Here is a 60,948-nt window from a genome sequence, read left to right as displayed (position 1 = left end):
TTAATACAGAGAAATCTGTGGAGCAGAGAACAGAAAGGGAAAATGAAAGGTCTTGGCTTAAGAACAGCATGTGCTTTAATTTCCAACAATGCATTATGTTGTAGTTTTTTTTTCTGAAATAAGGTAAAATTTTCAAACCCGTGTTAAAAAAATGTACTAAAATGAATAAAACCCGCAAAAATGACATCAGTATATAAAATGGCCAATAGATGGCAGCCTATAAAAAGGTTTCGGTGTGTCACCACCGCAAACCGCAACAAAATAAAGGCGATGAACAGACATAAACAAGGCCTGTGTCCTTAAAAGTCAAGTGTATTCACATTTTCATTGTATTAAGAGCGAGGCTCCTTCCAGACATGTCAACAAATTAAGCAATTTCCACTGTAAAGTCACCGCAATTACAAGCAATTATTGCTGAGCCATTGTTAATGCAGCTCAGTTTTCTTTTTTAATGCCCACTGGTTTGCTCATAACAGCAAATGTCACTTTAGGGACATTAAAAGTAACAATAACCTACCAAATAATGATACTATTGATACAATTTCTGCTCCTTTTTAACAGATGGTCACTATACAATAGCTGGACTGCCTTTTTAGTCATTCTCTTGTTTTCATTCTATAAAAGCAGAAATAAATTCAGAATTTTATGACCAATTTTTCTTTGTTGCTAGTACATACAGAAGCCTATTTTATGATGGGCGACTTTTCATCTAAAAAATGTATACAGAAAATACAGTTGTTACAAAAAAAAGTAGCCTATCATGTGGATATATCTTAATACTCGCATCGAAAAGACAAACAAGGGCATAGGTCATATGATATAAAGTATCAACTGTATCTGAATTATGAATAACCTTCATCTGGACGGTCCCTATGGCTTTAATGCGGAATTGAAGGGAGAGGCTGCGCGTTCACAATCCCTCCCCTTCCACTGTGGAGGCGGGAGCGCGCAGTGGATTCTGCCCAAACTCAAGCGCGAGGAGAAAACAGCCTCTGGACCGCTCAGCTTCACACGGACACTAAAATGCACCAAAACAGCAGAGATTTCCAGCGGGATATAAAATGCTGCTTCATGTTTTGGGATGAATTGACATCTGAGCATTAAATATTGTTATTAGTTTTCATCAAGTGTCGTGTTGACTGAAATCCACGCGAGTGTTAGGAATATAACTTACAGGTAAGGCATTATTAATAAGTTAAACCTTTTAAGCGTACAAATTTTCAGAAAGTAAGTGGAATCTGTAAAAGTGTATCCCTTCTTGAAACTTTCAGTGAGCTAATCGGTTAGGAAACAGTCGCTACAAATCTCGAGAAGTTTAAGACATTCACAAAACAAACAGGTATTTATTAAGAAGTGAAGAGGGTTTTCAGGACGCGGGACAGCGACATGATCCAAGCGTTGCGTTCTCGAGCCGTTCGGCAACACAGCAGGACGCTCGGGGATGTCCGATGCCTTTTGTGTTTCCTCTCATTGACAACAACTTGAAAAAAATAATACAAAAGCATTTGCATTTGGTAGCTTTTCAAAAAAATAAAATGTGCATGAACGTCAAATGTTTTTTATAATCACCCTCATAATGTGCAAAGCTGTCAGTTTGCATTATCACTTTACATAACTCGTTTTTTTTCTAATATGGCTCTTGCATTTGTTCTTTGTGCATGAAAAATATAGAAATCATTTGTACTAATCTGCACCTTCATGTGTGCTTGGCAGGTGCTGACAATGGCAACCAAATACCTGATGCTTATTGCCTTGGGAACTGCAGTGATTGGCAGTGCGCACAGTTGCCCTGAGCAGTGCAAATGCTCTGATAAATCAAACCACCAGTTTACAGATTGTGCCTACAAAGAACTTCTGGAAGTACCCGTGGGCTTGCCACCCAATGCGACTACCCTGAATCTTTCAGCGAACAAGATTAAAGTGCTGAAAACCAAAAACTTTATAAATGGGACCCAGGTGGCCTCTCTTTGGTTGGCTCACAATGAAATCGTCACCATTGAGAGGGGCACCTTTGCTCCGTTGATTCAGCTGAAAAATTTGGATATTAGCAACAACAAAATTGTGCATTTTCCATGGGAAGAGTTGACCAATCTTACTGCCCTGCAGTTGTTGAAAATGAACAATAATGAGATGGTCAGTATCCCCAAGGATACTTTTGCCAACCTGAAGGAACTGCGCTCGGTCCGTATTAACAATAACAAGTTTACCACCATCGTGCAAGGAACGTTTGATGCTTTGGTTGCCATGTCTCACCTTCAAATTTTCCACAACCCCTTCATCTGCTCCTGCAACCTTGAATGGTTCAGGGACTGGATCAACAAATCCTCAATCTCCATCCCTGAGCAAAACAACATTGTCTGCGATGCTCCTTCCCACCTCAAAGGTACTCAGGTCACTAGCATGCCCAAACTGGACTGCAAGACCCCATCAGTGTCCATCACATATCAGCCAAACATCGAAAAAACTGAACTCTATGAGGGATATACGGTCATGCTTTACTGCGAAACAAAAGGAACCCCTAAACCTGAGGTCACATGGGAGATATATGCTGGAAACCAACTAATTACATTCCCTTTGCCAGCCATTGTTGAGAAAATTGAGATTCCGATTAACGGACCACCTACAAACACCAGGTTCCTTGTGTTTCAAAACGGCACCTTGATCATCCCTCGCTTGAGCAAGAAAGAAGATGGAAACTACACATGCTCTGCTGTCAACGACATGGGGAAAGCCGAGCGCTCGGTGAGACTTGTTGTGGCAGGCACCAAAAAGCACACCAATTCCATGCTGGACCCAAAAGCATCCAGCCATTTACCAGAAGACAAACTTGGTTCAAAAGGCTCCAAAAACAGCGTTATTAGCATGTGGCCCAAATCTGAGGAGAAGACAAAGAGCCTTCCAACCGGAACATCTCTCATTACGGTGGATAAAGAGGAAGAAGGGGCCGATACTTTGCCATTTGTTGGCAAATGCGGAATAAATGATGGCACACAGTACATCTCTAACCATGCTTTCAACCTCAGCTTGGACGAACTCAAACAATACAAGTTTGATTTCGGAGTTATTGCTTTGGAAGTTTCAGAAACCGAAGCCAAAGTTCAGCTGAACCCTTTCCAGATGGCAAACGCCAAGTCAAACATTCACCTCAGCCAACAACAAGACCTCCAAACTGTGAATAAAGAGCCTTTTAGTCTTTTCCAGACGTCCACCAAAAAGTCACCCCTGGATATTTTGTACGTTTGCGTCGGTACTGGCAATGGACATTCAGTGGTGAAGTGGTCCAAGATAGAGGAGGGCCTCAACACCTATCGTTTCCAGGGCCTCAAGCCAGGCACTAATTACACCCTGTGCCTCACCTATGGGGGCCAGGACTGTCAAGTCCAAGTGGTCTTCACAACTAGAAAGAAAATCCCATCTTTGCTAATTATAGTGGTTGTTAGCATTTTTTTGCTAGCGTTGGCAACCGTTCCCCTGCTGGGCGCCACCTGCTGCCATTTGCTCTACAAGTATCAAGGCAAGACCTACAAGTTGATCATGAAGACGCAAAACCCAGATCAGATGGAAAAGCAAATAGCGACGGATTTCCACCCCAGGGCGTCTTTTGTGGGATCCGAGAAGAACTTCAACCCGAGTGAGCTGGAAGAGGGAGAAGGCGAGGCTGATGGCGAGGAGGGAGACGGAGAAGGTGAGGACATGGAGGGCAGCGTGGTGACTGAATCCATTCCCGAGTCACAATCCAAAACGCAGGAGGAGTTTGAGGTTGGATCCGAGTACAGCGATCGGTTGCCGCTCGGGGCTGAGGCGGTAAACATATCTGCGGAGATCAACGGTAATTACAAACAACCCCGTTGAGATGTTTATTGTTCGTTTGCTCTGAATCACAATAAAAAGCAGGTGAACACGGACTGCCAACTCACTTAATACAGACACGTGCTGAAAAAAAACCCCGCGCGCTCATTTTTACCTCAGTAAGTTATTAAGTGCATACTATGAGTGTTCATTATTACAAATAGGCATTTTGAGATTTATGGAGTGGAGTGGACTTAAAGGGACAAATATATCTTCAGAAAACCTCATAAAATAATTCACCCTCTGTAAGTCTGGTCACTTTAGCATAATTGTAAATGTACATTGTGTCCAGTGGCATCCATTGTAAGTCATCGAAGCTCGAGCGTTATTGTATAGTGGACATCGAGCGCTTCTGAGGGGAAACATAATTAAAAAATCACCGTTTTCACAGCATGTGTGTGTCTGGAAAACCAGCCAGATCACCCTGAAAAAAAAAAGTTTGTTGAGTGTAATGTGGGATCCCAAAATGTGTGATTTTTAATGTCTTTGCGAACGGGTGCTTTAGAAATATCTCTCGCCTTTATGAACTGACTGAACGTGTCCTTTCTTCTCTTTGAGATAGCCTACTTGTTCGTGGCATGCCACACAAAAGTATTTTCAAGTGTGTTTTATTAGGATACTATAGACTGTAGATATTAAATGTCGATTTGTGATGTAAGCCAAGCAACCTGAGAGGATGTTCTCTCTTTTTTATATATATATAAATAGCCTAATTGTCTGTTTTTACCATCAGTCAAAACGACATCGAGTGTCGAGTTAATTGACGCATAGTGGCTTGTTTCGTGTCCAACTGTCCAATGATGTTGTAAAAATACTCAAACCTTTTAAAGATTTTGATATGATTTAATGTACGTGACCTTAATAAAATATTGAACGGAACAAATGTATTGGACATTGTTTGCAAACGCAGAAAATGTTTGTATAAATGCAGACAAGCTCTCAGCACAGTTCAGTAAAATCATAAATATATTTGAAGTCCCTTCGCTGGACATTGAACTGAAAGGAGCTCAGGTAGCCTAAACACTCGGACATCTATACGTGTTTGCTTTTATTTTAATTTGCAAAACTAACAAAGACCCGTGTAATGTAAGATTCATACATTTTTGTGTTTTTCTGAAACGAATATTTCAAAACAAATATATAGTCTGAATATAGTATATTTATCGAACATGTAAATGCACGAAATTATTTGCTTCTACATTTAGAATAAAATGTGTATAGTGCTTATTTTTCGTTATGGATATTGTAATGAATATATTGTGTAGAACAAAAACGTTATTTATTTTAAATGGGCTATTCGTAATAACCCTATGAATAATACCACTGAGCATACTTGTTTAAATGGTTTTCATTTGGTTTCATTAAGATATAAAATCATGCTGATTGACGCGTCTTTACGCGTCTATTTCCCTTAATTCAACAAAGGGAGGGAGCATACTTTTATTTTTATTATTCATTTCATTTTAATCACAAAGATGCCATAGGTAGCAGAACAAGACATAACAGAGGGAAATATCAAATTAAGTGTCAATGTGAGACAGATTGTATATTTTGTCAGAGATGGAAAGAATTGTGATATAATTAGAGCAGATGTTGTCTTAGTGAGACCCATAATGGACATTATTGGTTTCATCTATTATAAGAGCATTCTCACCACCGTCACACCAATGAGTGTAAAAATGAAGATGCTGAGTGGAAATGAATAATTCTTCAATTTGCAAACGAGCAGAACCTGTACATTCATAAATAGTAACACATACTAACCTCGCATCAAGCGGTTAGATGGGAGTTCGGTGCCAAACTAAATTTCTTGATACTCTAAGTCCAAGACGGAGAGATGCAACAAAGGACACAATACATCCATCCATTCATCCACACACATGTGCAAAGGATCCGTTAACTACAACTGCATGAAGTTCTTCCTGAGGCACTGAGCTGTAAGTGCACTTAGCTAAAACACATGTGCTTCTCTGCTACACCAAAGCAAATAATACTAATATCAATATCTGGCCAGCAGCCATTAAGTATGAAGAGGCTGGGGGCAGGGAGGGCCGATCTCCTTCTCCACATGGTGATTTTCAGTCCTCAGTTGTTGGTGGCGGCACTTTCTGCTTCTTTGCTAGGCTCCTTGATGCTGTCTTCCTTTTTGCTGCCCTCCTTGGAGGTCCGGTTGAGGGCTCCGTTGATGAAGCTTTCAGAGCTCTGGCGCTGGAAATGTTTCCTGGTGCCCACCAAAGACGGGTTGTTGACCAGCGTGTAGAGGAGCTGCCAGTGCGCTCGCGCCCGCTTGGCGTTGGACACCTTGTTCTGCTTCTTCTCTTGCTGGACCAGCTGAATACCTTAAAATGTTGAACATGTAAGAAACAGGTTAAGCCAACATGTGGATAAAGCTTACTCAATTTCATTTTAAGTATCTGTATGGGACAAGAAAAATATCACTGATATCGGTGTATTCCTATGTATGTATACATGATATCTGTCACACACTCATATATATATATATATATAGAGGTGTAGGCTATAAAAAATGTACATGAACTTTGGAACCAAGTCCTTCTGACCGCGTCCACCGGACAAAGGATGAAATTACAAATACATCAGGAACTACTTATAAACTGTTTTTTTTTATTTTTATTTCCCAGGCAGTTAATGGCAAAGGAACCCTTTGAAAAACTTGGCTTTAAGGACTTGGAGGAATCAGAAGAAGAAAATAAAGCCGAACTCTTACAAATGATAATTCGGGCTGATGTTCACATTTTGTTAAACAGTGTGTTTGAGGGGACACTAGGAAGTGATCGAATTGTGTCAAACCTCTTGGATTGCCCCCCACGCCCCTTTCAAAAAATAAATATGTTGTATAGGCTATATACCGATAGGCTATTGCTATTAAGTCCCTGAATCAATCAGGTCATCTTTTTGAAAAGTTAACCATTTATTAAAAGAACAGGGTCACAAAAATGATAAATTTCGCTTTGTCGCACTTTATTTTGATCACTAAAAGAACCGATTCATACGAGTCATTCGCTCGGGAATCGAACCAGCGCGTTTGATTCACCACAAAGAACCGATTCATACGAGTCATTCGTTCAGGAATCGAACCAGCGCGTTTGATTCACTACAAAGAACCGATTCATACGAGTCATTCGTTCGGGAATCGAACCAGCGCGTTTGATTCACTACAAAAGAACCAGCTCATAACAGCAATTGTTTCGTGATTGGGACACTGTCCGTGATGTGTGTGTGTGTGTGTGTGCGGGACCCGCGAGAACAACGCATTTTAAAGACGTTTATTGGATAAGCCGAACACATTCATAACGAGCATTTTTTCTTTTGACGCGGCGCTTAAGAATCAATAATTTGTAATCTTTACTTCTTAATATATAAAATTAAATATTTGCTTAAATATTCTTTAAAAAATGACATCTAAAACAAAGGCACTTGATGCAAATAAATATCGTCCACATAAAAGAGCGCTACAGTATCACAGTTGGAACATCACAATGTGTAATTACCATATGGAGAGTGTAAAACACTACGAGTTCATTTGTAGGTGTAAAAACAACAAAAGACAGGGCTATTTAATGTTGAATACACACCATCTGCTGCTTATCATCCTGTAAAACCCATCAAACGCTGGCAGATTTGACTTTGACTTGAGAGGACAGACATAAAGCTGCGCTCTATGAAAAGAGATGAGCAATGCACACTGTGAATGCACAGAGGATGTTCACACTATGGACTCTGACAGGTCTGATTGAGCAGCAGCAGGGCCGCGGTGAGTTATTGCACATCGGGGCCCAATTTATCCTGACAAATGTAATGATTGCAGGAACGCTCGCCTGCTGCATGCAGGGCTACATGATGAATCAATTATTCCGAAAACAAGGCTAACCAACCGTCTGTGCATATAGACATGAATCACCCAAGAGAAGTCAAACACAGATCAATATGAATCTTGGCTAGATTTGACACAGAAGATCTAACATCATTTTGCTCTGCTTTCTGTTTTGAAATGCATTAAAAGAAGATGAAATTAAACCATTCACTGCGTACTGGGAGTTCAATCTGTCTGCAATATAGTGTCGTATACATACAGTAGGCCTATTTAGTTGTTATTTTATATATACACTGCCATTCAAAAGTTTGGGATCAGTAATTTTTAATGTTTTTTAACGGAGTGTCTGATGCTCATCAAGGTTGTATTTATTTGATAAAAAAAAAACAGTAATTTTGTGAAATATTTGAATTTCTAATTTCTGTTTTAATATATTTAAAATGTAATTAATTTCTGTGACGCAGCACTAAATTTTCATCAGGCATTACTCCAGTCTTCAGTGTCACATGATCCTTCAGAAATCATGCAGATTCATTATCAGTGTTGAAACAGTTAATATTGCTTACTGCTTAATATGTTTTTGGAACCTGTGATATTTTTCAGGATTCTTTGGTGAATGTAAAGTTAAAAAGAACAGCATTTATTTAAAATACAAATATTTTCTAACAATGAGTCTTTGCTCTAACTTCTTATTCATTTAACTCCAGGATTTTTTTGTTGGGGGTGCTAAGGGGGAGGCTTAGGGAACCAACAGAGCCTGGGCCGGCCCTGATAGGCCTATAATTAAAATGATTAACACTGCAGTCATCAATGACAATTCAGAGCAGCTTTATTTCAGGCACTGATTTTCAAAAACAACCTGTTTAATGCAAAATACGTTTCTTCTCATGGTTTTCATTATACGAGCCACAAGAGAATTATTAAGGGAATAATTTAAGACAGTTATATACCATTATCAGCAAATGTTAGAGTAGATTTGTCTCTCGTTGTCTCAGAGAGATTATGCGCCGTTAATGCAGCGGTAGCTGTCAGTTTTTTTGACTTTCACTTTCTCTATAGTGAACTGACGTTCACCGTCTTGTGCATTGCTTACTGGAGTTGCTTGACCCCTCCCCCTAATATCAAATGTTTATAGGCCACATCTTAGGCACTTTTGTTTTAGGTTTTTAATGTTTAATTTTCTATGTTAATGAGAGTGACACGGAGAGTTAAAAAACAGGAGAAGGGGGCTGTGCCGGGGCTAAGCAAGTCTCTGATGGGGCTATAGTCCTGTCAAGCCCCGTCCTAGCGCCGCCACTGTCCCTCCTGAATAAAAGTATTCATTTCTTTCAGAAAAAACAAAAAAAAAAACAAAGAAAAAGTGTACTGACCCCAAACTTTTGAACGGTAGTTGTAACAAGATTTCTTTCTTTTTTAAAATGTTTTTTTAAATACAAAAAATAATTTGAAAGGTAATTCATAAATTTTTATTTTATTATTCTTTCTAATTATGGTAATAAGCTGTGGATCCATTACGTATAGTACATATAATAACCATAATGCAGTTAGATATATAACAAGGTTATTGATTATTAATAATATTTGGAATATTTTATTTTTTATTATTCATGTATTGCTTTTATAATTATGATAATTAGTTGTGGATTATTCCTTACATATTACATATAATAAACAATGCATATATAACAATATTTATATAAGAATTTAATCTACAAAATATTATAAAATGTATTACTTCACATGACAAAAATAAGTTTTTTTAGCTGTATAAAAATATGAATGAATACAATTATTTGTAACATTTTATTATAATTAATACTTTGTAATATAGTAATTTTCGGTGCTTTTATATATACACATACACTAATATATTAAGCAATTATATAAAATGTATAATAATATTGCTTTTTGATAAAGCAATTATTATTAAAATTATTTTTTATTTTTTAAGTTTTTAATAATTGATATTTTATTATTTTTATAATTAATTTTTATAATTGTTTTATTCATTTTAATAATTGTGTCTGAAATGTCAGTTAATACAGATATATTTTTTAATAAGAACAAACCTTCGAAACCTCCTCATGCCTGTTTGAAAGGAGCTCGGTGCATCTTTATTTTCATCAGGTAGACTCACAGAAGGAAACTGGCCTGAAATGCACGGTTTCCACAAACTCACTGATAAATCTCACTGGACAAATTGAATGAGCGCAGCTTTAAAACACTAAACCACATCCTCAGTCAAGCAGCTCTGAATTAGTTCTGAAGACTAAAAGCTTTGAGTTTGAGTCCAGACTCTGGAACAGGTTGCTCTCCAGCGAACTGAATATAATCATATTGTTGTCATGAACTGAAGTGATAAAGAAATAAAAGCTCAGACCTTCTTCAGCATCTCTCATCCTCTGCGCGGCCAGACTGTCCTGGCCTGAGGTTTGCAGCAGCAGCCCGCAGAAGGCCTTCATCACGGGGTGAGACTGGCTCACCTCGATCTTCAGGTAATGAGCGTAGCAGCGGTATCCTACAGAGAGAAGCACAGCGCAGTGAGCTCCAACACAGAAGAGACTATCTACACACAAACGACAATCGAATAGAAGTAAAGACAATAGAAGTACGGTCACATTTGATATTTCTATTTGTAGAACTTAAAATCTGGCCTAAATCTGAATGGCTGAGTCTTGTTTGATACCACTGAGATATATAATATAATATAACGAATATAATTAGTCACGATTAATCAATTCAAAATAAAAGTGTATGTTCACATACTATATGTGTGTATATTTATTGTTTATATAAATATACACACATACATGTATATATTAAGGAAAAATATGTTAGATTTATATGTAAAATATTTATATATAATTGATATACAAGTGTTTACATACAAACACATGCAATACATATAAATATTTGTAAATATATATAAATATATGGGTGTGTACTTATAGATACATAATAAATATACACAGTACATACATATAGTATGTAAACAAACTTTTATTTTGAATCGATTAATCGCGTCATTGTTTTGCAGCCCTAAATATAATATAATAACGTTTTAAAAAAGTGAATAAAATATTTGGATATGTTATATAATTAAAATATTTTTATATTTTAAAATATCAAATATTTACTTTTTTAAAATGCTCAAATATTTTGTAAAATATGAACAAATATTAAAAACTGATGATATATTCTGCAGGCACTGTAAATGAGTGCACTCGTTTTGAACAAAGAGTCTGAGTGTAAATGTGTCGCTCTGTAAAGCAGTACCTGGGTCAAATGGCTCGACGTTGCGGTTGAGAAGGCTGATATCCAAGCGTCCTAAGTGGACTATGTTGAAAAGGGCAGTGGTGACTATCCTCCAAATGCCCACTATAACACCAGCCATGACATTAACTAAGAACAGCATGTAGCTGAGAAGAAACAGGCTTCCTCTGTAGAGAAAAAAAAGAAAAAAAGATCCAACATCTGGAAACCGTATGATTCTTCATACAGGCTTAAGGATGAATACATACAATGGGTTACACTATTTCAAGGTGTCCTTGTTACGGTGTAATTCTACATTTAAGTACTGAGTAATATAAATTAACTACATGTAGTTACTATATGGTTAGGACTGGGTTTGGTGTAGGGTTACGTGCATGAAATTATGCATCATTTATTGTTATTATAATAGTAAGTATATGTAACATGTGAAACAAGGGCACCTTAAAATAAAGTGTTCCCATATAGTGCATTACTAAAATAAAATAGTAGATGCTCTTTTATATATAAATAATAATAAACAAAAAACATAACTAGTCTACACAATAAATTAATAAAATATGACAGATAATAATATACATAAAATGTTATATTATTTAACAACAACAAAAATAATGAACAAAATAATTCATTAATAAATAAATATTAATATATATAATATAAATGTTTTTTTTTTTTTTTTTTAACAACAAAATCCACCCTATTTACTTTCTTAATAATTGTTCCTGGTCATATTTAATCTAAATAAAATACCTTTCCCATCTATGATGGATTTTTATTGTCTGCTGATGCAAGTATAAATAATTTAAGTATAAATTATAATATTATATTATTTTAATAAATAAAAAACATAATAGAAATGGAATAAATGACAATAATTCATAAATAAAAATATTTATTTATTTAAAACAGTATGAAATCCACCCTATTTACTTTTCTTAATAAATGTGATTTTATATAATAACATTTAATTTTATTTAATCTTAATATATTTACAATAATTTATCAAATATTTAATTTGATACATAGACAGACGCATAGACGGAAGGACGGATGGACAGATAGATAGATGGATAGATAGATTGATGGATAGATGGATGATAGATGGATAGATAGACAGATTATGTAATTGTAAAAATGATATTAACAACGGTGTTGCAAAAATAAAACGGTTTACCATTTAATATCTGAAAAGTCTGTTAATATGAAATTCTTAAGAACTGCTTCATAAGTTTTATGTTCATGTAAGTTTGTTTGGTGTTTGTAATATAATTGGCACCTGTTGTTCAGATCTCTTGTTCCTGCGTCCTTCTTGATGAACAAAAACTTGGACGTCAGATGCTGGATCAGCACAGCCAGGAACAGCATCAGCCAGAAGGGCCTTCAGAAGAGAACATGAGAGTGAGAAGCATCTTAAGAGACAGTATGGCTCATGAGGAGAGAAGACTGATAGGAGGCTTTAGCTGAGATTCGTGGCTCACGGGGTCAGGACCCTGCAGTCACAGGGCAGAGGGACAAGCCACGCTCATCATCTAAAGTGAGGAGAGCAAGACACTCACCACATGTTGCCGATAATGTGAAACAGCATGAGATTGGTGCCATACAGGATGGGGATGATGATGAGGAAGACAGCGAACAGAATGCAGATGAAGAACACTAGAGTCTGGATCACCATGCCTGGACACAGACACAATCACACATGCAGGAGTAATCATGCTCATAGTCACGTTTACACTTGAGAAAAACTGTAAATAATATTATATTAATATTTCATATTATTTAATTATTAAACTATGAATAACAAAATTAAATGAAAAAGAAATAAAACAATTAACAAAAAGAAATATAAAGTATTTATTTATTTAAATATAAAAGCGCCCTGTAAATAATATAGGGATGTGCAACAGCAATGAGTACTCAAGTACTCGGCCGTGACAGCGATGATCGATCATGAAAACGATGATCGTGGAAAAAATTAATTCTGATTGGTTATAGCAGCACTTTGGGCGGCACCCTGAGCTCTGATTTTTAGCTTGCAACAGCATGTGGTTCAAAGTATAGACGTGAGAAGAGAGAGAAGCTTGGCTTTGAAGTCATGTAGTGATGTCTGGGTTAGCTACATGTATATCTTGATTAATATAGTATAGGATGCGTTGGGATATTAACATGCTGAATTTGCTGCATATTACCAGTGTTTAGTTTCATGCTCAAATGCAATGCCCGAAATTGAGTTATTTGAGAAGGTTGTATTGCTTTTAGATGCTTCTTTAAAAAAAATACTGATCCTATAATAATGCAGCAGTGATTTTTTTCATCATACTTGTTCAACAGTAAGCATATTTCAATTAAAATTGTTTTCGTATGGCTTCGAAAACACGCAGGTGATTTTAGGAATCACTTGATAATGTAGATGAAGATATAGCACAAATCTGACATAACCATTAATGACATAAGCATTATAATGAGAACTTTATAGGATGTGACACAAATCTATAGTAAATTCTGTCCTTACGTCCTTAAGGCAACATATGCACTTGTGTCTTGTGGAGGTAGAAAAACAAAGTTCTTTAAGACCTGAGGGACTGTTTGTAATAAAGATTTAAATGTAAAAGACACGAGAGCCGACTGTTTCTGTCAGTGGGAAGTTTTAATATTTAATATTTTTCAAATATTTGTCAAAAGTAGGTTGTGTGCTGTGTTTAAATGTGTTTCCACTTGCTTGAGCAACTTAATATACAAATCTAGAAGCCAAATGCATTTAATACGTTGCTTATATTAATTGAGTTTAAAGTGAAAGATTGTGTAACTGTACTGTGATAAAAGAGGATCACAATGCTGAAAAAGCACTTTCAGTATAAGCTAACAAGCTTGCATTTGAAATCAAAATAGCTAATGGATAAATGTTGTGTTTGTGGTAAACAGCCGTGGATCAGGAGCGAAAAATAATTAAAATTATAATTTAAAAAATAAAACATTACACATTAATTAATAAATCAGTATATATATATATATATATATATATATATATATATATATATATATATATATATATATATATATATATATATATATATATATATATATATATATATATATATATATATATGATTTAATTTACAAGTGTCATGTTTGTGAATTTTTTTTTCATGTAAGCTATAGCTTCTGACCTTTAAATCAAAACATACTCATTTTATGACATCAATTACTGCTTTATTTAATCAAAACAGTCTAAATGTTATTTGTGCAGGCTATTTTACTTTTAATTTAATTAGAAGTAGACCAACAGTGCCCCCTACAGATTAAAACTCCTAACCGAACAGGCATTAGGACCCGGGGGAGGCTGCTATCAGGCATCATTCTGTAAGTGCTTTCACAGATTAAATGCAGCAATCCAAAACAGTGAATCTAATCATCATTCAGACAAAACTTTGCTTCAAGAATGAGCCACACTGCTGACATGACCTAATCACTAGCACGCCCAGAGCACATGTGAGTGAATGTATTCCTCTTATCGGCAAGACATATAGGCATAATTTTTCATATCAGGCCGATATTTACATTTAAAGCCATTATCGGCCGATTCTGATATCAGTCCGATAATATCGTGCTTCCCTAACTATAAATAATATTTTTAAATGTAGTTATAAAGTTATGAAAAAAATAAGATAAAAAATAAATAAAATAAATGTCTTTAAGAACAGCACCCCCCCCCCAAAAAAAAAACCCCACCTTAAAAAAAAAAAACCTGGTGCACATTATTTCCATTTTTTTTAAATCTAAATATAATAACTATTTATGATGTATTTTTTTTGTCTGTTGATGTACTAACTGTAAATTATGATAATACATTGTTATATATTTTACGATATATTTAAACAATATTATTATAATATAACATTTTTAATATATAAATAAAAATAAATGAACAACAAAATAATTATTTCAATAAATATACATAATAAATAAATAATCAAATAAATATATACTTATTTTATTATTATTATTTTTAAACAGAACAAACTCCATCCTATATACTTTCTTAATAAATGTCCTGGATTTTTTTAACCATAATTAAAATCACAACATAATAATACTCTCCATCTGTGATGGATTTATATTGTGTGCTAACGTACTAAGCCATATATGGAGGGAAAGGTCCAGAAGAAAAAATATCCAGAATGATCCAGAACTGTGCTCTGGTACATTTAATGAAAAATAAGTAGCTCATTCATTTAAAAAAAATAAATAAATAAATGTTTGTCAGTTCAAATTTTGTTTTGTTTGTACACAAATTCAGGCTTCATTTAGCAGGTAAAAACTAAGTCTTAATTGTAAGTGTTAAAACGTTGTCTTTCTCACACTTTTACACTACAATGCAAAGAGTTGAGAATGAGGGGCTTCTTGAACAGAAGAGAAGAAGCGTGCTCTCACCGAGACTGATAAAGGCGGCCTGATAGCTGGTGTAGCCCATCCAGCAGACCAGCGCGGGCCGGGACGGTCGGATGCTCCTGTGGCAGTTATACACATTAAACACGTCTCCTCTGTACAGTCCCTTTAGATTAGACCTGAGTGAACACAGACACAGCCTTCAGTGCGCTAACACACACACACACACACACACACACACACAGCGTCTGCGGAAATACAGGTAATGAGGCGTCTCTTTATGAAGAAGAAACTGAGATGAAATTGCAGGTCACAAAGTCAAACTGCCATTAATGACATTTAAAAACTCAATTTGAAAAGTCATTAAATTTAATCTGCTATTCCTGACTGTAATTACCTTGTTCTCATTAGCCTAATAAATTATTTTTCCTGTTTCTCCTCCAGCTAGTCAGTTACGATAAAGTTATCAGTAATGCATTCACGTGTGCATGAAGTCAGGAGACACGGTAGTGATAACCAATAAAAAGGATGAAATATTTTCAAAATATATACTGTATGTGTGTATTTATACATGCATAATAAATATACACAGTACACACACATATATTATACATGTACATATATTTTGTAAATAAATCTTTTATTTTGGATGCGATTAATAATGATCTAAAACACATATGACATGTGCGTATGGGTAGTCATGTGACAGTAGTGCAGCACCTGAAGAGCAGTTTTATACGGACTGAATGTGTGTTTGTTAGTGTCACCTGTGCAGGACCATGGACCTCATGAGCATGAGCAGGTTGAGCAGACAGGACAGGGTCACCGCTGACAGATAGCAAACTGAAACAAACACAATCACATGAGCCACAAACACACTCTCACAGCCTCAGCACTTTTTCCCACTCACTGATTGGAAAACGAGTCCAGCTACAGTTCAGCGGTTGGCTTTGCTGACCAATTCATTATTCATCTGCTGATTTACATGAGTATTTAAAGCTGAGAGAAAGTGGATGTGTGTGTGAGGCATGCAAACCTCCTGCAGTCTGGATCAATGCAAGCTCACATTTGCATGGCTGTGCTGGCATGCATTAGTTTTTCAGAGATCGTCATTAAAGCTGCGCTGTAATTACTTTATATTGAAATGTTGTTTTTGTGAATACCACCTTGAAGAAAGATTTCAAAAGCTAATCTCTAGACCCACATATAATCTGATTATTGAGGAGAATCAACAGAGTTCTGTGTAACGGGCTTAAAAAGTATTTCAATGAATCTGTTTGTCTTATATTTACTGAATATTAAGTAGTGCTGTCAAACGATTAATCGCATTCAAAATAAAAGTTTTTTTTTTTTTTTTTACATAAAATGTGTGTGTACTGTGTATATTTATTATGTCTATATAAATACACACACATACATGTATATATTTAAGAAAAATATGTTATGTTTATATATTGTATTTATCTGTAATATAAATAATATTATGTAAACAAAAACTTTTATTTCGGATGCGATTAATCACGATTAATCGTTTGACAGCACTAATAATAAGACAAAACATTGAATAAACGCACGAGCAAAAAGAACATTTTCAATATATATTTTTATTTTGTGTATTGTATATTTTTAGATTCTAATTGCAGATTTTCAAAATGTGTGCTTATGAATATAAAATTAAGAGAATATACCTACATCTGAACTGGATGTAATGTTTTCAGACACATAATTGAGTTATTTACAATGTAATGAAAATGTATTATAGTTTAAATTTATATTAAATCTAATTAGTTGAACTTTAAAGTAGGGCTGCGTGATAAATCGCATGCGATGATCATGCGCATCTCGTCAGTAAAGCCGGTTCTGTGATTAGTAGTAAATCTCCATCACCTGCTTTCAGATGGAGCAGCATTTAATACACAGAGCCGTAGTTCACTGACAAGCTATGCAATATCACGTTCATAATCTGTGTAGTAAATGCCACTCCATCTAAAAGCAGGTGATGGAGATTTACTACTAATCACAGAACCGGCTTTACTGACAAGATGCGCATGATCATCGCATGCGATTGATCATGCAACCCTACTTTAAAATCATTTTTGACCCACTTAAGTGCATCTTTTTATGTAATTTCATAAATAACTTGGGACTACAAAAGCGTTAATTTTTTGGAAATTGAGATTTATACATCATCTGAACCATATTTACTTTAGTTATATTAGTTAGCCAACACATCAAAATAGTATACTTTAAAGCATGTCAAAAGTATTAAAATCTTTTAAAAAGGTTTTTAGAGTAAAACTTTTAATTATTATAAAGTGCACTTCCTAAGTGTACTTAAATGTGTTAAAAAAGTAATGTAAGTGTCTCTATTTAAGTGCACTTGAGTGGCATTTATATATACATCATCTGCAAGTATAACTTTTCTATACTTGTGCATGTGCGCATTCAATACATTAAAGCACACTTCTTTTTCACATGAGGTCTGTAGAATTTAAGAAATGATGGGCATTTGATTTTTGCTTGAATATCTGGAGGCCTCATCTGGGTCTAAGTTAAGCTGACAAGGGACAGTCCTGAAATTGTGAGCTTTGTCCAGCGTTTACTATATTTGGCAGACTGAATAGGTCCCACAGAATAAATTACATTGTATTACTTGAACCTGTGCAAATTGAGCGCCTGTCACAATTAACAAAATTACTGGCGATTTAAAACGTTATCATCCAAAATTGCAAATAGGCTTTCCAACTAATGTAGATATACATTGTATAATAACAGTAAATGTATCTCTCTCGCAAACTCACAAGTCCTAAGTATAACAAGTATGCGAATGACAACTAACTCACTTTCTACACACCACAGATAGTACACTACAATCCTGACCACCTCCTGACGGTCATCTGACAGGATGATATTGAAACCGGCCAACAGGAAGGCGATGTTTTCGTCTACACCTCTTCGGACGATGTGTAGGGTGGGGAGCACGCCTGAGATCTGTAAGAGCGCCATCTAAGACATTCACAAGAAGAGAGAACGTCTTTAAATGCTACCAGGCTACATTAAATCAATCAAAAGCACATGAATTAATACTTTTAGACAGAAATAACTCTAAAAAGGGCTCGTTTGTTGAAGCGTTTACCTGATAAATCGCAATGAACGCCACAACCACAGAGATGGCTAGTTTCAAAGGGAACCTAAAAACTGATGGAAAATAAATTACAGTAAATTAATTATGCATTAAGAGAGGGGCATGAAAACTTTTGAACAGAATGGAGATGTGTACATTTTTTTTATTTTGCCTAAATATCATATTTTTTCATTTAGTACTGCCCTTCAGAGGTACATGTTTCCCAGATGACAAAATAAGTTAAATTGACCCCGTTCTTCAAATTCAAAAGGTTTTCACCCCCCGGCTCTTAATGCATGGTTTTTCCTTCTGGAGCATCAGTGAGCGTTTGAACTTTCTGTAATAGTTGTATATGAGTCCCTCAGTTGTCCTCAGTGTGAAAATATGGATCTCAGAATCATACAGTCATTGTTGGAAAGGGTTCAAATACACAAAAATGCTGGAAAACCAAAGAATTTGTGGGACCTGAAGGATTTTTCTGAAGAACAGCAGGCAGTTTAACTGTTCAGGACAAACAAGGGACTCATGAACAACTATCACTAAACAAAAAAAACACAGCTTTGGATCGTTCAGGTAACAACACAGTATTTAGAATCAAGGGGATGTAAACTTTTGAACGGGGTCATTTTTATAAATTCAACTATTATTTTCTCTTGTGGACTATATGTAAACATCTTTTATGTCAAATATCTTATTCAGGTCAATACTAAATAAACAATAACATGTATTTGCAGATTCTGAAAGGCAGGGTGTAAACTTTTGACCTCAACTGTACAGTATATATTTTTGACGTTAGGCATTTTTATTTTTTTTATTTTACCATCCTCTGGTGTGTAGATGTAAGACTTGGCAGCATCTCTGAGTCTTTCAAACAGTTTGGGTTTTGATGCACTGGAACTGCAAAAGCAAGAATCAAAAACAACAAAAAGAAATAATTTAATATAATTTTAAAATAATAACCCTTCATATTCTTTCAAATGCACAATTAGACATATAATAGTTGCTTTATTACAGGTTCAGTTGCCCTTTACACTGTGGCTTTTAATGGGATTTGAACCTGCAACCTCATGGCCTCTTTATATCTGAGGCATATCTGAAGTTTGCCTATAGTCTTTATTCCATATACCTTCCTACATAATTGCCACACTTATCAATGGATATTTCCCTTCATTACACTGCATTCCTATGTAGACTATATCATACTGACATCAAGGAGTTTCCACGCAACAGGAAACATTTCCTCATATTGCTCACGGGACTATAATCAATGACATTTCAGACACTCAGTATATTTTTGCATAAAGAAGATCAGCATGAATGGCGTTAGCTCATGATTCAGACTCTGGGACAGTGGAGGATCACTATCTACCAATCTTTGCATAAGTCAATTTACAGAGGGTGTGATTCACTGCCAGTCAATGGAAATGAGGAAGGAAGTAGTCTATGCACAATATCCCATCTGACTGGCTACTGTACAGTGGACTGATATTTTCTATTGACTGATAGACAATAGAAAATACCTCACCTTTCCTTGCCTTCATTGCAATTGGAATCCATTCAATTACCAAAAGGGTTTTACAAGATTAGTTTACATTGCAATATGCCAAACATTTTAGTATTTTTATTTATAGCATTTATTTATTATTTTAAGTATTTTTTATTTATTCTATGGGGTTTGAAAACCCTAATTTATCATAATACAATTTATAAAAAATATTAACAAACAATTGATAACATTTATGAAATTGTTATTTATAAAATGATTAATAGTCATTTAAATTATTTCACTTAAATTAAGTAATAATTAGTTTATGATAATATTTAAAATAATTTTATAATAATATAATTTTTTTTACATTTTGCTAAAGTTTTTAAATGTATAACCAGTCAAGATAACAACATTTGTATAAATTAATTGATTTACTTTTCTTTTCATCATGATGTAAAAAGGGTCGATATGATGTTGCTTCACTGATGATGTGACAATAATAATAATAATAATGAAAATAATAAATCAAAATAAACAGTAATGTGAAACTCAAAAGTCTACAATATTCAAAAAATGAAGTGAAATTCTTGTTATGGGTTACTAATATAATTTCTGCTGTTTTTAGCTTCTTAAACCTTTGGGTTAATAAATAATATTGTCCACATAAGTGTGCATCACCTGATTTTGGTGGGCTTTTTCTTCTTGAGAATCTTTTTCACATAATCTTTGTAATAACTGCTACTGAGGTCCTGCAAGAAAGATGAAAAAAAACAAAATGACTACGAATCTTTTGATAGTAACATTCATTCGGTTCATGCTGATTTGAATCTTTAAATGACACATCTCAAAAATAAAAACTGTCTATAATGCAGTGTGACGTGACAAAAACTTTGCTTGCCATTTGGTTAATTCTAAAAAGTTAATTTAGATTTATTTACTCGCATGTGTTATGAGGGGATCGCTCCTTTCTCATTTCATCCGAACATATTCGTCATAGTGATTATAGCTGAATAACACTGGTATTGTGTGCTTCCTATGAGAAAACAACACTGTTTGTGTAATGTGCCCTGTGAGTCAAACATAACCCAATCCCACTGAGCTGCTTACAATGATTAGAGCTCTGGAATGCAGGTGCGAATTTACAAACTCCCTTCTTGCCTTTCCATGCTGCTAAGTCCCTTCATTATGAATTAACACAGCGGTGCTTAACTGGCCGGTCGTGACCCAAAAATGGGTCACAGGTTTGTTGTAACAGGGGGAAAACAATGTTCAATACAAATTGATCAATAAGAATGTCTATGATAAAGAAAAGGAAGAATATTTAAAAAAATCTAGTTACATTCCAAGTATTCATCATGGTTTAATGTGGCTTTCAAAACTTCAATACCATATTGAAGTAAAAATATACATACTTTCTTTACATCTTGACCTGTGAGTGTAATTATTACTTTTGAAATCTGTGAAAATATGAGTTATTTTAACAAAATAAGAGAGATCATACAAAATACATGTTACTTTTTATTTAGTTCTGTCCTGAGTAAGATATTTTACATAAAAGATGTTTAAATTTAGTCCACAAGACAAAACAATAGCTGAAATTATTAAAATAACCCCATTCAAAAGTTTGGGAACCCTCGGTTCTTAATACTGTGTGTGGTTACCTGGATGATCCACAACGAAAACGTTTTGTGAAAAGTTTTTGAATTTGAAGATCAAGGTAAATTGTACTTGATTTGTCTTTCGGGAAACATGCAAGTATCTTCTGTTGCTTCCAAAGGGCAGTACTAAATGGAAAAAAATATATATATTTCTACAAAATAAGAAAGATTTGGACATCTTCATCCTGTAAACTGGCTCTTAATGCATTGTTTCCTTCAGGAGCATCAGTGAATGTTTGAACCTTTTTTAATACTTGTGTTTGAGTCCCTCAATTGTCCTCCTCAGTGTGAAAAGCTGGATCTCAAAATCATAGTCACTGCTGGAAAGGGTTCAAATATGCAAAAGATGCTGGAAAACTGAGGAATCTGCAGGACCTGGAGGATTTTCCTGAAGAACAGTGCTCAGTTTAACTGTTCAGAACAAACAAGGGACTCATGAACAACCATCACAAAACAAAAACACAGTCGTAGATCATCCAGGAAACCACACACAGTATTAAGAACCAAGTGAATGTAAACTTTTGAATGGGGTTATTTGAATAATTTCAGCTATTTTTTTGTCTTGTGGACTAAATGTAAACATCTTTTATGTAAAATATCTTACTCAGGACAGTACTAAATAAAAAAAATTACATGCATTTCGTATTATCTCTCTTATTTGTAAAAGTTACTCACATTTTCACAGACTCTGCAAGGGGTTCTTAAACTTTCAAGCAGCATATATATATACATGGTTGTCGAATTGCAAAAAAAAAAATCAGGGGGGGTGGTGTGGCAGTTGGTGGGGGGTTGTTTTTTTCCTTCTGGTGCCTAAAATTATAATTTTTATATTGATATTGATAAATATTAATAATAAAACAATATTTTGCTGAATGTGTTTTTGTGCTGGCATCTTCGAATCACTGGCTCACTCGATTCGTTCAAAAACTACTGTTGAATTGAAAATGAATAGTACATTTGTGCTAGCGCACATGTGCTGATATTCAGAAAAGAATTGCTTGTGCAATAAATATATAAAACATAAAAACTCATACATGGGTATTTTTTGTTTCATTGCTGGTATTATAAGGGCATTCTAACTGTTTTCTAATAGGATTCATCGTGCAGTGAATACTTTTGGACTCTCAAGATGTGTTTTTTTAATTAATTAATTTATTTTTGCAAAGTCAAATCTTAATGTCAGCTCTCCTATTGTCTCTCAGTCCCTCACAGTCACACATACAAGCACAATAACATTATGTCAGGGCAATGTCTTTAAAATCAAGGAAAAATCATACCTTCTGTTGTGTTCTTTTTAAAGAACTTCAAAAGTTGTGCTTGAACCATTTTGTGCAAAAAATAACAAAAACTTGCTTCAGCTTGTAACAGTATCGATTTCTGATACGCCAATCACTGTTAGTTCGTAAATGATCATAAGTGAGAATTTTAACATTTTATGTGCATAAGTTTTACATAATATACAACATTAATAATCCAAAGGGGATGGTAAGGGGGGGATGTTATGATATCAGGACATTTTAGACATCAGAGACATTGGTTACAAATATCATGAATTACTAATTCATAATTTTCATTCATTTTTGGGGAAGCTGACATTTTACAACCTGAGCTAACCTTTCAGATATTAATAAATGAAGCAGTCTTGCAGTCTTTTATATATAAATATACATACATGGGTCGAAGATGAGATGTCCCATTTTGGTGTTCGCATCAAATGAAATTTACAAAAGGGATTTTATATACGTATATAAAATGCAAGTAAAGTGAGTACTTAAATGTTTCAAATAACTTTTGGGAAAATAATGTGTTAAAATATGGGTGAAATAATGTTTCATTGTCATTCAGCATAACAGATATATTTATGTAAAAAAACAAAAAAACATACTTTTTCTGACCTGTACTTATTAAAATAAATAAATTAAAAGAAAAAGTGATCATATTAAATTTTTATTATGTTTTAAATGATTAAAAAACACGTTGACAAATGGGTAAAACCTCATGGTTTGAAGGATAGTGACAAAAATTTTTTTTTTAAATAAACTGTTTCAAACGTTTATGGTTTTGATGCTTGAAACCCTCTTTTCGTCTTTGACCCATTTAATATATTTTTTAAGAATTTGATCTTTTTAATATAGCTTTTGGACAGTTCGTACCTCAGAGGCGTTGCTCGTCTCTGTGCTCTGTAAGCCTTTGAACAGAAGCAGCGGATACTGGAAACTAAGAAAAGCCAGACAAGCAATCTGAGGAAGGCTGCTGAACAGCACATAGTACTTATAGATCTGCAGACAAGGAGAAAAACAGACAAATCAATGTCAAATAACATCAAATGTTTGCAGTCGTTAGTCTGGCTATTACCCACCCATTTTCAGTGCAAATCAATCATGAAATTTCACTCAGAATTTATATTACAAACCTAACAAGGCTTTCTTTATTTTGGCTGAATGGCCAGTTTTTAAAGTGTGATTCTTTTGTTTTTGTTTGTAGCAGGCAAATACTAGAATATTTAGTGCATTTTGTGTAACATGGTATTTTTTCTTTAATTCTGACAGAAACTTAAGTGATTAACTGAAGGAAAGCTCCATGGTGAGATCCTGAGAAGCAGAACAAATTGTTTTGAGGTTTGACTATTCATTTAGCAGATGTGAGGACAATGACGGAGGACTGAGGGGATAAGGTTAATGAACTTAAGCTGCGACAGAAAAGTTTCTGCAAGTCTTATTCAACACTCAGTGGGAAAGCGAAGTAAGAGCCCATAAACTATGCTTGTACTCTACAGGTGATGTTTCAAATCCATATATTCATGGTAAGTCGTACCTGTGGTGTTTTGGGACAGTCCACCTTCTGCCAGACCAGAACTCCAAAGTGCGTCCACGACAGCAGGCTGCCCAAGACGTAACCCACCTTGTTATGCAGCGTACCGCAGGCCAGAAGAGGGTAGTACAATGCGGGGTAGTACAACAGAGCCAGGATCAGCCAGAACTCTACAGACATACAGAACAAAGTAATAAAGTCCAGTTAAACATCTCTCTGCTCTCCTTAATCTAAAAGAGCACAGCACAGTCTATATTTGCATATAAAGTCGAAAGGTTGTAATGGTGCAATCTATGATATATTACCACTGTGACCTGGAGCAAGACACTTATATGAATAAATCACCCAAAAAAGAATGGATTGCAAATTGATTTAAATTTGGGCCTGTTGCTCATACAAAACTATTGAATGGCTTCAGAATAATTGGAATATTGTGTAAAAATCATATGGACTTCTTTTTTTGAAGACTGATCAGTGTTGCTTTTTATGATTGAAAGATGAACTGATTATTATTTCTGTTACTAAATAAAAATTCATTACAATGACTTCACTTCAGAAGGCCTTTATTATCCCCCGGAGCTGTGTGGAATACTTTTTATGATGGATGGATGCACTTTTTTGAACTTCAAAATCTCAACACCCATTCACTACCATTATAAAGCTTGGAAGAGCCAGGACATTTTTTAATATAACTCCGATTGTATTTTTGAGTCTGACAGTGGTATGGATTTCTTTTATTGAAGACTGACCAGAGTTGCTTTTTTATGATCAACAATTTAATATGATAAGAGATTTTTTAATAAGATAAGAAAATCCTTTGTTTTATTCTTGCTACTAAAAAAAAGAAAATACTACACAAACAAAATACATACTGTATTCATTATGAATATTGAATAATAATATTAATAACAACAATTATAATCATGATTTTTAAGCTATGAAAACAGCAAAAAAGTGTCATATGATTGAGAATGAGGATTATAACAATAGTGGGCCATCAACACCAACAGACTTATGAGTCAAAATTCACTTATTAAAGCAGCAAACAGTTACATAACACAAACACAGCCTTGTCTGAGGCCCTGTTTGCTAAAGAATCCAAAATGCAGGCGATAATCCAATTACAAAACCCAACTAAGAAGGACTAGCAGTTCAGAGAAAAAAAAAAGATCAGGTATGGTGCTACTTTTCATCCTCTTGTGTGAACTGAGCCTAGTTTGGATAGCTGCCATCCGGTGAATAGAGAGTGTTCATTTGATAGGGTGAGCCACTACACCCCTCCAACCCGTTGGATTTCCCAAACTCTTTGGTGGCCCGAAGTCTTTGATTTACATTGTGATAGAAAAGAATGATTTCTTTTTGAATCTATAAAGAATTTATAACATTACCATAAATTATCATCCTTGACCAAACTGGTTTAAGTGCACATTGGTGGTGACTCAAGGTTCATTCCTCGTGGGAATCGAACCAAAAACCTTCCGTTTGCTACTCCTAAGTCTTAGAGCACTATTTTAACGATCTAAGCGCATGGTCTGAAGCACTTTGCTAGTTTAAAAACGGTTGGCGCACCAGACGCATCCAAAAGTGTTGTACCTATTCTCTTAATGAGTCATGGGTGTGTTTTGTGCGTAACGTGCAATAAACCAATCAGAGTCTCATTCCCTTTAAAAGCCAGTTGCGCTTGCACTATGGCATGATTTGCTATTTACATAGTGGAATTTGCAAGAGCAAAGACCGAACGCGTCTCCAAAGAGGAAACAGATCTGCTCATGCACGAGGTTAAAGCGTACACAATAATAATCTTTTACATTGTAATCCTTTTATTTTTATTATTTGTCATGTTTGTGTGCTGCTGCGAGTGCCTGTGTGGAATAAGCAGAGTGTACACGCGTTGTGCATTCGCTTATAGCCGCATATTACTAACACATCCTTTAAATAAATAAAAATACAGCGCCATTGACTTTAGACCAGGTTTTAGTTGGTCAATGGTGCAATCGTTTTCAGTTGCTTCAAAATAACAACGTGCCAACAAAGTGCCTGAACACACCTCGTTTTCAGACCAGCACGCCCATGAGCAAACAAATGGGTGCAAAAGCATTTGCTATTTAAACAGCGTGGTGCTGGACATGAAAATGATAACTGTGTCAGACTGAAACTAGCAAAAAACACTTGCGTCGCAGTGCTGTATGATAGGGCCCTCTACCACTAGACCACATCATAAAATGAAGCATAAAAATAAAAACTAAATAAATACTGCCATAAATCACTCTATAAATACATTTCACCACTCCACGAAGCAAGAAATCTTGTCACCATACCTTTGTTTGTGACGTCTTTAGTGAAAGGAAGCGGATGGTGACTGAGGACCATTCCAACCAGCTTGCAGAAGAGAACGCCGTACACGGCTACAGCAAGACCCTTGTGTTGTGTGTGGTCTAAAAAGTTTACTGGGCTGAAGAAAAGAGAAAACAATTATAAATAACTATAAAATGAATATGAGAGCGGTTTTGCCCATGCAAAACTCACTGTCATGATGTAAACCTGGCTAAGGAGCTGCCACATAGTGGATAAAATGGTCTGAGGCTGATTTTAGCATGAGGTTTTGGGTGTGGAGGGCGGCAGATGTCAAACTGACCTGAGTAAACCTGTAAGTCCCCTTTGATTGTCACCCAGCTTCTGTCGTCTGGCCAGGATGGCGAGAACCAGCATGACCACCAGCTTTGGACATAAAGAGAGGACAATTTGTCAGTCTTACATCCTCTAAAGGCCAACCAGAGGCCGGTGCAGCTGGGACTGTGACCCTTTATTAACCCCTTCTGCATCACAGCTTCTCGGTTCAAATGAAACCACAGACCCCTATGAAACAAGGGCAGAACCCATTTCCAAAGACATTGCCTCTGTTTATGGTATGAGTAAGTGCACTATCAGAGAGCACAGGCCTGGGATCAGTGACCTGTAACACTTTTAGGAAGCGTCATGGCCAAAGGTGACCTTCTGAGTCCACATGGGTCCATCAGTCAATTAGCATATGGCTTTTTGCGTAAATATCAAAGGGCCAGGAACTCAGCGGGAAGTCTGGGAGTTACAAGATGAGTGACAAAAAATAATATGAGCAGGTTTGAAATGTTGTACAAAATGTTTTCCACAAATTTACTGACAGTATCATGATATCTGGTGGAAATACTATGGTATTTTTGCAGTGGTCAATGTAGTGATTGGCATGGTTATTATAGTTAACTAAAACCTAAAAAACTTGAATTACTTACAATTTCCTTAAATAAAATAACCTCTAACAGAAATAAAATATTTAAAACATAATTTGATTTCAGCTAGTTGTCAAGTCAATTAAAACTTACAGAAAAAGTTATAAAAAAATATAGACATAAAAAACTGAATAAGTCTACAGAACATGAAAACTGAGTTATAATGAAACAGAAAATATTAAAATAAAATTAAAATAAATTAATTATATTTATATGATTATTATTAATAATTATAAAAAAAATATTAAAATAAAAACAATCAAAATATGAATAAAAACTAATAAATTAAACTAAACCAATGATACTAAAATAACACTGGAGACTGGGATCAGTAGATATTGCTATGGGATTTTTCCATGTCTTAAAATGAAAAAAATTAAAATTTATTAAATAAATAAATGATTGAATGAGAGGATGAATAAATAAATAAATAAATAAATATTTAATTATTCATTTAATAATCCAAAATGAAGACTTATTTTACAAATTATTTACTCGATTAAGAAAAAAAAAAGTAAAACATAAATAGTTTATTATCCATTCACAAGGTTATTTCTAGATTTCTAGGTTTTGAGAAAAAGGTGCATCTTAAGATATCCAAATATTGTCTGCTTAATCGTCCTGGCCAATGCATATTGGTCTATCACTATGATATATTTCATGATACTGACTGAACAAAATAAAAATAAATACAAATTGAAAAAAGAAAATTGAGAGTATAAAGAAAGCAGTATGTCTAATCTGAAGGGAACTCACAGATATTGCAGCAATGCATATGTGGAAGAGGCCTTCATCAGCTGTGGGGTGACACGGTGGGATAACTCTGAAAATTTCACAAACACAGAGTATTTATCATAAGCCGGTGAGATCCAGGCCGATTACTCAGCCTGCATGTGCTCCCTTCAGTTCCCAAGCAATAGACCATTACTAACAAGAGCACTTCTACTGAACCTTTGCAGATTATTCATTTAAACCGATTGTTGTAGGTAATGTGACTGACGAGAAACGCCAACACACGACCCCGCTCACGCTTCTGTGTAAACTGAAATTCTGGGATGGACTTACGACTACTAAAGTCCATGGTAAAAGAAACTCAGAAATGAATGAAAAGATTCTGATTGTGTTTGGTTTGAGGAAGTCTTGGACGAGGCTAATGTGTGACGCACTGAAGTAACTCTAGATTCACAGTTTGGTGTCTTGTTACCTAAAATCCAGCCGAAAAGTCTCTTGTATATGTGAAAAGAATCAAAGAAAATCTCTACATGTATCTCAGTGATGGATATGCATATCAGTTTCAGCAGAAATATGATCAGGTATGTTTGCACACCTGTAGACTTGGAACCGTATAAATGTTCTGGGTAGTGCATCATGAGATGACAACAGACTATGATGAGCAGCAATAAAGATGATATCTAATGAATATCTGACGACCTTAACCTGGTTATCTATCTGAAATCACAGCAGTTAATGTCTAAACTCAGAGATTCCATGAATGCATTTATTTATCATGTATGTTTTAAAAAATAAACGGTAAACTGTAATAATAGAAATTACAAATTATAAGTACGCAATTATTTATAAATAACAATTATATACATTTAAAATGTATAATATTTCTTTTTTACTTTTATATATAAGTGTTATTATCCAAGATAGTAAGCTTGGATAACACATTTAAATATATAAACTATAAAATAAAGTTTATAGTTATAAAATTTGAACTATAAAAACTATAAGTTAACTATACGTTTAAGTTATAAAACTCTAAACTATAAAAAAGTTTAGTTTATAACATAAAATATTACTAATTATGATATATAATGTGAAGCTCTTTATTAATTGCATAAATGATATATATATATATATATATATATATATATATATATATATATATATATATATATATATATACACACACACAAACATTTATGCTATTTTTAATATTTGTTATTTGTTTGTCAAGTTGTAAAATGTATTCAGTTTACATGTTGTTATAATGATGCAAAAATATGACAAATAATCATGATTTATTTTTACTTACAATGAATCACAACAAAGTTATTTTAATTTTTAATTTTTAAATAATCTTTGTTGTGATTCATTGTAAGTTATAATCTAATATACATATAAAATAATAAATATAAAAATAAATATATGTATGTGCATATTATTATACAAGATTATAAGCTTAAACATTTAAATATATATGAACTATAAAATTAGCAAATTAAATTTAACTATAAATAAACTAAATTTTACATTGAACTATATATGGTTTATGGTTTGATTTGATATATATAAACATTTACACTGTTTTTAATATGTTAATTATATTTGTCATGTTATAGAATTTGTACATTTTACATATTAAATTATTATCATGCAAAATATATTACAAAAAGTGATTTTTTTTTATTTTTTCTACTTATAACAAAACAAAATTGACCATAATGAAACATTCATAAGACACAAATTAAGAGTACTTACTCGACAGGAGGTTTGGTGGGCAATGCATTTTCGTACCAGTCTGAGTAGTCATAGTCGTCTTTCACAGTTTCAGCACTCATGGTGCCAACCTACAGATGAAACAGAAGTTTCAATGAGCTCCAATAACTTAGACAGCAGCCGAAATCAGTCTTCCACACTCCTGTGAGACACAAAACGCCCTAATTGTTCAGTTTTTGTCCTCCTTCTTGCCTCCTTTCTCGCCCCTTGTTCAGGTGCCCTGTTACCACTGTGGCTGAGAGCTGTGAGGAGCAATGTGACAGGTCCCCTTCTGTAGCATGCCAACCCAAGACGTCTTTGCTTCAGCTTGGATCTGCTTTTCAGATGGGGGATTACCACCTCACTGGAAACCAGGAGAGAGAGAAAAGCAATGGAGAGGGAGAAAGAGGGGGTGTGAAAGCAATCCCGACAGAAGTTTTCTCTCCTGCCACCTGTAGTTCAGAGGGATTAGGTGGACTTCCAAGGGCTGGTATTGAGAGTCTGAATGAGAACTGGACTTATAAAACTGAGTCAAAACAGACTGGAACTGTGTGGGGGCTGAATGCTGACATATTCCACCGTGATAACAGGGAAATTCACGTGTGAGAGCGTCGTTCCAGTTATCAGGCAGACATCCCCAATGGTGACTCAAAGCGTGAGGTATAAGGAAGTCATTTCCATGAACCACACACACGTATTGACACACACGTGATGAATCAAGTCAGACGCAGTACAGGTTACACTTTCTTAAGGGTCTTATCTTCAAAAGATAAAATGATTACAATAAAGTTTTCAAACTGATATTCTAACACAATCTCATATTTTTAACCTAAAGTGTTTTTAAAATGCCTAAATCTAATGCGTTGTCATTTTTTGTAGATTTCATACCTAAGAACTAATAAAATGGGATTACATTTATGATATAAATGAACGTACAAACACCAACCAACCAACAACCGCATAACAGTGGACTAACAATCACTCAAAACATCGGCCAACTTGCCAAGGTGTTCTTACAAACACACAGCTTTTCATTTCATAAAATGTTAATTGATGGACTGGAGGGGTGTGGATTATTGTGATGTTTTTATCAGCTGTTTGGACTCTCATTCTGACGGCACCCATTCACTGCAGAGGATCCATTGGTGAACAAATGTTGCAGTGCTAAATTTCTCAAAATCTGTTCCCATTTAGAAATAAACTCTACGAATTGAATTGCCTGAAGGGGAGTACATTTTCAGAACTTTTTTTAGTGAACTATACCTTTAAGCCACGCCCACCAAATGACCACTCTCCTTCTTTAGTATGAGGGAACTTGGAGGTATTCGCAACCTTCAGCTGCATTGTTGCCCTCATTATGCTGGGATTATAGTCAAAGACGGTTAAGAAAAGCTCCAAAAATCCATTTATAACAATGTCGAAAACTTAAGAAAGGGCAAACCTTCTCAAACCACAATCGTGGAGACAAAAGCAAAGCAGGATTTACAAACAAAGGTTGTAGAATAAAGAATGCTTTGAAGAGCTTTGATTACATCATGGAAGTGTGACTGAAAGTTTGCTTATATCTGGTTTGGAGAAGGTCAATGGTTGGTTCTGATGCATCTAATTTCCAAATAATTTTGACAATCTGGATCTACCTGACAGTTATAAGGCTAACACCTTTTCGAACTTTGACTATCCTATCTTTCCTCTCCTATTTCAAAGAATCCAATGCAGCTATCCCCCCCCCCAAAAAAAGAAAAAAAAAAGATACAGTGCACCATTCACTGAAGACATGAACCATCTCATGGCTCTATTTATTTTCATAATGAGTCAGGCTGACACATGTAGAAGCTTGATCTGTGTAATATCCCTCCTACAGCTACATTCACACCATTACATACTGGACTGGTGCTGTCGTAACAAATGACCCCAACAGAATTTTCTGTAATCCCGTCAGCATCATAGAGCACCATTGTGGGCGGCCTTTGAAACGGTGTAGATTAATTCTGGCATGGTTAAACCTAAATGGGATCCTGTCAGTGTCCACAGGAGCTCTTGACAAGGATGAAACTGATTAAGGAAGCAACACCATTGAGCACACGGCCCAAGATGGATGCTGCCTGTAATGACTTCATATGAGCCACCATCACTCAAGGGCTCTGGGGACGACCTCCAGTCACCATTTACCAAGAAAATAGTCTCCATGGTGCCGTGCCATTGACAGTGAAGCTTTTAGTGGAGGGTAAAAAAGGTCAGGTGACAACCGAGACTTCCGTTGCATTAGCTGACAATTAATTTCTATCTGTACATGGAGAAGTGATGCAGTTGGAGTTAATAAAGATAAAGTACATGAGAAATGAATGATGAAAACTGAAAATGGCACATCTAAACGATCATTACTCCCATATTCCATTATGGTAAGTCACATAATATAATAATAATAACAACAGCATGGCAAATGTAGTACGTCCGGATTATTTTCATACATTCATACTATATATAGAACATGCTTTTTTTTAGCAGTTGAGAAGTAATTACTTATTCAAAATGAGTATGTACTCAAGAAAGTATGTGATTTCAGATGCAGCAAGACAGCATTGATGATATAATCGTTGAAATGTATTAAATTAACATAGATTTTTTTTAATTTAAAATAAAACTGGCTAAATTGTATGTACAAAATACAATAGCATTGCATCAAATACACAATGTCATTTTGTAGAAGTAGAGTTAGTTTTTTTTCTTCTTGTGCCGATCAAAGTGATTTGAACACACAACATCATAATTATGGCTTCCCAACTCATCAATACAGATTAAGAGATAGTCCTCACTGCAGAACACAAGATTCAGGGGGCGTGGTTGGATCTAGATCCAACTCCTCCCACCTTACACCTGAACCTACCCGTCTCCACCCCCTGATCCCTAAACCCACCCATCCCAACCCCTAAACCTACCAATCTCCACCCCTAGATGTGGATCCAACCCCGCCCCCTGGATCTTTGTTCTGCAGTGAGGGGCTACTGCAAATTAAACAGAAAATATGGGCGTGGTATATATCAGAAAGCCCTCCCCTTTTAAAATAGCCATTGGGCTTTAGTTCAAATCACAGGAATCAACCATGATTTGCTAGTTGCTATCGCTAGGCATTTTTTAGTGTCTATAACATAAAATTAAGTGGGGAAAAAAGGAAAACATATATACTACATCAGTTATTCTCAACATCACAGCGTGTTCTGGCAAAATGTCCATAGGTGTGGAAACGAAAAAATGTTTTGAGCAGGCTGAAAATCTGTTTTATGATCGTAAAGTATACACACTAAAACAATATTTATTACTGCAATTACTATAGCCTCAACTTGATAGTTTATCCTTGCACATATTGTACAGCTCTCTATATAATGCTGGATGTATATCCAAGAGTATACTCATTTAAAGTGAAATACCTATACCACATTTCAGTACCTTGTGACTTGACTATTGTTAAATCACATTAAAATTTTATTTGTGACTTAGGCTATTCTGTACAAAATAGATGTGGTATAAATTAAAACATAGAATAAATCCTACTTTTTTTATGGTCTATTTTGTCCCGTGTCAAAACGCAATTTTCAATGCTAAACTAGTGCCAGGGCGTTGCTAAGGTTTTCTCAGAGACTTTTAGCATGTTGCTATGCAGTTGCTAAGGTGTGTTGGTGGGTTACTGGCCCAAGCACCAAAAAAAGCGCGTGCTCAGGTTCCTCGTTTAGAGTCTATGGGATTTACTCAACATTTTATCGTCGAAAATCGTAAGTGTGGAAGTAACAGCACTCACTCACCATCTGTAGCGCGGTACCAAGTGAGTTTAGACGTTGAAGTTTCTAAGAGGTTCAGCGCGTGTGTGTGTGTGTAAGTAACAGTCAAACGCCACTAACTAGTGCATGTGGTTTGATACACTCTAAAATGTTGTTAATTTGCTTTTGCGTATTAACAACAAGTGTGTAAGGAGGTTAACGTTGGTTAGGTTACGTTACTTAGCATCAGTAACGCATTTTTATGAATGAAGCACGCAGTTTTATTAGCTGTTTTTTTCAATGGCACGTGTGAAACGCAAATTATTTAGATAACTCACCATCTCCTGACTTCAGATAAAAATGCTCGCCCTGGCACACGCGTGTGCGCGCACGCTAATTCACCTGGCGTTTACGAACAATTATGGATGATTGTGTGAACTAATCCATCATACCGTGCATCTTTGGTGCATTAATACACAAAACCATCGATAATTTAATTATACAACTGTTCTATTGACGTTTATGATTTGGACGTGCCTGTCTGTTAAATGTGTATATTTACATTGCTTTTTTATATCCTGCTCTATTAATTTTATTTTCTGTTTTTATCTAATTATTTTTTTTATTTGTGAAAAGGACAAAGGTTTTATTATTTTTTTTTAACTCTCCAATAGTTTTAGCATTAAATACTAATACAAATACACACACACACAAATGAAAGCAATTTAATCTAACTATAATTTAATTTAATTATGAATGACTCCTTACCTTGATTCCCAGAGATCCCAAAGTTCAGTCCCACCTTGAGACCATTTGCTGTGTGCAAATTCCTGTATATTAGCAAAGTGGATTTTTGGGGATCACACACTTGTGTTTCCTACTTAACTGCTTTGCAATAACCATTAGGTTTTGTATAAACACTGCATGCCGTCTCTGCAGACTTTGACCCTTTTTTGCAGTGGCCACAATATCTTGGTAACGAACTTATGAAGAAAAAAGACACAAGGAAAGTGCTGTTGTAAGATAGGACACCGCTTGGCTGAAGTTCAGCGCTGTGGCCTTTGATCACTGATATGAAACATCAAGGGAAATTGAGACATGTTTTGCTCTGCATTCACATAGTAAAGGAGCAAAGTATTCTGTAACGGATAGCAAACCATACAAAAACATTTGTATTTTATTTATGAACCCACCAATGCACACATCACAGAAACATGAGGTGTATACCATAGGATGAAGCTTTATAATGCTAATTGTCTGTGGGAATCAGTACCTCTTTATGACAAGCAGAACCTTCTGACTGAAGCTATAGCAAAATAACAAAACCTATATATGCGCTATATGTTTTATAGGCAGTAGAAACCATAAGTAGTAGTTTGCCATATGCTTTTATTTCTTGGAAAAAAATATTTTTGATAAACTTTTGTCCACTAAATCAAAGTCATGTGGTTCAACCAACATGCAGATACATGCAAAACACAAAAAAAAAAAAAAAAAAACGGAACAGGACCCCTGACAGGTTCAGGTTGTAAAATGTCATGTGGTGCAACTTCTCAGAAAATTTTATTATATTTATGAATGAATAATGTGACTATTTTCAAGAAAATTTTTAAAATATTGTGATTAAGATGTGTACACACATACATTTATAGTCAAAGGAAACAGGTTTTACTTTTTGGTTACTTGATGGTTACACCGCATTACATGTTTGCATCATTAAATATACAATTCTTGAAATGTGTTTTTTTTTGTTTTTTTTTTTTAACCATATGAAACCAACATTAATACAAAGAGTACACTTCAAAGAATTTGGCATATGAGTTTAAACTGTAATTGTAATAGTTGTACTTTATTTTGGATATGTCATTGATACTTGTATTCATTACATTTCACAGGTTTCTGCAAGAATGACAAAAATTACGACATTAGTCTCAAAGTCGAAGCCATCAGACTCGAGCATAAAAGCAGGAGAGGCATTCTTCGCCATCTACCCATGAACCAACGCTCGTCACATGAACCTCTTCACAGGGCTGGATGAGGAGCTCTGCTGCTACAGTGCCATCATGACCCTGCTTCAGATCTAGAACGACTACCTGGCCATGCACTGCAGACGCATGTTTACTCTGTGACCTTCCATCAAGCCAGGAAAGGTTTTGGGACTGCGACCATCCTGGAGCTGAGGAATCTTCTAATGAAGAAATTGCAACAGATGGTAAGACTTTTTTTTTTCTTCTTATAAATTAATACTTTCATTCAGTGAGGACACACTAAATTGATCCAAATGGACAGCAAAGACTTTTATAGTGTTACAAAATATTTCAAATAAATTCTGTTCTTTTAAACTTTGTATTCATCAAAGAATCCTGGATTTTTTTATTATGGGTATTATTGTCAATATCAAAAACAGCACTGTTTTCAGGATAGATAATAATAAGAAATGAGCAGCAAACCAGGATATCAGAATTATTTCTGAAGGATCATGTGGCACTGAAGACTGGCGTAATGATGCTGAAAATTCAGCTTTGCATCACAGGAATAGATAACATTTTACAATATATTACAATAGAAATTAGTTATTTTAAATTATAATAATATTTCACAATTGTACTGTATTTTTAAACAAATAAATGCAGCCTTGGTGAGCATATAAGTTTTCTTTCAAAAACATTCAAAAATCTTGGATGGCATATCAAGGATTCAATAAATACAATATACAAAACAAAATAATATAGAATTTTATAATATAGTATTTTTATGCTTTTTAAGGACAATGTGGACCTGGTTAATCCAGATTCAGACTGTATGGGCAATGTGAACGCAGACAATCCAGATCAAAACCTTGAGGTTAAATCACACACTTCTAATGACAGTCCTCGTCTTTCTTCTCGAGGTGAAATTGTTTTGCCTACAAAACAACCCAGGATCATTCCTGACCCTTTTTGAGTGTCAAACCGATCTTTCTAATAAAGGACACACCAACACCTAGTCCAGAGCCACTTTTACACACCTGTGTAAGTATCATTCTCTGTCCTCTTCCATATGTAGCTGAACAACATCTATTTTCTGAAAGTACTCATCTGTGTGACATTGAATGGTTGTGGAGTCTGACAGAAGAAAGCAATCAGAGTCTCCAAAGCAGATTCACCCTCATTGGCCTCAACATTACATTCTGACACCCTGAAACCTCCAGGGTTGCGTGCCTAATTTCTGAGGTCGTCTCGCCGCTTGCTCCTTCTATTACTCAGAGGCAGTTGTAATCAATGGACCTTGCAACACTCAATTAGGGCTTAATTGGATTGGTGTGTGTTCCTGGTGAAACTGTCAGTCTCCTGTTCAATTGAGGAGACAGAGCTGATTATTACTGTCGACAAGTGTAACACACAGAGCTTGACGCAGCTGCTGCTTGTGTCAGGATAAACACCACTTACACACATTCATTGTACCAGCGCTCCCTCATATCTCATTACACTCTGCTTTCGGAATCTGTAAGATGTTTAGCTGTTTTGCAGCATAAATTTTACTTTTATTTATTTTATTTTATTTTTTTAATGTTGTACTTTCCTAAAGAAGCTTCGTAACAGATATTCTACATAATTATAGTGTAAATAAAATTATACAGCATGCAAAGAGCGCTCCCTTGAAATTTATTAAAAACTGTCACTCATTCATCACGATCTTACAAAGTTCCGTTTTAACCAATGAATGTGACCACACAATAAACCTTTAAAAAATCTCAGAACGATGAGCTTTGTAAAAATTGACGCATTTCAGAAAGGTGGAGCATAGAGGAGCAAGAATAATGTACAGTATGTGGAAAATAATGTGTTCTTTGAACCTTAAACTGCATAAACACATTGCATTACACCAAATACACAAAATAATGTTCTTTTTAGCAACGTCATATGATCCCTTTAAAATTGTGTGATGTTAGCATAGAGACATTTTCAGTCATGATCTAGCTGCCTTGACACCCGAGGTTGATTCGATTTTCAAAATGGTCTCTAGACGTAAAAGAGGGGAATCAATTTGAGTCAGTGGGGTGATTTGTTCTGTGATTTAGCATTGTTACTGAGGGCGTGAGGGTGGATTTATGGCACCGCTGTGTAATGAAGCCTGAGCTGGGTCAGGATCTACAGACTAGACTCTCTCTGACATGTACAAATCACTCACTACTTATTAAAACAGCAGCAATCTGCGTTCACCGAGACATGCGCATGCGATCGCTCTCGCTCGCGGATGTGTGACAGCACAGATCCTCACCGCCAGAGTTTGACAGCTGTTTTTACTAACACAGCACACATCTCACTGTCTAACTAGACCTTGATTTGGGCTGATAGAGATGTCAGACTCCTCGTTTTTATTCAGCTTGTGCTGTGGATGCATTTTTGAGGACTTTTTGCCAATTTGTTGATAAGTGACAAGAAATATTGGAGCGAGGAATCAGATTTGTATATATTGCTTGCTGGATTCAAATCTGTTTTTCCCAAATGAGCACCAACGCTCAATGCATCCGCATCGTATCTAAACCATAATCTCTACAGGCCTTCATATGTCATTTAAATACAAATTGGCCTTAAAACAAGATATAAAAAAAAAAAAAAACTGTGATGCTCTAAAACATAACTGAATTGCTTTTTCTCACAGATTGTGATTTGAGTACCGAGCTATAAATACCAAGTAAATTGAGTTTCAACCTGCGGTGAAGTGTTGTTTTCATGCACTTGAGTGGTCAGTGTGTGAGGTTAAGGCTCCTTAACGAGGAGAGGCTGAAGAACATTTAAATTGACGTTTTCTTTAATTAGTCTTTGTTCTTGGCCGTGTGCTCGGCCCCCTGTAAACACACAGCTCTCGTCTGTAATGCATTGGTGAGCTGTGTGTGACACATCTTACTGCCAAGACGTACTGGCAGGAAACAGAGCATGATGACACTATGACAGGAACAAGCCGAATTTAATTAAAAACTGTGGCGTGCTACACAGATACTGTATCACTTTACATTAAACCATGACACGTCTCAAAGAAATCACTTCACTTATTTAGTATATATTTTGAAACATTTTTTTCTTTTTATTATTTTATGCAAATTAAGGTTATTATTCTTAAATTTAATTCGATTTAAAAATAACTAAAACTTTTAAAAATAAGACTTATATATCTATAATATAAATGAACATTATAGGCATTTTAACTGACAAAAATTACAATAGCAAAATAAAACTAAAATTATTATAAATAAAAAATATTAATGAAAACTATAATATAATAATAACTATAAAACAGTACCAGTGATACTAAAATAGCACTGATGCATATTATGTAAGTATAAATCAAAAAATTTAATAAAGTAATTTTTATAAGCTAATATTTTTAATTTACTATATATTACTATATTTTATATTTTAGAAGTAGTATTTTATTTAATACTACTTCATTATTTTAAATATTTAATATTATATGTATTTTTTTTTTTAGAGTATCTCTTATTATTGGTGCTCAATTATTAATTATTATCAATGATGAAGTCAATTGCTATAAATATTACCCCTATATTACCCTACTTACCCTAAACATTTGAATGTTTAAAAAAAAATCACAGGAATAAATTAGATTTTAAAATATATTTTATTCCTTTTAAATTGTATAATATTTAAATATGATCGAAGAAGGCTGTGAAAATTAATCTGCATTGTTAATCCTTTTGATCTTTTATTTAAAATATTCACAAAAATCTTTCATTGGATAATAAGAATTTCAAATGGGGGGAAATATCATAATGAAATAAATGTTTTTCTCTAATACACATTGGCCACAATTAACAGCACCCTTTTATTCAATACTTTTTGAAACCTCCATTTGCCAGTTTAACAGCTCTAAATTTTCTCCTTTAAGGCCTGATGAGGTTCGAGAACACCTGACAAGAGATCAGAGACCATTCCTTCATCCAGAATCACTCCAGATCCTTCAGATTCACAGCTCCATGACGGTGCTTCTTCTCTTCAGTTCACCTCACTCATTTTCTACAGGGTTCAGGTCAGAGGACTGGAATGGCCAGCAGAAGCTTGGTTTTGTGCTCAGTGACCCATTTTTGTGTTGTTTTTGGATTATTGTACAGTTGGAAGATCCAAACATGGCCCATTATAAGGTTTCTAACAGAGTCTGTCACTTATTGATTTTTTATCTGCTGGTATTTCATAGAATCCATGATGTCATGTGTCTAAACCAGATATCCAGGACCTCCAGCAGAAATATAGGCCCACAACATCAAAAATACAGCAGTATATTTCATTGTACACAAGAGAGAAATTCATACTTGCAAAATATATATTCACAAAAAAATAGTATATAATTTTCATGTCAATTATACTTTTTTACATTTGAACATCTTCGTTCCTCTACAGCACTGAGGGAGGTCTGTAAGGTGATTGTCTGTCACTTGCTGTGTTTTCACGGTCGTCTCGACCTTGGCCTGTGGTCCTCTTTCTAAGCTCCTTCAAACACAGCTTGCAGCCATTTTAATAAGATCTTTCCTGAACAGAATAAGATCTATAGGCGTTTCTGTGGAGGTCTGTAGCTGCATATATACACAGGCTGTAAAGATGTACTCCAGCAAATTAGTGCTGTAATTAATGGCTGAAACTGATGGCAGCCCAGGGAGTATTTTGTGTGAAAGCTGTGCCGTGGACTGATTGTGTGTGGCTTTGCCATTAGCGCATTTGGCTTTAAACTGATGATGAATGGATGGATTTGGCTTTTATTTTGAATGTGTGAGAGAGAGATTCGGGGGTCAATCTGCAGTCATTTTAGCTCATTTATTACATTAGAAAAATGACAAGTAATCATTATAAAAAACTTAACACAAAACATGTAGAAAATTTTAAATAGAAATTTATACATACCAATGTTGTTATTGTTAATTAAAACCATAAAAACATTTTTGCTACTTAAAATAAAATAAATGTCAACTGAAAGAAAATAAAACATATAAAAAAATTCTACCTTTTATTTTAGCTTGTTGTCAAAGCAACATTTCTTTTTTTTTTTTTAACTTAAAATACTTAACTACAACTAAATAAAAATGGATAAAAACAATATATAATATTATATAATATAATCATTCAAATAAAGATAAATTCTTTAAAATATTTTATCATTGTAAAAAAAAAAAAAAAAAAAAAGCACCTCTGCTAATTTTCAGAAAGAAAGCAAATGTGCATGATATTGAAAATGGCACCGATTTGTGAAATTAAAATTTGACATTCTGTATTTTTGCTAATCTCATATTCTCCTCACATTTAAACTACTGAACAGTCATTCTACATCACTGTAATTAGCTGCAATGATGTTTCTCTAGTACAAAAATAACAAAATCTCCACTTGTTTATGCAAATATGGCACATTATGGATGCACACATTGGGACAATTAGGAATATTGATTTTCCTGCCTCTTCCACATGGGGACAATTCAACTTATTTTTTCTACTAAGATTTTCTCCATGCAGTGCGTCTAATATAATTGCTTTTAGATTAAAGACTCAAAGTCTCAAAAGATGGTATGATAATTTGACCAATAATTTTATAGTTTGTTAATTATGTTAATTTACATCTATGTGTATGATATTACTGTTCGACTGGGCTTTTCATCACAAATCTCAGAGGGAATTCAAACATTAATCGTCTCTCTGAATGCATACATCTGACCTCTGATCAAACACCAAGTTGGGTTTTTCATCAGATCATATTTTCATCATTAAATATAAGGAATATCAAGGTTTTCATGTATGTGTGGTTGGAGTCAAATGAAAGTTTCCGCCATCTTTTGTTTCTTCTCAAGGAAAGGCAGAGAGGAAGATGGAACTAGTGAACCGTAGTAACCTGATTTTTGTAGGGATCGTTCAGAAACTCACCAGGGAAACTGAAGCGTGGTTGCAGTATTTGGAGTATGCTCACTAATTACGTTTGCACCAGAGCTTTACAAAGAGAGGCTGTTTTTATTGTGCTGAAAAAATATCCTGGTTTTATAATGATCTTAAATGAGCTTTTCCAGCATTTTTTCTTGGATTGGAGTGGCGTTCCAGCGGATGATGCAGGATGTAATTTAAAATTTTGGGTGAACTATCCCTTTAAGACTCTCCTTAAAATATCTTTTTTTGCATTCTATAAATAGTCATTCAGGTTTTGAATAGCAGTAGGGTGAGGAAATGACAATTTAAATTTTTGACTGAACGGTCTCTTTAAATGAGCTTTATTGTGAGATTTTTACTGCATTTATTTTTCATATACTGTTGGATCCGTATACTGTATTGTAGCCTTTCATGCACTTTTTTTGTTTTTGAAAGGCCAGCAAGACTAAATTAAATATTCTCAGTATTTAGTTTTTGAAAATTTAATTCACACCGCAGGCAATACAGACTGAACATATGACTGCTATATGATTGATCTGGCACAATATTGCGGACTCTGTTTTGGCCATCTGGGAGGGTCAGAATTAAATCTTGGCATTTGTTTGCTGGGAGTTTATTGTCAGTGTTTGAAGAAGACCCAATTTCGCAGTGATATAAGGCTGTGTGAGTCTTATCTCTGTGGGATTTCGACATCAGCCATAAAGCTGTAATTTTGTGTAGTTCAGAAAGCTAGTATTGTGTAAGTCTTTCCTTGTGGAAGGGGCTTATCGTCTTCAGGCAGACTTCAGACAAAGGTTAGATGGCAGGAACAATTGATTGAAACGGCATAATTCTGTGTAAATAATTCTAATCTGTTATTTGCATAGAACAGACCAAAGATAAAGTTCATCATCATAAACTTATTAATTCACCCCAAAAAGAAAGTCAGATTTGGAACCACATGAATAAATGACACAAAAAACTTTCCTTTTTCTGTGGATCACAAAAGAAGAAATTTTGAACAATGTTCACGCTGCTCTTTTCCATACGGCAAAAGTATATGGTTTAGTCATAGTTAAAGAAAATAGTTTTATAAATTATAATATATAAATATACATATGTTTAATTTAGTCAATATTTTGCGATGTCACGCTATCAGCCAAAAGTTAACATTATTATTAGGAAATAATTAAGATTTTTAAAAATGTTTTTGAAATAATAAAAAAGCATTCAACATTGCAAATATTTGGGGGGGGTAACCATTCGAAGGTTTTGGGGCAGTAATGTAATAAAGGGGTAATATTAAGTAGCAACTGCTTTCATAATTTATAAGAATTAATAATTGAGCACCAATAATAATTGACAATATGCAGCAAATCAGCATATCAGAATGATTTCTGAAGGATCATGTGACACTGAAGACTGAAAATTCAGCTTTGCATCACAGGAATAAATTACATTTTAAAAATAAGTTCTCAATTGTGATAATATTTCACAATATTACAGTTTTGATGACTGTTTTGATCAAATAAATGCAGCATTGGAGAGCATAAGAGACTTATTTTTAAAAACAGTAAAAAATCTTAACCATCCAGTAGTATTTATTTTTTCTTGGTCAATTTTATTCAAACTGAAATAGCATCTAAGTTTAGTCTGCAAAACAAAAAAACTCATACATGAACACAAAATCATATGGCTTCAGAAAACTAGAAATATAGCACACAGGTCGTCTTTCCATTTTACATTGCTCTGGTAGAAACAGCACATCTTCAGTTCATCTGCAGCTGACCATGAGAAGCTGTTTTCAGACATGAAACCAATGCTTTGAAGCCAGAGAACAGTCAGCGCAATGTTTGTGAATGTCATCGTGATACAAATGACCCAACAGCCCAATGCGTTTCATCTGAGAGTGCCGCAGAGAGAGGGGAACCCACCGTCCTCTCAGCCCCCTGCGGAGATCAATGACGCGGACCTCCATTACACCCCTCTCTGAGAAAACAAAGATGCACAGCGACAGATACCGATGCCACGTACAGCTGGTTGCACGGGTTGTAAATGAACTAGGGGCAAACGGTCATAATTTGTCACTGTTGATTTTACATGCTGCGTTTGTCACCATACTGCGGTGAGTCCAAATAGATCCAAAAGGCCAAGGTACTGACATGGTACCTGGTCTGATAAAGCAGTATAATCATAATTAGGCAATATTTTGTTTTTAAGATAAGTATATTCAAATGTATTAACAGTATGAATTGACTACCACAAGTAGTTGCTGGAATTAAAGTAATGTATGGGGCCGTTGTAAAGCATGGTAATGTGTGAATTGAATCATTTCGGACTATTTTTGTCAGACATAAGGAAAACTGCATGGTGTTATTCCTTCCCTTTCCCTCACTGAGATCACGCAGAGAAATGCCTGGCAACAAATCCAACATGCGGCTATGGCCAGACCACATAAACTCTACAGCAGTTAAAGCTTGTTCTGGTAGCCGCTTCAAATGAGCCCACAACTTTTCTGAAATTAGTCACGTTTGATTGCCATTTTAGACAATACAAAAAGGTGTTATATTTTATTTAATTTTATGACTTAATATAAAATAAAAAATAATCCAACCGAAGACAAAACAATAGTTTTTTTATTCATTCATTTATTTTTAAATATAGGAACAAGCACCTTTATATTTGACATTATTTGTATTTCTCTAAGCTCACTTTGTAAGTGTTCTGTTTTGTGGTGTTTTTTGTTGCATTGTTTATGTTGTAGTTTTTTAGTGGTTGGTTTTGTTGTGTTTTTTGATCATTTGTTGTGCTTTGTGACTTTTTATTGTTTTGTGTTTGTGATATGTTGTTGTGTGGTGTTTTGTTATTTTTTTGTTGTGTATAATTGTTTTTTGTTTCGTTTCATTTAGTTTTTTTTATGATGTATTTGTTATCTTGTGTTGTATTTTCAAAAGCGTTGCTTTGTGGTGATGTTATTCTTTGTTGTTGTTTTTTTCTTTGAGGCTTTTTTTGTTATGTTGTTTTGTTTTTTATTTGTTTATTTGTGTGTGTGTGTGTGTGTGTGTGTGTGTGTGTGTGTATGTTTTGTTGATCCTTTTTTAGAGAATGACAGAGAATTGTGGGTTTATTGTTGAAGAATTATTATTATTTTTTTAATTTTGAAGTGACGTGTGGCCAAGTATGGTGACCCATACTCAGAATTTGTGCTCTACATTTAACCCATCCAAGTGCACACACAGTAGTGAACATACCCCCTGAGCAGTGGGCAGCCAATGCTGCGGTGCCCGGGGAGCAGTTGGGGGTTCAGTGCCTTGCTCAAGGGTCTCACCTCAGTCGTGGTATTGAGGGTGGAGAGAGTGCTTGTTATTCACTCCCCCCACCGACAATTCCTGCCAAACCCGACACTCGAACCCGCAACCTCGGGTTACATGTCCGAAGCTCTATCCATTAGGCCACGACTGCCCTGCAAAAAAATAAATAATAATACATAGGATCAGGATGCGTTGCAAGCATGACTTGAACCTGTGTGACCCACTTGTGGCCTGCAGCTCAGCCTGCTCCTCATGTGCCCCAAAGCTGTACCTCAGCCCTAACAAAATGTTATGAATAACTGCTTAAGTCTGACTTCTCTCACTGCAGCCTCACTGATAAGAGTTAGAAATCCCTCACTGTCTGACACAGCTGTTCTCACTCTTTCATTTTTCTCTCTATTTTTACAGAAAAGTCTTTCCACCAGAATTCATATTAAATTGTGTACTTTTGTAGTGGAAGATTTGCAGGCAGAGACTTTTTTTCATCGTGGCTATAGACAGATTTTAGTCTTTAATACCTAGTTTGCCCAGTTCCTTTAAATATGGTGATCTCATTGTTTTGGTGAAGACTGATACGGTCTCTGAGTCATCTCTATTACCAGATATGAGTCATCTCAGAAAGCCCAGTGGACATGGGACAGATGTGCTCATCTGGTTTTATGAAGAAATTTATATTCAGCGATACAGCTTGCACCCAAAGTATTATGTTCAGTGTCTCGTTTATGAAACTGATAGCCAACTTATGATGATATAATGTCTGATTGCTACTGTCATTGTGTGTAAAATCAATGATGGGAAGCATGTTACATGAGTCTTTAGCTCTCCTTAGAGATATTTTATGGTATTCTAATGAACATATAAATGAAATTTGTTTTATCAAACTGCTGTAATAGATTAATAAATGGATTGTGTAATGTTATAAAGAATTAGCTATTTAAAGGGATCATTTAACCAATATTAAACAAGCCGTTATTTACTCAGTTGCTCCAATTTCTAATTTCTGTGGAACAAAGGAGATATTTCACAGCACGTGCAAGCAGCTCTTTTCCATACAATGAAATGGGTTAAAAAAAACGTATGTACTTTTATATAGTTCTCTAAAAACCCACTCATGCCATAGCTGTATTTTTTTATTAAATTAATTTTTATTTATTAATTCATTTACTTTTGTTTACTTAGTTTGTTTATTCACTCATTCATTTTTATTAATTCATTCCCATACAACAAAATAGGATATAATTTTTTTTAATTTACTTAATTATTCTCTAAAAATCTTGCCCATGCCATAGCTTTCCAATGCTATTTTTTATTTATTTAATAATTTGTACTCCTGTTTAATCATTCATTCATTTTTTCATATAGTTAGGTTTATTATTCATTTTATTAACTAATTATTTTATTTATGCATTTATTCATTAATATATACATTTAAAATTTTTATGTATTATACTTTTTTTATAGTTTATTAATTTCTAATTTCATCTGTCTGTCTGTCTATCTATCTTATTCATATTAGTAATTTATTTATTCATTTGAAAATCCATGTGATATTGACTTAAATTTGGGTCTGTTCCTCACATAAAGCTTGGAATACTGCATATGTCATAATAACTACTTTTATGATTCTTTTGTCAAGCATTTTTATTAATAGAGGTATATACGGTGGCCCAGTAGTGCACAACACAACACAATTAAAAAAGCAAACATAAGCTCACAACACAACGACATTAAAGGCCTTCATATACTTCAAATGAAATCGACGAACGAACTATGACATCATTTCGAACAAAATCAGGCCGAAACGAAGTTCGTTTTGAGTTTGTTTTGGCAGTTCGATACAGCCCACTAAAGCAAACTTTCTGGGAGAGTTTGTTTTGGCTTCTAAACACCTTTGAGGTACCATTCGTCTGTGGCAATTACGCAATTGGTGGGTGGCTCTGCCTTCTTTGACGCGCAATTTTTTTTCGTATCTCATTCAACAAAGGTCAGGCAGGAGAACAACATCTCCAAGTCACTACCAACATAAATACCCTGTGTCGAATAGCTGAGCTGCTACAAATATATCCGCACCTGTACAATCACTCGCGGGGCGACTTTAAAGATTTTGACAAAGCATTTTCATGACACACACCTCGCACGGATTGCAGAACTGGCAGGAACAGACTGACTTCGGAGAACACACTCGGGAGGAAACACTGTAGGTAAGTAGTAGGCATAGAGTTTTGAAGCTAATGCAGTCCTCTTCGTATTAACGAGACCGGACTCGCAATAAATAGATTCAGAATAACGTTAGTAGATGTAAGGATTTTAACATCACTTCTGATACTTCAAGAATGACGACAGCATGCGGATCTACACCAGGTAAGATCTAAACCCTCATGTACTTTACTATATTACCGAGCACAGTGTAGGCCTATTGTCAATTTCTTCGTCGCTGTGGTTGACTGTTTGTCTAAAAAGCTCTTCTGTGGGTCTGGGCAACACGTGTTAACGAGTCAACAGATGATTCACCCAAAAATAAAAATAAAGCTGTCATCATATACTCACCTTTATGTCATTGTAAACCCAAATGGCTTGCTTTCTTCATTGGCATACAGAAATGTTCTAAATAATGTTCGTGTCAGTCAGCTATTTAGATATTTTTTTTCCCCACAGAAGAAATTCATAATGGTTTGGAATGACATGAGGGAGAATAAGCTAAAATCCCAGCTAAAATCTTTTTTTTTCATAAGAGTACTTGCATGTCAATTTTGAAAGTAACCTTCAGGTTCAGTGACCTTCAGGCAAACTAACTGGCATTGCTATTACATTGTGTGGTGTGTATTTTCTGAAAACATGTCTCATCCAATCTAGATTTGAGATGTAGCACCATTTAATGGCCTTTTGGAGAGTTATTGAACCTGCATCCCTCAGCATGGTACGTGTGACCAGAGCAAGGACAGCTACAACGAGGAGTGAAGTTGGAGTAACAAGCAATGCAATGGTAAATATTGATATTACATTGTTTGTGACAGAGAAAGAAAATGTTATATATATTTGTATTTTTTGATGCACACGTTACATGCATGTATCATAATTATTTAACATGCATTTTGACGGTGTCAGTCTCTGCAGCCCTTCGATGAGTTCCTCCTCTTTCAGTCGGTCTTCCACAGAAAGATCTGGCCTTACACAAAACACTTGGGATGGATTAATTTGGTTTTATTTGTACAGACTAGAATATAAAATGTAAATGCAAATATATATATAACTTTACACTATTGATCAAGAAACCTATTAATCTAAACGTGTAAATATAAACACGTACATTTTAGAAACTTTGATACAGTGTAATAGTTATGTAAAATACTAATAACTGTGGTATTATATTTTTTTATTTTACTTCTGCCACTCGGAGGACTGATAGGTCAATAGTTATGTAAAATATTAATAACTGTGGTAGTGTAATGGTATGTTTTATTTGAACACTTCTGCCACTTGGAGGACTGATAGGTCAGGCAGATCGCTGGTGTGTGCTTTTTTAATTGCGTTGTGTTGTGGCTTAGGCTTAGTTCACACTGTAGGCTAAAGTGGCCCAAATCTGATTTTCTTATGACAGTCTGAACAGCACAAATCCGATTTTTTTCAGATCAGGCCCAGGCCACTTTCATATGTGGTCCTAAATCGGATACATATCCGATGTTTTTCAATGAGATTTCAGTCTGAACGGCCATGTCGCATTTCATGCGATTTTTACGTCATTGAAATGTGACAGACGCCACAATTCTGCGCTGGAGGAGGCGGCAAGATTAAAATCACAATGGCAGACTTCGTTATTTAGGCTCCGATTGCACATTAACTTAAAAATTGCTAAACACACGCTAACACGAGCAGCATCCATTTTTATTTCTGCAAACACAGTGCGCTGCGTCTGACGTCACGTCGTCTTCTGTGCATGCGGGTCACTTCAGAGCCGTATACGGTTCACACATGAGAATGATGGCAGTCGCATTTAAATGACAATGTGAACAACAGCGCAAAAAAAATCTGATCTGAGCAATAAGACCTGCAGTGTGAACTAAGTCCTAATGTCGTTGTGTTGTGAGCTTATGTTTGCTTTTTTAATTGCGTTGTGTTGTGCACTACAGGGCCACCGTAGGTATATCTGTTAATAAAATGACATTTATGAAACAAATTGGATGTTGCATGTAATTGCAGGGATTAAAGGCAGGACTTTGCACAGCACCTCCCCCTCTCACCGTAAAGGGACTCTTCACCCTCAGGATACGAGTTCATCACATGACCAACCCTTCATTAGTAACATAACAGATTGTCATTTGCATGCGCAGGTCCCTGTGAGAGGAAGACACGTGGTGTATGAGTGTTTCAGGGTTGGGGATGATGACCCTTTAATGCTGGATCCTGAACAGGCCTTGGAGAGAGAAAGTCGTTGGTAAAACACTCATATTGCTGCTAATTACTATGCAAGGTGTTGATTGCCTTTCAGTGTCTGAAGTGACTTCCTCTAATGGAGATGAGGTCAATTCTGTTGTTGTTTATGAGTGAATCAGAAGCGTCTCATATTTAATGCTCCCCTGTGGAGGGTAAAAAAAGCATAATTTTTAGAATTAATTATGAAGGTTGGTTAATCTCTGCTAAACAGCATTGATCCAATGGATTTGCTTGTTATAATACAAACAAGATCATTTCAGATATGGACAATAGCATGAATTGTTGATCTGCTGCTCAGAAATGGTTGAAGCTGTCACTAAACATGCCTTTTCCTCTGAGACGAGATGTGCAGCTTCAATCCCCGCTGGTGTTATTTCACCAACAGAGACTCCAGCACTTTAAACGCTCCCATTATCAGTCGATTTCCTTCTTGTCATGCTTTTCTCTGTTGCTTTTGTTTGAGACTTTGATTTTACATAAAATAAAATACATAAAAATAGTTGAGAGAAATATGTCCGAAAGCTGAAAAATGCTGCCTTTCAAGGTGAAATTAAGATATAGAAAGGCAACAAGTCACAGCCATTGTTTAAGTCACCTATATCTGGTCAAATGGTGATAATTTGTCCATAAACGTTCATTCAGTTTAAAGTCACTTTATACTTCATAACAATGGCTTTGTATTAAATGGGAAAAATAGAAATTTGCTTAAAGTAATAGGAATAGTCAGTACCTTCGTCTGACCAGATTTGGAGAAATTTATCATTGCATCATTTGCTCAGCAATGGATCCTCTGCAGTGAATGGGTGCCGTCAGAATGAGAGTCCAAACAGCTGATAAAAACATCACAATAATCCACAAGTAATCCATACCACTCCAGTTTATCATTAATGTCTTGTGAAGTGAAAAGCTGCATGTTTGTAAGAAACAAATCCATCAAGATATTTTTAACTTCAAACTGTTGCTTCCAGCTAAAATATGAGCCCTCTATCAATGAGTTTGCTTTCTCCAATGAAAAGGTCATCTCGTCTGAATCAGGAGAGAAAGATCAAACACTGTTTAGAAGCAAAAACAGTCCAAAACAGATCTAAACAAGTATTTCATTGGATTTGGATGTGAGAAAACAACAGGTGATAGACTTTTTCCCTGGAGGAAGTTTTATTTTGGTTTATGGATTCGTGTTTTGGCCAGAAGTGATATGAAGTTAAAAACCTTTAATGATGGATTTGTTTCTTACAAGCAAGCAGCTGTTTGTGTCACAAGATGTTAACTGATGGACTGGAGGGGTGTGGATTATTGTGATGTTTTTATCAGCTGTTTGGACTCTCATTCTGACGGCACCCATTCACTGGATCCATTGGTGAGCAAGTAATGCAATACAAAATTTCTCCAAATCTGTTTTGATGAAGAAACAAACTCATCTACATCTTGGACAGCCTGAGGGTGAGTACATTTTTTCAGCGCATTTACATTTTTGGGTGAGCTAGTCCTTTAAGGTGTAGTCACATATAGAGATATTAGCAAGATGAGATCTATAGATGTTTTCAACTCATACTGTAACAGTTTTCAACACTTTCATTCCAGTGTTCAGTTTAACACTTGCTATAATCTTCCTGAAACACATTCCTCTAGCCTGATTCTAATGAACAGAGGAACGCAATAAAAGAAGCGAGTCTCTTTTGAAAGCTTTATGTGCAAATCCAAAGCCCTCCCTACAAGATTTCTTCTCAATGGCATTTTGTGGCATTTGAAATTTTTCCAGTCGTTCACAGAGAGATTTACAAACGAGTGTCATTATATTTCAAAGCCGGAGCGCCGAGAGGAGCCTGATAAAGACAAGGCTTTTAAATCCTACTGGGTGACTTCTTTCCTCTGGAGACGTGAGGCGCGGAGCTCTGCCGCTCCGACCCTTCGGCTGTTTGCGAAAGTTTTCAAACGTGCTGCGCTGTCGAGTGTGTTCAGCCTGATCAGGCTTTGTTCTGCTTTTATCAACAACTGAAGGCCTCAGCATCTTGTTCTTTCTTGTTTTAGGGTTTGCTTTGGTGCGTTTCCATCGAAGTGCTTCTGCACGTGCAGGAGCTCACAGTAACTGCAGTGAGTCTTCAACAAATCTGGCCATAAATATCATAGTTCCTACCAAAATATCAATGTTGCGAAGCTCTTTATATGACTGCAGACTGAACAGATTGTTAGTGAAATCAGAATATATTGATATAGGACCTTCTTAAAACTATGTAACACGCTTCTAGAATCTTTCTGTTTGCTTTTATTTTCTTGCTTTGAAGGCAGCAGGGGCGATGTTACAAAAATGACTGGTAGTACCATAGTATTAGTATTTGACTATATTAATAGATACTGTTAAAATATATGTTCTTTTTAAGTTGCATCTAAGAATACTGTGGTATTTCCATCATGTTAGAGTCTGACACCATAGTATTAGCATAGTATCATCTCCAAAAACACTATGGTATTACCCTGGTACAAAGTCTAGAAAAGCTATTGTACTTTTAGTTTGTTCTAATATCAAGATAGTAGATTATAGTAACAATAACTAGCAGAAACTATGATAAACTTTTGGATCTCTTGGTTTCCCTTCATTCTGGTTGGACATATTATGTTAAACATTACTGTAAGACATGAATGAATAATTTATATAATATATAACATACATTAGGCTTTGATATAATGGTATATTTTAATATCTTTTATTCTGTTTATAATAAAAAAATAAATGGAAGTATTAAATATGTCACTTTATCACTGTCTAATGTATGCTGAATATATTCTGAATAATTAATAATAATGGTTAAATAGAAAATAACAATGGTTAGAAAAATAATTTAAATATTTCACTGTTATTGCCTAATTTATGCAAATGTAATAAAAATAATAATAATAACAATAAAATTAGTATTTTTCTCAAATATTTAAAACACATTAAAATATATCACTGCCTAATATATGCTAATATTGGTAAATTGTAATGTAAAATTATAATTTCTTCTAATTTAATATAATTTAGGCACTAATATAGTGACGTTTTCTATTATTATTATTATTAATTTATTATAACAACAACAATAATATTAATATTGATCATTTATTAAAATAAGCAGTGATGTAATGGCATTTTAATATATTTTTACCCATTATTATTATTATTTATTCATTGCCATACTAATAGTTATGGAGGAAATCATCTTTAATCAGGAAAAACTGTCGTAGTGCCAGAAAAAAAAAATCCTCAATACTCGTAAATGTAAGCTGCTTTTTCTTTGTGGAAAATATGATTTCTTACTTTTTTGGTGGGGCATGATGATAATATGACCTTGACATGTTCATATTCACATATTCTTGACATGTTTTATGACATTCACCCACCAACTCATTACAATAAATCCACCATCACAGAGCAGCTGTGACTCACAGATTTCATTACTCACTCATGTGGTCCAGCAAAACGGATCTCACTAGAACATGAAGGGAACAATTAGGATTTAACAAATGAAATGTGTTATCTGCAGCTGAGATTAATAACAGTGTGTGGAATAATTAAACAGTAAATGAAGTTAGTCTGCCAGCCTCATAGCCACTCGATCTAATAACTGATGCAGCATCACTGATAAGTGATAATGGCCTGAATCATCACTCTTACACATGTACGATGTCTGCTGTGTGAAACTATGCTGTCAGCAGCTGCAGCTGCATTACTGATGTCTTCTGCAGGATATTGTTTAGGGAGCAGAATGTTTATCTGAAAGTGAATCAGACGGTTATTCATCATGTTGACTAGTGTGTTTTTATATTTAAATGTGTTAGTGATATGTGTTCTTCTTAGAAATTATATCCATCTTTTAATAGATTTTTATTTTTTACTTGTATGGTACAGTTGTGAAGCACTCTTAACCTGTTTTATGCTGATGGTTTATTGTGTATTGTATATATTGCTTTGTTTACTTCATGACCCTTTTTTGCTCCTCTTTTCTCCTCATTCTCTTATTTTCCCAGCTGTCCATTCATGCTTATATCATTTCTGCCTCGGCTTCTGAATTATTGACTATTCTGGAGTCACTGGAGATGAGGGAGCGTGGATAGCTTGAGTCAATGTTGGGTTGTATTGAGCCGCTGAAGAGAATGTAGACCTGTCCTCCATATCAGTCAGTTCAATGGCAGTGTTTCCAGTGATATTTCTCAGTGTTTTATTTCCCATTGTTTTTAAGTTTCTAAGTGTTTTTTTTTTTTTTTTTACTGTTTTTGAGATGTTTGTACATGTTTCTGTCAATAGAAATATGATTTTTAGGTGAAGAAGTAAATAAGTGAGACTGGGGCAAGGGTTATTTGTCAGTATCTATGGTTTAATTACACAATTGCTAATTGGACAATCAGCTGCACTGTAAAAAAAAAAAAACATAAAATTTACGGGAAAAAAACAGCAGCTGTGATTGTCAGAATTTTACTGGAATAATACTGCAGCAACGTTGTAGGTTTTACAGTTTGAACTTATTACATTTAAAAACCATAATTTCATTAACTGATATAATATTAATATACCAACCTATTGAAGTACTGAAATCTATCTTGTACCTTTCACATGATGAACCAAATCAGATTTTAAATATTAACATATATTGAAAGTGCACAGTGTCATTCACACAAACACTAAACACCATCATGGTAATGCAATAAACATTAATTTAACATTAGGTGTAACATACAACCATAATGTACAAAACTGATAAGAAAAAAAAAAACTAAGAAGAAACATAGAATAAAAAAAACAACATAAAATTTGAAATGTATTGCAGGGAATTCCGGGAATGTCAATTTGCTGTTATTCACATTCTTTTTCACTTCCAAAAACTGTATACTACCATAAAATTACATGTAATGTTCAATAGTTTTTCACCGTATATAGTAGGGGAACTTACGGATAACCATTTAAAAGGTTTTTACTGTAGCATTTGTGCAGTCTTCTACCGTTAAATTCACAGTCACTTTTTACAGTGTAGGAGTATTTTATTTCCCTTAAAAATGGAAGGAAAAACATAAAACCAATAAATATCATTAATCCATTTTTGTGCCAATTTTAGATCAATGTGTAATGTATCTCGTTTTACCTATTTTTTATGAAATATCTTACAGCACAGCTCTTTAAATAACTATCATCCTATGATCATGTTATTTCATAAAGGATCTTAGGAGCTTTTCCAAGCACTAGAGCACAGAATATCCACATTTTACAGTTTTTTAATAGTTTAAACAAAACTACATGCCATTACATGCAAAAACTCTCTTTGAGTGGTTGGTTAAATGCCTCGAGTGCTGTCAATTTTCAATGAGAGGTTGAATTGTAAATCCGTCTCGCTGTTGTTCTCCATTTGAGTAGCTGGAAGCTTTTCCCAGAGAGAGAGAGAGAGAGAGAGAGAGACACTGTGCTAATGTTTCTCTACCTTTTGATCTGATGCCCAAATAATGAGACGCTTATGAATAATAAATCCAGATCGTTCCATCTGACCTTGCGGGGAAAATCGGTAGGTTGCGATTGGAGAGATGGGAAAGGGTTATCTATGTAAATTTACTTGAGGATTCACTTCATCACTAATTATAAAACTGATAATAAGGATGACTGACTTGATTGAAAAGACGCCAATCAATAATCAATTGGATCAATTCTCTAATTACACCAGCTAGACGACACTATTTGCCTTTTATCAAGTGAAAACTGACACGCATAGGGTCGAAAACAGGAGCAAAGATGGCCGTCATCAGAGAGGGCAACTTCAGAGGAAGAGCTTCACTTCAAATATATTGGAAGGGGGCTTTTTCAAGGCACTTTGCCATAAATTTTTAATCTGCATCTGGCTTTGAGGCAGTTGGGGGAAGGGGAAGGCCAGTCGCGGGGCAAATCGAAAGCTTCTACACAAACCTGGGCTCTCAGAGCCAAAAGACAGAGAAAACAAGAGGGGGAGGGAGCTGACGGAACGAGAGAAAACAAGACTATTATTTACAGAAGAGGAACAAAGAGCGGTTTATACTCCAGCCTTGTTTGGATGCTCATGGCCTCTTCTCTTTAAGTAAACCGGGCAGAGCAGGAGCTGTGATCTCTGGGACAGTGACAGCAAACCGAGAGGAGGATCCTGCTATTCATGTCCTGTATAGAGAAAGAAAGATGCCCGCAGTGAGATGCTGTAAAAAGATAACAATTCTAGCATAATTTCCTTACCTTATGTTGTCAAACGTGTATGACTTTCTAATATTAACACCAGTTTAAATCTTCCTGTCTGCTGTAGATCATTTGCACTTGTATGCATTCAAATATAACACATTAGGAGACACAATGCACCTTGTTGCAATTTATAGATTGTTAATTTATTATTTATGTATTTATAAGTATTTAATTTCTGTATCATATCAGTTGCTAAATGTAATAAGACAAATGAATAAATGACTTGACTTGACTATTCTTATACTATTTCCTGTTCACTATAAAAAAAAAAATTTCTGTCAAGTTTTATGATGGTTATTTGAAAAATGCAAAAAATGTGGAGGAGTTGCAGACAGCAAGATTCTCTGAACTATGACACTGATATGCGATTATAAGACGTTACTCAGCCAACTGAGTCAGAGACTGTATCATACCCTCTCTATTTTCATGATGCATGTCTGAATTCACACTAAAGTAAAGTCGTGACGTATTGTCAAGTATGGTGACCCATACTCGAAATTGGTGCTCTGCGTTTAACCCATCCAAGTGCACACACACAGCAGTGAGTAATGAACAAATGCACGCACGCACGCACACACACACACACCCGGAGCAGTGGGCAGCCATGCTGCGGCGCCCGGGGAGCAGTTGGGGGTTCGGTGCCTTGCTCAAGGGCACCTCAGTCGTGGTATTGAGGGTGGAGAGAGCGCTGTACACTCACTCCCCCCACCTACAATCCCTGCCGGCCGGGGACTCGAATTTCGATTACGACCTTTCGATTATGAGTCCGACTCTCTAACCATTAGGCCACGACTTCCCCACTAGGGAGGACAGAATAGGATATGACCACAACTGACCTTTTTACGTCTGAAGGATTTTGCCCTTCTAACTAATCTCTTGCTCATAGTTCTCATTAATAAAACCGAATATCTGATGAAATGCTAGAATTCACCTCCAAAAAAACATTTTAGCATGATAAAGGAGCAAAAAACCCTGCGTTCGACCTCAAATGCTGCAGACAAAGGCACTGGGTGTAATGCTGAACTGGAGTTGATAATCATAAGTAATTTATAACCAATGAGAATTCAGCATCGTAATAGTTTTCTTAAACCTTGCATCAACCTTGTCTCATTTAGCTATATTAAGTACAAAACTCATTTAAGCTAACCATTGTCAATAACCTGGATCACAGCCTGCAAAAGTTAAGTTTTGCTCTACTTTCAGTCATACTTACATTATAGACGCGATGCAGATATAATGGTGCTTTCTCCTGTTTCTCAATAAATTTGAGCTAAATCTAAAAGATGAGTGGTCTCAGAGTCTGAGATCCCACAGTGGGACTTCCTCTGACTGGCTGCACTTTTAATGAGAGATTTCCCAGTCCTGCCGAATCCTCCGGGCGATGCTTTCGCTCTGACGCTAATGTGCCCTGACTGCTGCGGGCTTGTTAATACAACCAGCATTACCGGGAAGGAGCAGAGGAAGAATAAGAAATTAAACACTTATTAAAAAGCGGCACTTGATGTGAAGCTCCTTTTATTGCTGGTGATTTATTTTTGCTCCCTTATGAGCTACGGCTAAAGTAGTTTTTACGAGACCTGATTTATTGTGTAAGCTAAACAACAATTGTGCAACACCACATTTTGGAAACGTATTTGTTTTCTGGTTCACAAAGTTGCTCAGTAACTTTTACTTTTCTTTCTGAGTAATTGCTGCAGTTTCTCATTTTTTATTTGTTTCAACCTCCTGAGAGACTTTTAAAGAGTAGTTATCCAGAATCCTCCTAGCCTAGCGAACTGGAGCATAAAAATGGCTGTTAAATGAGCGCTTTTGACTGTTTATTGACTTATTTTAAAATCATTACGCATGATGCATATAACCACAATGTCCTATTGAAGTCATTTTGTGGCACTGAGTCCCTAAAGGTAATGTTTAGTGCATTAAAATGTCTGTTTTGGTGTCATAGCCATGCTTTAGCAGTTAGCATACATGCTAGTTTGAAAACAGAAAGTGACTTTTCCAACCCTCTCACTGTTATCTCTTCATTTGTGTATCAATAAAAGTTACAAAAATACATAAGTATATTTTTACATGGTTTCTAAGAAAATATGTGAGTTTTTGTCTGAGATAAACTGCTTTAGCCAGGATGCTACGATTTTGTGAGTGTTTGCTAAGTATTGGTAGCTGGTATTCTTTTTGGGTGAACTGTCACTTTAAATATGAGAAACAGTAATAGCAATGCAAGTCCTACTAAAATGTCTCTTTGAAAAGAAAACTTTTTATTGGCACTGTTGTTTTTCTTTTTATTTCAGACTTAAAAATGCAAATCTAAAGAGTTGTCTCTAAGAGGCAGATTATTCTGATGTCAAAGTGAACCTGCTAAACTGAAATGCAAAGTCCTCTTTGGTGTATGCGTGGGTGATTCAAGTGGTATTTGCATAGCGTATAGTGGATTAGCAAGAGTCACTTAAGGGCACCTGGTTAACCTGCGCTAAAGCCTTTAAATTCTGCACCAGAATATGAGACTCTTCATACCTACATTTTAAATGTAGGTATAGATGATTAGAAGGTATACACTCTGCAAGATGCACTTTTTGCACACTGAAACATCACATTGTTGAGAAAACTATCCCAGAATGCATTGTGTTTGAAATGCTAATTATAGATCTTTTTCCTGAGTAACCGATGAGCGGTGCCATGATGGATTCTAACTTCCGTTTGGGTGCTCTCGTGTTCCGGTCTCCATAGAAATCTGTTAAGATGGGGTAAAAAAAGATCAACTGAATTTACATTATTTCAATATAACTAAATATAAAAATGTGCGGAGGGTTAAGTTGTGCTGTTGTTGGCTGCCACAGTAACGGAAATAAGCTAAGGAATTCCTTTAATGTGCCCCTATAATGCCATTCTTAAGGTTGCTAATATTGCTTTATTAGTCTCCTATAAAAGGTTTACATGCATCCAAGGTCAAAAAACACTTTAGTTTTCTCAAAAAATAGCTTTAATTTGACCTAATTTCTAAATGATTCCTAAAAGACTCGTGCGAAGCTGTGAATGGTGAGATAGTGCAGTCCTTTGTGATTGGTCTACCGCGTACAGCGCGTGTTGGAAACTAAATGCCCATTGCCATACATAGAAAAGATGGTATCGATTGCACCTTACCAATTCGAGCCAGAGTCTGATGATGAAGTGTGTGTTACTTCGTGACGTACAGCCGTAACAGAATAAGATTAGAATTCCTGACGACTCGTTTAGGCGATTGCGAGCCAACTCTTTTTTTTTTTTATAGACAATAAATTTATTTATTGTGCACTGTCAGCTTCACACCTTTGCAGATAGTTTATGTCCAAATACAGCTACATGACACACTGTATGAAAGGTAATATTCGAAAAAGCATAATAGGGGCACTTTAAAGTACTTGCACTGTCCATGCACTTCCGTTTGCTCACCACCAGATGTCGTCTTCTCTTTGTATTGCCTCTCACACCACACAAACTTCTACATGTCACTCCAGACTACAGTTCCCATGATCCATTGCACTGATTTCACACACACAGCTGAATGCACTGATTACACATTCACAGCTGAATCCAGTCAGACATGCTTTATAAGCCTTGGGCTGTATCCGAAATCGCCCCCTATACCCTCAAATAGTGCACTATTTGAGGGGACGGCCATTTTAAGTGGTGTTCGAAACCTTAGTGGATGTTCTCGAGTGCACTCATTCAATCCCACAATGCACCGCAAAAACGAGTGTACAACCGATGTACACTCAACGGCTAGAGAATCCCCAGAATGCACTGTGAGAGTCGCGCGCCGAATGAATTCCCGTGTCTCGCCAGAAGATGGCGCCCGCAGCTGAATCCATTCATTGATTTTAGAAGCGCTCTTCCACGGCGTAATACAGTGGAATACAACAAAGGTACAAAATTAATTGTAAATTGACTATTAGGGTTTATACATAATTTCCATGACAGAGTTCAAGATAAATCCTTCAATCTTACTGTTGGAGATGCCCGTTTCGAATGATTATTTAACAGGAAGCAAACTATGCAAAAGCGGCAGTTCTTCCGGTGCATTCAGTGTCCGAATTCACTCACTCGTTTTCATTCACTCCTTCAAGTGAACTATATGAGTGGACTAATGTAGGGAATAGTGAATGAGGGTATAGGGGGCGATTTCGGATACAGCTTTGGACTTCCTCTTTCAGATCGCTGAGTATTGTCTAGCGTATATCACTCTTCTAGCGATAGCTACACTACGGAGCCATTTCACATTTCCATTTCCATTTCCATTTCCATTTCCAGTCCCAGTTTCTAGTTCTAGTCTAAGTCTAGTAATTTCGTGTTGCCTTGTTGTTTCCTGATCTCCTGCCTGTGTATCTTGGATTAACCCTTTGCCTGCTGTTTCTGCACATCGCTTCGACTGTTGCTCGTGTACCTGGATTATCTCGTTGCCTTGCCCTGTTGGATATTGTTCACTGATCGAAGACCCACGCTTGTCCTAGGATTACCCTTTGTCTTGCCTGTGTTGTACCTGTTTGCCATTATTGAACTCATGCCTGTTTCATGATCGCATCTCTTAATAAAGCTTTGCACATGGATCCGCACGTCTCGTCGGCTCCGTAACAGGTACAGAATTTTACTACAAAACTCAAAATTGATTTTTTTTTCATCATGATTTTTGGCCAATCTGGTCAGAAGTTATGAGCAGAAATGTAATTTGTAAAAACATTTGACCAGTAGGTGGCGCTATTCTTAAACGCCTTAGGTCATGCTTGTTATAACACATACCATGTTTGCTCAGAATCCGCTAAAGCATTACGAAGATATAGCCTCATGTCGATTTTTGCGTGAATTTCATCAAATTCGTTTACACGCTTTACAAAAATGGTTTGGTATATCAAAAGCTTTTTGATATCTTTATGCCAGAATACTCAGAAGATGATCTGAGCCAAATTGTTTTGTGAAAATTGGACAAACAGTCTAGGACAAATCTGAATTTTTTTTTTTTTTTTTTTTCTGACAAGCTGACTTGACTTTTCACTCTTTTCTTCTTCCTGTCTCAGAGGTGTGCCCTGCATTAAGTCCAACTGATCAGGCAGAAATTGGGCTCATTAAATCTCCCAGCTGTCTCTGCGATGGGCCGTTTCTAATCCCAGCCTCTGCACGCTGATCACACATCAGTGTGTACACATCTAGA

General features: G+C 35.4%; 2 protein-coding genes across 2 annotated transcripts; one reads left to right on the top strand and one right to left on the bottom strand.

Moving 5' to 3' along the window:
* Positions 1–970: 970 nt before the first annotated feature.
* LOC306866642 (immunoglobulin superfamily containing leucine-rich repeat protein 2-like) lies at positions 971–4,725 on the top strand. The gene is made up of 2 exons (XM_079411909.1): positions 971–1,176; positions 1,714–4,725. The coding sequence occupies exon 2, from the start codon at positions 1,723–1,725 to the stop codon at positions 3,850–3,852; it is 2,130 nt and encodes a 709-aa protein (XP_079268035.1). The 5' UTR covers positions 971–1,176; positions 1,714–1,722; the 3' UTR covers positions 3,853–4,725.
* A 552-nt stretch (positions 4,726–5,277) lies between these two features.
* LOC306866549 (receptor for retinol uptake stra6-like) lies at positions 5,278–30,676 on the bottom strand. The gene is made up of 17 exons (XM_079411811.1): positions 30,173–30,676; positions 28,442–28,508; positions 27,058–27,140; positions 26,741–26,874; positions 24,426–24,592; positions 23,765–23,890; positions 20,632–20,702; positions 19,285–19,361; positions 18,477–18,538; positions 18,184–18,346; positions 16,108–16,183; positions 15,386–15,519; positions 12,514–12,631; positions 12,234–12,335; positions 10,961–11,124; positions 10,065–10,202; positions 5,278–6,188 (listed from the first exon to the last, which is right to left on the bottom strand). The coding sequence occupies exons 1-17, from the start codon at positions 30,250–30,252 to the stop codon at positions 5,935–5,937; spliced, it is 2,016 nt and encodes a 671-aa protein (XP_079267937.1). The 5' UTR covers positions 30,253–30,676; the 3' UTR covers positions 5,278–5,934.
* Positions 30,677–60,948: the final 30,272 nt, after the last annotated feature.

This window comes from Barbus barbus, assembly GCF_936440315.1.
Source record: "Barbus barbus genome assembly, chromosome: 48".
NCBI classification, from domain to species: Eukaryota; Metazoa; Chordata; class Actinopteri; order Cypriniformes; family Cyprinidae; genus Barbus; species Barbus barbus.
This window is presented reverse-complemented; position numbering and strand designations above follow the sequence as displayed.

Coding starts and splice junctions, on each gene's coding strand:
- LOC306866642 (XM_079411909.1), top strand. CDS start 1,723: ATGGCAACCAAATACCTGATGCTTATTGCCTTGGGAACTGCAGTGATT.
- LOC306866549 (XM_079411811.1), bottom strand. CDS start 30,252: ATGAGTGCTGAAACTGTGAAAGACGACTATGACTACTCAGACTGGTAC. Junction 19,362..20,631: donor AAAAAGCCCACCAAAATCAG/GTGATGCACACT, acceptor TTGCTTTTGCAG/TTCCAGTGCATCAAAACCCA. Junction 12,336..12,513: donor CACATTATCGGCAACATGTG/GTGAGTGTCTTG, acceptor TCTCTTCTGAAG/GCCCTTCTGGCTGATGCTGT.